Source organism: Tursiops truncatus, chromosome 13 (genome assembly GCF_011762595.2).
Source record: "Tursiops truncatus isolate mTurTru1 chromosome 13, mTurTru1.mat.Y, whole genome shotgun sequence".
Classification (NCBI taxonomy): Eukaryota; Metazoa; Chordata; class Mammalia; order Artiodactyla; family Delphinidae; genus Tursiops; species Tursiops truncatus.
In genome coordinates, this window is record NC_047046.1 from 57,885,877 (window position 1) to 57,957,965 (window position 72,089).

At 34.6% G+C, this 72,089-nt stretch overlaps 1 pseudogene; it reads left to right on the plus strand.

The window, feature by feature from the left end:
* Positions 1 to 18,363: 18,363 nt before the first annotated feature.
* LOC101317965 (YEATS domain-containing protein 4-like) lies at positions 18,364 to 40,750 on the plus strand (annotated as a pseudogene).
* The last annotated feature ends 31,339 nt before the right edge of the window (positions 40,751 to 72,089 follow it).

The window sequence follows — 72,089 nt, forward strand, 5'->3', positions numbered from 1 at the left end:
TCTTTTACTTTATTCATGGTCAGGATTGATTCTCTTAATCGACTGATATTGCTGACTACACAGATGTTTATATTCTCTTTCATTTACTCTTTATGTGTGTACTAGAATCCCAAAACCATGTCGCTGTCAGGTAATTTGAAATTTTATGCCCTATCGATTTATGAAACAAAACAAAACAAGCTTGTAACTTATTTCAGTTTAAGCTCTTCAAGTGGCAGTATACCATGGGTTTTGGTGCTGTCAGAGAATCATGGCTCTGTCACCACCAGCACTGTGACCTTGAGCAAGATTCTTAATCTTGCTAAGTCTTAGTTTTCATGACTGTAAAATGGAGATAATGCCATGAATCCCTTCACTCACTGTTATATTTTTAATTAAATATTTGTTAATGTCTACTCTAGGCATCTATTTAGTACTTGATAAACGTTAACTGTTCTTCTTATCAAAAGTAAATTCCAATGACTTCATCATCTCAACCTAATTTTTTTTTGGTCGTGCCATGTGGCATGCAGGATCTTAGTTCCCTGACCAGAGATCAAACCCGTACCCCTGTAGTGGAAGCATGGAGTCCTAACAACTGGACCATCATGGAATTCACTCAACCTATTCTTTATTCAATCATTATCTGCTTCTTTTGGTAAATTAAACTTATTGTACCAAATTTTCCCCATCTTCCAAAGAAAGGAACTAAAGTTACATTTGTTAATTAGGAAGATGAACGGAAATAACTTTTTACATTTTGAATTCACTAACATCTATACATTTTTATTCACAGAAACAAATTATCTACCTGTAAAATTGGCATTTATTATAATTATTCAATGTATTTACTTATCAATAATATAGCAGAAGTGAAGTTTATAATGCTGAAGCTAATTAAGTTATCTTTCTATTTCTTGAAATTTTCCCTAAAGTTATCCAGACTTATAGCTACTAGCAGATACTGTTTTGAGAATGGCTGGTGGTGTCCATGAGTTTGACTCAGGTCAGAAAATTCAAGTTCTCAGTAATGCAGGAACATGTCTGAAGTATTCATAATGGCCATCAGGCTCCATTTTGAATGCCTGAACAGCAGTTACTCCATTTTTTATTTTTAAATGCATTCTTTTCTTTAATGGTTAAATCATATGTACAATGTATGTTTGATAGGCCACAAGACAGGCTGTTCTAGTTCAAACCAAATCATGTATAAACCAGAATGACCTCTGCATACCTCAATATGTGTAAGAATTTCTTCCAACAGCTGTGAGAGAAAGCTTTGGCAGATGGCAAGTGAACACAAACAGAATGGGGATCAGATCTGCAGGTGAGGGTAAGATCACCAATTGGAGCCTTAACACTGACATTGGGAAAGCAAAAGGGAAGCTGTTAGCACTTGACCATGGTATATTGCAGGATAGAAAGAAAGTATACAAGTTTAAGAATTCTGTCACAAGAGGGAGAAATAAGTGTGAAGTAGGTGTATATAGAAGGTCTGAGAAAGTCTCAGAATCCTTAGCAGGGCTGGCAGAATGTATTTCTCTCCCAAAATAGCTAGGAAAAATGGAGGAGTTACTCCTGGAAATTAGTAAAATATTAACACAAACTTCTGTATCACACATGCTGGTTATTTAGCACATTTTGAGGTACACATTCTGCTAAAATACATCAAGAAAATCTGGAAAATGATGTACTTCATAGAAAAGAGAATTTATAAACTCATGTAAAGAACACACATAAAGGACATGAAAGTCATAATCTTGTGTGGAAATTTACCACACCAGCCCCCTGTCCCATACTATTGCTAAAGAAAAGAGCTAATTATTTTCTCTCTAAAGAGAAAGGATAGTTCTATATCTTATTTCAGTATAGATGCCATGATAAAAACATCTATGTTTAAATAAACTTAAGTATACATGATTTGAATTTAAAAGATGGCTTAAAAAGAAAAAAGATAATTTAGTATCATTTTACTTGGTGAGTTACATGAAAAGGAGGCTACCAACTAAAAGTTTAATTAAACTGAATATTAGGTCTTCTGTGTTTAGTTGCACTCCCTCTTGAAACTACTTTTGTGTTACTTTGTAAATACCTGCAGGAATGTTAGGACATGTAATTTATTCATATAAATCATCCCTGGGTGTGAAAATTCACGAAACACTGGACTCAATAAATAACAATGAACAATTCTAGCAATAATCAAAATATAATCCTATTGTTCTATTTAGATTAGTTCTCTATCAGTACCAGTTACTAAATTTAAAGTGACAGTGATACTGCCAGAAATTCTAGCCTCTCAAAGTTTACAGTAAAGATCTGGCTTTCCCAAGCTCTATATCAATATCATTGCAATGAGAAAAAGCTTTCTTTTAGAATATGTTTACATTGGGGGAAATTTGTATTAGATTTGACCTTGTTTTTAAGGATTTTACAATACTATTGAGATACAATAGGCAAAACAGAGAGTAAAGGTCATATATACTTATTACATTATATGACTAGTGATAAAAAGATAACAAAAATATTAAATTAAATAAAAATTGTGCTTATGTTATGTTTTGAAAAAAATCAAGTTTGAATCAATGTTTTAGCACTGGAAGGAAATTTAGAGAAAATCTGGGCTAAATTATTTATTGAAATGAAAATGTAAGGACAAGATTAAGATACTTGACCAAAATTCTATAACTAGAGATAGACTTAAATTACTTTAATTCAAATATCCTATATACCTGTATTATTTTCTCTTAATGACACTATAAGGAAGAAGAATTTGCCACCCCAAAATATTTCTCTGGAGTATTGATTCTTTTAAACTGGTTATTTTCAGAGAAACAGCAGAGATGAGAAGGGCTCTGAAAAACAAGTGAAAATTATCCTTTTGTGAGAAACACATTTGTAAGGGTGTTTCCCTCTCTGTGCCTGAAAAGAGAGGGAGACCAAATTTCTAGAAACTCTTATCAATGGGGAAAACAATGGCTTAAATCTGCATCACAATCACTCTTATTTACTGTGCTTTTTTCTGACTGCAATGGCAGGAAACTAGAAATCACCAGCAGAAAAAGAAATGAGAAAAACTTGATTGCATGGAGACTAAACAACATGATACTAAAAAAAAAAATGGGTCAATGATGAAAGAAAAGAAGAAATTAAAAAATACCTTGAGAGAAATGACAATGAACATAGAACCAGAAAAAAATCTATGGGATGCATCAAAAGCAGTCCTAAGAGGGAAGTTCATAGTGATACAGGCCTTCCTCAAATAAACAACCTAACCTACCAACTAAAAGAATTAGAAAAAGAAGCACAAACAAAAACTAAAGTCAGCAGAAGGAAGAAATCATTAAATATCAGAGAGGAGATAAGTAAAATAAAGATTTTTTTTTAAATAGAAAAAATAAATAAAACAAAAGACATTTTTTTGAAAAGGTAAACAAAGACAACAAACCTCAGGCCAGGCTCATCAAGAAGAAAAGAGAGGACCAAAATAAACATAATATGAAATGAAAGAGGAGAAATGACAACTGAGACTGCAGAAATACAAAACAAACAAACAACAACAACAAAATACAGAGAGAGAGAGAAAGAGAGAATACTATGAACAATTATATGCCAACAAATTGGACAACCTACAAAAAATGGACGTTTCTACAAACATACAGTCCACAAACACTGAATCAAGAAGAAATAGATAGTTTGAATAGACCAATCACTAGACGTGCAATAGAATCTGTAATAAACATAATTCCCTGAAAACAAAAGTTCAGAACCACATGGATTCACTGGGGAATTCTACCAATCATACAAAGAAGAATGTATACCAATTCTTCTCAAACTCTTACAAAAGATTGAAGAGGAGGGAACACTTCCATAATCATTTTATGAAGTCACCATTATCCCTATACCAAAACCAGACAAAGACACTACCAAAAAAAGAAAATTACAGGCCAATATATTTGATAAAAATAGAAGCAAAAATTCTCAACAAGATATTAGCAAACCAAACCCAAAAGCATGCAAAAAATATCATATATCATGATTAAGTTAGATTCATACCAGGGTCACAAGGATGGTTCAACATACGCAAAACAATCAATGTGATATGCCACATAAGCAAAAGACAGGACAAAAACCACATGATCATCTCAATAGATGAAGAAAAAGCATTTGATAAATTTCAATATCCATTCATGATAAAAACTCTTACAAAAGTGGGTAGAGAGGGAACATATCTCAGTACAATAAAAGCTTTTTATGGCAAATCCACAGCCAAAATAAAGCATTCCCACTAAAATCTGGAAGAAGACAAGGATGCCCACTCTCACAACATCTATTCAACATAGTATTGTATGTCGTAGCCACAGCAATCAAACAAGAAAAAGAAATAAAAAATATCCAAATTGGAAGGGAAGAGGTAAAATTATCATTATATGCAGAAGACATGATACTGTATATAGAAAACCCTAAAGAATTAAAAATTTGCAGGATAATATTTAAGGTGTTTTGGAGTCAGGAGTATTTATAAAAACCCACAACAATTATTACAAATAATAAATATTGGAGAGGGTGTGGAGAAAAGGGAATCTTCCTTCCCTGTTGATAGGAATGTAAATTGGTACAACCACTATGGAAAACAATATGGAGGCTCCTTAAAAATCTAAAAATAAAGCTACTATATGTTCCAGCAATTCCACTCCTGGGTGTATGTCCAGAGAAAACTATAATTCAAAAAGATACATGCACCTCAATGTTCATCACAACACTATTTATAATAGCCAAGACATGGAAGCAACCTTACTAACCTAATTGTCCATCAACAGATGAATGGGTAAGGACAATGTGGTCTATATACACAATAGAATACTACTTAGCCATAAAAAAAAGAATGAAATAATGTCAGTTGCAGCAACATGAATAGCCCAGAGATTATCATACTATGTGAAACTTTCCAATTGTTATCTTGTTATTGAGCAGAACTTGGGTCACTTGCCTGCAAAGCCAATATATTGACATCAGGTTGTGGTGAAGGAAAGTAGAATATTTATTGCAGGGCCCAGCAAGGACTATGAGTGGCTCATTCTCAAAAGACCAGAATTTCCCAATGGCTGTCAGGGAAGGATTTTTAAAGGCAACATTTGAGGTGAGAGTTGCAGGGGTATGACTTGGTTGGTGGGGAGGTAATGGGGTGAAGTTTCAGGAATCTTAATCATCAACCTTCTGGTTTCAACCAGTCTGGGGTCTACATGCTTGTGGTCAGCCTGGTCAGGTCTTAGTTTCTGTAGAACATCTCAAAGATATCCATCAGATTTTTATGTATATCCCTTGAAGAGGAACTAGGACTTTGTTTTATAGCTGAACTATTGTTCCTTGACTGCTTTTCCTTTGTTTCTGCATTCCCTTCTACTCTCACTAGCAACTGCTTGAATCTGTTCTTTGGGGCTCTGGTAAGGCCTAGGAGACTAAAGCTTTTCTTTACAAAAAAGAAATGTGGGACATAGAGGGGATTTTGTACCAGGGAGGGCTCTACAGGATCCTGCTGGGTTTCAATCTCTCAAAAGAGGTTTTACAGTTTTCTCTGGCTTTGCTTTAGTTCGTGCCATTCTCCCAGTTGGGAATGCCAGATTCATTCCCTTCAACTTCGTGAACATGCTTAAAATTTCAGACTTTGACTTGGAAATTAAAGTAGATGACCTCAAAACACTTCCATTTATCAGATTTTATTTTATTGCTTATCAGTTCCTTCGGTGTCATCTGTCATTCAGCTATAGACAAAATAGATTTTGCTCTTGATTCAAGAGCAATTCTAGCATTATCTATGGTTTCCCACTGACCATAAAATGATATGACCATATCACAAATAACAATTTTGAAAGTTCTGAAACAGTTCACATTGAAGGCATATTTGTAGGAGACATATATGAGCAAGGACATGTAAAGCAGGAATTGTTAAGCAGGGCCACAGACAAAAAACAAAGAGGTGGACTAAGGTTAAAGGATACTACAAATGCCAGAGACCAGAAAGGACAATGTGTTGTTGAACTGGGAATATCACCCAGGCTGTAAAGATCTAGCAGGAGTTCAAAAACTTATATACAATAAAATGATTCAACTTTGTGTTTAACTTCCTCAATAATAGGGTCTGAATATTTTTTGTAAAAGAGATAAATTTAAATGTAGGTAAAATTATAAATAGCCAATAGTTAAAAATAAATGGTACCTAAAAATCCACAAATTGTCATGCTTTAGTTGAACAATGTAATTAGAATTGAATGATTCATCTGAAACACATGACAAGGTGCTAGAATTTTGGATATATGATCACTGAATAAAAGGCACAAAATATCAAGTGAACATATATACAGTGATGAGGGGAAAAAGTCAACAAATGTTACAAAAAATTAATTATCCAAGAATGCAAAGACCCAGATTTTATGTCAAGCAAGCATAAGGTAAATAAAGCAAATATGAGTCACTTGGGTATAAATATTGAACATTCTACATAAATATGGAAGTCCTGGGCCTGGAAATAAATAAATAAGATATTTGCAAGCAGAAGAAAATTCAGAGACCTAGAAACATGCATAGTAGTGTGTTACATGTGATAGGAGCTACTTAGGCCTCTTGGTATAAATGTTAGTGTTGTTCATCATTTCTGACTTTCTCTTTTCCAGGACATAGTAGAATTGTGTATCCTGGCCACCTTTAAAGTGAGGTGTGGTCATGTCATGTGCTTTGGTCAATAAGTTGTGAGTAGAAGTTTTAAGCACTAGGATACAAGTCTTCATATTCCTATTTTCCTTCCTTGAGAATCATAAATGTACAGATAAGGAGCTTCCCTTGGTTTGAATCCCTTAGTGAGGACCACATGAAATAGACACATAGTAGACTATGTCTCAAAAATGAAGTCTGTAAACTTTTGAATCTTCTCACGCAAAGCAAGCATTCAATATGTACTCATTTATAATAAGTAATCATTATCATGGTTTATTATATTTAATAAAATATAATATAAATATTAATATGAAATTTGTATTTATCCTAGAGTACATATTATTAAAGTAATATATTAGTTATGTTATTTTGATATTTTATGAGTTTTTATGAAAAACAGTAATCATTTTTTTTCAAAACAACATTATTGAGGTAAAATGTGTACATTTCAATGAATTTTACAAACATATACATATATCCATATAATCACCACAATAGTCGAGATATAGAACACATTGATCAAACCAAAAGGTTCCCTTGAGCCCCATCCAGGTCAATCACATTCCACCTTCAGCTGCAGACAACAACTTGTCTGCTTATTGTCACTATAGATTAAATCTGTTTGGTTTTTTTTCTTCTTTTTTTTAAGCAACATTTCTGGTATAATAATCGTGGGTAGTAAATGGAATCATAGAGTTTGTATTCTTTTGTATCTGGCTTATTGAACTCAGCATAATGTTTTTGGGACTCATTCATGTTATTATATGTATCAGTACCTTGTTCCCTTTAAGTGCTGAGTAGTATATTATTACATGGATATGCCACTATGTCCTCATCCATTCACTAGTTGATGAACATTTAAGTTGCTTCCAGCTTGAGGCTATTATGAATAAAGCTGCTATGGATATTCATGTACAAGTATGTGTGTAAACATATGTTTTAATTTCTCTTAGGTAAATATTTAGTAGTAAAATTGTTGCATGTTATGGTAATATGTTTAACTTTATAGCACACTGCCAAACAGTTTAAATGGTTTTATTGTTTTACTTTCCTACCAGCAGTTCCATTCTAACACTTGTTCTTTTAATAATTTTAGCTATTCTGATAAATATACAATGCTATCTCATTGTTTTGGTTTGCATTTTTCTGATGTCTAATGATGTTGAATCCCTTTACTTGTGCTGCACTGTCCATTCATTACTTTCTTGTGCCTAGATTTTTAACTGGGTTGTCTTTTTAATGAGCTGTAAGAGTTCTTTATATATTCTGGCTACAAGTCATTTGTCAGGTATATGCATTGTGAATATACTCTCTATTTAAAGATCATCTTTTCATTTTCTTAACGATGTCTTTTGAAGAATAAAAGTTTTAAATTTTGATAGAGGCCCATTTGTCAATTTTTCATTTATGGTTCATGCTTTTTGGGCCCCAAGAAATCTTTGCCTATCCCAAGTTCACGAGTATTTTCTCCTGTAATTTTTCTTGAAGTTTTACAGAAAAACAGTAATCATTTTTATTAATGATGTGTCTGCTTAATATGCTCAATTGTTAAAATGGGATACTATGTATGAAATTTCTTTTAAAAAAATAAGGTATGATATATATCTGAGTTAACTTTTCAACCAGAATGAATTGGCCACACATTAACAGATTTTGAGTTGAAATACTGATGCTCAGAATGCTCAAAACCAGGCAAGCTGGATCTGTAAGGAACTTTATAATTCTACTTTTTCTTATTTTTACTTCATATTACACTTGGCACTGTGAGAAACATTTTAAAAGTATAAAATGTGACCTTTATTTCTCTCAAAAATTTGATAACCAGATTCACACATGAAACAAGAAGACCCATATGGTATAATGTATGGTGACATTTATATTTGTAAATATGTAGAAAAGAGTGAAGTCTTTGGCTAACTCAGTCATTAAATAAGTTTTGTGGAGGTCTTGGTATCTAATACTTAACGTTGAAGTTTAGCTTGAATTTGGAGATACTGCTCCAAGCAGTAATCATGTTCACTTAACCGAGGATGTCAAGGAACACAGACTGTGCAATGAACAATAAATAAAAAACACTGCAGGCATGTGGCTAATTGTAGTGAAAAGTGGATCCTGGGGAGATGTGGTCAATACAGCTGGGTAGGTAGGATGGGGCAGATTTTGGATCATCTGGACAGCACACAGCAGCATTTGGGAGCAATGTGATGAGCAAAACCATGATGTAATAAAGATAGTGCATTAAATCAACAATTAGGGTGGTTCTATGTGGGAGGAATTGGAAAGGAGAAAAAAAATTCAAGTCATAAAAGTTATAGCAATCACAAAAAGGCTCATAATATTGTCTTTAAAAATGTTCTCACTTAGGGTTTTCCTAGTGGCACAGTGGTTAAGAATCCACCTGCCAATGAAGAAGACATGGGTTTGAGCCCTCATCCGGGAAGATCCCACCTGCCACAGAGCAACTAAGCATGTGTGCCACAACTACTGAGCCTGTGCTCTAGAGCGCGTGTTGCACAACAAGAGAAGCCATCGCAATGAGAAGCCCATGTGCTGCAACGAAGAGTAGTCTCCACTCACCACAACTAGAGAAAAGCCCACGCACAGCAACGAAGACCCAATGCAGCCAAAAATGAATGAATGTATTTTAAAAAATGTTCTCATTTCTCATTTCTATTTTAAGTGTTAAATGTGATAAAAATTGGACTCCCTGATGGTGCAGTGGTTAAGAATCTGCCTGCCAATGCAGCGGACACGGGTTCAATCCCTGGTCTGTGAAGATCCCACATGCCACAGAGCAACTAATCCCATGGGCCACAACTACTGAGCCTGATCTCTAAAGCCCGTGAGCCACAACTACTGAGCCTGCATGTCACAACTACTGAAGCCTGTACACCTAGAGCCCATACTCTGCAACAAGAGAAACCACCGCAATGAGAAGCCTGCACACCACAATGAAGAGTAGCCCCCACTCGCCGCAACTAGAGAAAGCCTACGAGCAGCAATGAAGACCCAACTCAGACAAAAATAAATAAAATAAGTTTATTTTAAAAAGTGATGAAAATAATGTATAGAATTGAGAAAAGACAGAGCATCACATCAATACTATATAAATTCTTAGATCAGAAAAATCATTTGTTCAAAAAAAAAAACAAATTATGAAGGAAGACAGAGGTGATAAGAAGCTTGGCTTGTGATCAGAAGTGAGATATTCTTACCTCAAACAAATATTTCTCTTTCTGCATTATATGATGAAATGATATAGCTGAAGAGGAACTGGTAGCATCCAAACCATGGGAGTTACTAAATTTGTATTCACCAATTAATAAGATTATGCAAAAACAATGTAAATGCTGCAATCCCTAAATTTGTATTTTAACACTTGATGCAAAACCCCTAATTCCATTTCATTAAAATCACCAGAGATTTGGAATACCATGTAAGCGATAGGTCAAACATAGGAAAGATTGCAATTCATAAACTGTTTATTTCCAAGAATATTGTGTTAATTTCTTATTATTTTAAGTATGGTTTTCTTGTTTTTCTTCTTCTAAAGTAATCCTGTCTGTCTTTGATAATGTTGTATTCTCAGCACAGTGGGCTTTTATTATATGTTTTCTATATTTAAATAAAACATATATTTATGCATAACTCACTGTACTCTGCAAATATAAATTAATTCATTCTGTTTATGTTATCCTTAGGTCTTAAAAGGTGAAGTTCCTATTTTACATTATATAGGAAAACAATGACATAATATATACAACTGACAGGCCTGAATTTGTTGACCAATTCCATCTGTTCAATTTATTCAAGTCAACAGAGAATTCAATAAAAACATCAACAAAAAAACAGAGAGCAATGGGTACAAAAAGATAATTAAACATGCCCAAACACACAAACACAAATCTCAAATGACTATTTGGGTCACTATTTTTTTTTTAACAAAGTTACTTGAACAGCGTAGTGAAACTGTATGTGTTCTATGTAATTCCAACATGAGTATTCAATTACATTTTAAAAAATTTTACTGAAGTGTACTTGATTTACAATGTGTTAATTTCTGCTGTACAGCAAAGTCAGTTATACATACATATATATACTTTTTCATATTCTTTTCCATTATGGTTAAATCACAGGATATTGAATGTAGTTCTCTGTACTATACAGTAGGACCTTGTTGTTTATCTATCTTATATATAATAATTTGAATCTGCTAATCCCAAACTCCCAATCCTTCCTTCCTCACCCACCCACGTGGCAACTGCAAGTCTGTTCTCTATGTCTATGAGTCTTTGTTTCATAGATATGTTCATTTGTGTTATATTTTAGATTCCACATATAAGTGATATCATATGGTATTTGTCTATTTCTTTCTGACTTACTTCGCTTAGTATGAGAATCTCTAGGTTCATCCATGTTGCTGCAAATAGCATTATTTCATTCTCTTTTATGGCTGAGTAATATTCCATTGTGTATATATACCACATCTTCTTTCTTCATTTATCTATCAATGGGCATTTAGGTTGTTTCCATGTCTTGGCTATTGTTTATAGTGCTGGTATGAACATTGGGGTGCATATATCTTTTTGAATTACAGTTTTGTCTGGCCATATGCCCAAAAGTGGGGTTGCTGGATCTTATGGCAACTCTACTTTTAGTTTTCTGAGGAACCTCCATACTGTTTTCCATAGTGGCTGCACCAATTTACATTCTTACCAACAGTGTAAGAAGGTTCCCATTTCTCCACAACCTCTAAAGCATTTATTATTTGTAGACTTTTTAATGATGACCATTCTGATTGGTGTAAGGTGGTACCTCATTTTAGTTTTGATCTGCATTTCTCTAATAATTAGTGATGATGAGCATCTTTTCATGTACCTTTTGACCATCTGTATGTTTCCTTTGGATAAATGTCTAATTAACTTGTCAATTACATTTTAACTTCACCACTGGCATTCAGCTTTAGTTCAGCTTGATCAACAAATATTCATTCATTTGTTCACTAACTTTTAAGTGCCAGACATGTAGGGGGTAAAATTTGCCGTCCCAAAATGTGTGTGTGTGTGTTTTTTAACATCTTTATTAGAGTATAATTGCTTTACAGTGGTGTGTTAGTTTCTGCTTTATAAAAAAGTGAATCAGTTATACATATGCATATGTCCCCATATCTCCTCCATCTTGCATCTCCCTCCTCCCAACCCTCCCTATTCCACCTCTCTAGGTGGTCACAAAGCACGAAGCTGATCTCCCTGTGCTATGTGGCTTCTTCCCACTAGCTATGTATTTTACGTTTGGTAGTGTAAATATGTCCATGCCACTCTCTCACTTTGTCCCAGCTTATCATAAGCCCTCCCTGTATCCTCAAGTCCATTCTCTAGTAGGTCTGCATCTTTATTCCGGTATTGCCCCTAGGATCTTCTGACCATTTTATTTTTCTTTTCTTAGATTCCATATATATGTGCTAGCATACGGTGTCTGTTTTTCTCTTTCTGACGTATTTCACTCTCTATGGCAGTCTCTAGGTCCATTCACCTCACTACAAATAACTCAGTCTTTTTCCTTTTTAGGGCTGAGTAATATTCCATTGTATATATGTGACACGTCCTCTTTATCCATTCATCTATTGATGGACACTTAGGTTGCTTCCATGTCCTGGATATTGTAAAAAGAACTGCAATGAGTATTTTGGTACACGACTCTTTCTGAATTATGGTTTTCTCAGGGTATATGCCCAGTAGTGGGATTGCTGGGTCATATGGTAGTTCTATTTTTAGTTTTTTAAGGATCCTCCATAGTGTTCTCCATAGTGGCTGTATCAATTTACATTCCCATAAACAGTGCAAGAGTGTTCCCTTTCTCCGCACTCTCTCCAGCATTTATTGTTTCTAGATTTTTTGATGATGGCCATTCTGACTGGTGTGAGATGATATCTCATTGCAGTTTTGATTTGTATTTCTCTAATGATAAATGATGTCGAGCATTCTTTCATGTGTTTGTTGGCAATCTGTATATCTTCTTTGGAGAAATGTCTATTTAGGACTTCTGCCCATTTTTGGATTGGGTTGCTTGTGTTTTTGATATTGAGCTGCATGAGTTGCTTGTATGTTTTGAAGATTAATCCTTTGTCAGTTGTTTCATTTGCAAATATTTTCTCTCATTCTGAGGCCTGTCTTTTTGTATTGTTTATGGTTTCCTTTACTGTGCAAAAGCTATTAAGTTTCATTAGGTCCCATTTGTTTATTTTTGCTTTTATTTCCATTTCTCTAGGAGGTGGGTCAAAAAGGATGTTGCTGTGATTTATGTCATGGAGTGTTCTCCCTATGTTTTCCTCTAAGAGATTGATGGTGTCTGGCCTTACATTTAGGTCTTTAATCCATTATGAGTTTATTTTTGTGTATAGTGTTAGGGAGTGTTCTAATTTCTTTTTTTTACATGTCGCTGTCCAGTTTTCCCAGCACCACTAAATGAAGAGGCTGCCTTTTCTCCACTGTATATTCTTTGCTCCTTTATCAAAGTTAAAGTGACCATAGGTGTGTGGGTTTGTCTCTGGGCTTTCTATCCTGTTCCATTGATCTATATTTCTGTTTTTGTGGAGTACCATATTGTCTTGATTGCTGTAGCTTTGTAGTATAGGTTGAAGTCAGGGAGCCTGATTCCTCCAGCTCCAGTTTTCTTTCTCAAGATTGCTTTGTCTATTTGGTGTCTTTTGTGTTTCCATACAAATTTTGAAATTTTTTGTACTATTCTGTGAAAAATGTCAGTGGTAGTTTGACAGGGATTGCACTGAATCTGTATATTGCGTTGGGTAGTAGAGTCATTTTCACAATGTTGATTCTTCCAATCCAAGAACATGGTATATCACTCCATCTATTTGTATCATCTTTAATTTCTTTCATCAGTGTCTTATAGTTTTCTGCATATAGGCCTTTTGTCGCCTTAGGTAGGTTTATTCCTAGATATTTTATTCTTTTTGTTGCAATGTTAAATGGGAGTGTTTTTTCAATTTCAGATTTTTCATCATTAGTGTATAGGAATGCAAGGGATTTATGTGCATTAATTTTGTAACCTGCTACTTTAGCAAATTCATTGATTAGCTCTAGTAATTTTCTGGTAGCATCTTTAGGATTCTCTATGTATAGTATTATGTCATCTGCAAACAGTGACAGCTTTACTTCTTTTCCAAATTGGACTCCTTTTATTTCTTTTGCTTCTCTGATTGCGGTGGCTAAAACTTCCAAATCTTTGAGAATAATAGTGGTGAGAGTGGGCAACCTTTTCTTTTTCCTGATCTTAGCGGAAATGATTTCAGTTTTTCACCATTGAGGACGATGTTGGCTGTGGATTTGTCATATATGGCCTTTATTATATTGCGGAAAGTTCCCTGTATGCCTACTTCCTGGAGGGTTTTTATAGTAAAACAGTGTTGAATTTTGTCAAAAGCTTTCTCTGCATCTATTGAGATGATCATATGAGTTTTCCTTCAATTTGTTAGTATGGTGTATCACATTGACTGATATGCACATATTGAAGAATCCTTGCATTGCTGGGATAAACCCCACATGATCATGGTGTATGATCCTTTTAATGTGTTGTTGGATTCTGTTTGCTAGTATTTTGTTGAAGATTTTTGCATCTATGTTCATCTAACATCATCTATGTTCTTTGTGACATGTTTGTCTGGTTTTGGTATCAGAGTGATGGTGGCCTCGTAGAAGGAGTTTGGGAGTGTTCCTCCCTCTGCTATATTTTGGAAGAGTTTGAGAAGGATACGTGTCAGCTCTTCTCTAAATGTTTGGTAGAATTCGCCTGTGAAGCCATCTGGTCCTAGGATTTTGTTTGTTGGAAGATATTTAATCACAGTTTCAATTTCAGTGCTTGTGATTGGTCTGTTCATATTTCTATTTCTTCTTGATTCAGTCTTGAAAGGTGGTGCATTTCTAAGAGTTTGTCCATTTCTTCCAGGTTGTCCATTTTATTGCCATAGTGTTGCTTGTAGTAATCTCTCATGATCCTTTGTATTTCTGCAGTGTCAGTTGTTACTTCTCCTTTTTCATTTCTAATTCTATTGATTTGAGTCTTCTCCCTTTTTTTCTTGATGAGTCTGGCTAATGGTTTATCAATTTTGTTTATCTTCTCAAAGTACCAGCTTTAATTTTATTGATCTTTGCTGTTGTTTCCTTCATTTCTTTTTCATGTATTTCTGATCTGATATTTATGATTTCTTTCCTTCTGCTAACTTTGGGATTATTTTGTTCTTCTTTCTCTAATTGCTTTAGGTGTAAGGTTAGGATGCTTATTTGAGATGTTTCTTGTTTTTTAAGGTAGGCTTGTATAGCTATAAACTTCCCTCTTAGAACTGTTTTTGCTGATTCCCATAAGATTTGGGTTGTTGTGTTTTCATTGTCATTTGTTTCTACGTATTTTTTGATGTCCTCTCTGATTTCTTCAGTAATCTCTTGGTTATTAAGTAGTGTGTTGTTTATCCTCCATCTGTTTCTATTTCTTACAGATTTTTCCCTGTAACTGATATCTAGTCTCATAGCCTTGTGGTCGAAAAGATACTTGATACAATTTTAATTTTCTTAAATGTACCAAAGCTTGAGTTTTGACCCAAGACATGATCTATCTTGGAGAATGTTCCATGAGCACTTGAGAAGAATGTGTATTCTGTTGTTTTTGGATGGAAGGTCCTATAAATATCAATTAAGTCCATCTTGTTTAATGTATCATTTAAAGTTTGTGTTTCCTTATTTATTTCATTATAAATTCAATCATAGTAGGGGACTTTAACACCCCACTTTCACCGATCTGTCCATTGGTGAAAGTGGGGTGTTAAAGTCCCCTACTATGATTGTGTTCCTGTTCATTTCCCCTTTTATGGCTGTTAGTATTTGCCTTATGTATTGAGTTGCTCCTATGTTGGCTGTATAAATATTTACAATTGTTATATCTTCTTCTTGGATTGATACCTTGATCATTATGTAGTGTCCTCTGTGACTCTTGTAATAGTCTCTGTTTTAAAGTCTATTTTGTCTGATATGAGAATTGCTACTCCAGCTTTCTTTTGATTTCCATTTGCATGGAATATCTTTTTCCATCCCCTCATTGTCAGTATGTATGTGTCCCTAGGGCTGAAGTGGGTTTCTTTTAGACAGCGTATATACTGGTCTTGCTTTTGTATTTATTCAGCCAGTCTACATCTTTTGGTTGGAGCATTTAATCCATGTACAATTAAGGTAATTATCGACATGTATGTTCCTATTACCGTTTTCTTAATTGTTTTGGGTTTATTATTGTAGGTCTTTTACTTCTCTTGTGTTTCCTGCCTAGAGAAGTTGCTTTAGCATTTGTTGTAAATGCTGGTTTTGTAGTGCTGAATTCTCTTAGCTTTTGCTTGTCTGTAAAGGTCTTAATTTCTCCATCAAATCTGAATGAGATCCTTGCTGGGTAGAGTAATCTTGCTTGTAGGTTTTTCTTCTTCATCACTTTAAATATGTCCTGACACTCCCTTCTGGCTTGTAGAGTTTCTGCTGAAAGATCAGTTGTTAACCTTATGGGGATTCCCTTATGTTTTATTTGTTGTTTTTCCCTTGCTGCTTTTAATATTTGTTCTTTGTATTTCATTTTTTATAGTTTGATTAGTATGTGTCGTGGCATGTTTCTCCTTGGATTTATCCTGTATGGGACACTCTGTGCTTCCTGGGCTTGATTAACTATTTCCTTTCCCATATTAGGGAAGTTTTCAATTGTAATCTCTTCAAATAATTTCTCAGTCCCTTTCTTTTCCCTTTCTTCTTCTGGGACCCCTGTCATTCGAATGTTGGTGTGTTTAATGTTGCCCCAGAGGTCTCTGAGACTGTCATCTATTCTTTTCATTCTTTTCTCTTTATTCTGCTCTGCAGTAGTTATTTCCACTATTTTATCTTCCAGGTCAGTTATCTGTTCTTCTGCTCTAGTTATTCTGCTATTGATTCTTTCTAGAGAAGTTTTAATTTCATTTTTTGTGTTGTTCGTCACTGTTTGTTTGCTCTTTAGTTCTTCTTTGTCCTTGTTAAACATTTCTTGTAGTTTCTCCATTCTATTTCCAAGATTTTGTATCATCTTTACTATCATTATTCTGAATTCTTTTTCAGGTAGACTGTCTATTTCCTCTTCATTAGTTAGTCTGTTGTGTTTTTGCCTTGGTCCTTCATCTGCTGTGTGTTTCTCTGTCTTCTCATTTTGCTTAACTTACTGTGTTTGGGGTCTCCTTTTTGCAGGCTGCAATTTCGTAGTTTCTGTTGTTTATGGTCTCTGTCCCCATTGTTTGAGGTTGGTTCAGTGGGTTGTGTAGGCTTCCTGGTGGAGGGGACTAGTGCCTGTGTTTTGGTGGATGAGCCTGGATCTTGTCTTTCTGGTGGGCAGATACACATCTAGTGGTGTATTTTGGGGTGTCTGTGGACTTATTTTGATTTTAGGCAGCCTCTGTGCTAATACACGGGGTTGTGTTCCTGTCTTGCTAGTTGTTTGACATAGGGTGTCCTGCACTGTAGCTTGCTGTTCATTGAGTCTTGCTAGTTTTTGGCATTGAGATTGAGATATCTGGGTGATGTTTGCTATTTGATATTATGTGGAGCTGGGAGTCTCTTGTGGACTAGTCTTCTGAACTTGGCTCTCCCATCACAGTGGCACAGCCCTGATGCCTGGCTGGAGCACCAAGAGCCTGTTCTCCATACGGCTCAGAATAAAAGGGAGAAAAAAAAAATGGAAGAAGAAGATAAAGTAAAGTAAAGTAAAATAAAATAATTAAATAAAAACTATTTTTTTAAGAAAAAAATTTTAAGTAATTAAAAAAACCCCAAAAACAGACAGACAGAACCCTAGGATGAATGATAAAAGCAAAGCTATACAGACAAAATCACACACAGAAGCATACACACACACACTCACAAAAAGAGAAAAAGGGAAAAAAAATATATCATTGCTTCCAAAGTCCACCTCGTCAATTTGGGGTGATTCATTGTCTATTCAGGTATTCCACAGATGCAGGATTCATCAGGCTGATTGTGGAGATTTAATCCACTGCTCCTGAGGCTTCTGGGAGAAATTTCACCTTTCTTTTCTTTGTTCCCACAGCTTCCAGGGATTAATTTTGAATTTGGCCCCGCCTCTGCCTGTAGGTCACCTGAGGGTGTCTGTTCTTCACTCAGACAGGGTGGGGTTAAAGGAGCAGTTGATTGGGGGACTCTGGCTCACTCAGGCTGGGGGAAGGGAGTGGTATAGATGCGGGGCAAGCCTGCAACAGCAGAGGCCAGTGTGATGTTACACCAGCCTGAGGTGCACCATGCGTTCTCCTGGGAAAGTTGTCCCTGGATCACAGGACCCTGGCAGTGGCAGGCTGCACAGGCTCCCAGGAGGAGAGGTGTGGATAGTGACCTGTGTTTGCACACAGACTTCTTGGTGGCTGCAGCTGCAGCCTTAGCATTTCATCCGCTTCTCTGGGGTACGTGCTGATAGCCATGGCTCACGCCCATCTCTAGAGTTCTTTTAAGAGGCTCTCTTAATCCCCTCTCCTTGCGCACCAGGAAAAAAAGAGGGAAAAAAGTCCCTTTCCTCTTTGGCAGCTCCAGAATTTCCCGAACTCCCTCCCGGCCAACTGTGGCACACTAGTCCCTTCAGGCTGTGTTCATGCAGCCAATGCCAGTCCTCTCCCCGGGATCCGACCGAAGGCGGATCCTCAGCTCCCAGCCCCCAACCGTCCCGGCAGTGAGCAGACAACCTCTCAGGCTGGTGAGTGCTTGTCAACACCAGTCCTCTGTGTGGAAATCTGTCCGCTTTTCCCTCTGCACCCCTGTTGCTGTGCTGTCCTCTTTTGCTCTGAAGCTTCCCCCTTCCACCACCGTCTCCGCCCAGGAAGGGCCTTCCTAGTGTGTGGAAACCTTTCCTCCTTCACAGCTCCCTCCCATTGGCGCAGGTCCTGTCCGTATTCTTTTGTCTCTGTTTTTTTTCTTTTTTCTTTTGCCCTACTCAGGTATGTGGGGAGTTTCTTGCCTTTTGAGAGGTCTGAGGTCTTCTGCTAGCATTCAGTAGGTGTTCTGTAGCAGTTTTTCCACATGTAGGTGTATTTCTGATGTATTTGTGAGGAGGAAGGTGATCTCCATGTCTTACTCTTCCACCATCTTGAAGGTCCTCCTCCAAAAATGTATTGTTTTTGATATGAGGGCGAATTTAGGCTGATTATTTTAATAAAGAGAAGACTCTGGAAACTTTCCTTTCACTTTCCCATTACCTGCCTAATTAGTTTAAAAAAAAGGGCCTGTCAGGAAAGAATATGATCTAGGTGTAGTGGGGGAAACTCAGCAGATCCTAGAAATCAGAGTCCACTCTGTGTCTCACTGTCTCTGTATGGCCCAGTGTACATTTGTTTACCAAATATTTGTTTTTTCATCTCTATGTGAATTGCCTACTTGACATATTGTGTCCCCAAACCCTACCTTCAACTTCTTTTGTCTTTAGATGAAGATGGTATTTAAGATGAAGTCTTAAGCCATTTTGGCAAATTACTCAGTTTTTCTGGGTCTCTCCCATGTACACGTTATTAAATTTTTGTTCGATTTTCTCATAATAATCTGTCTCATGTCAATTTAATTCTCAGAGTAGCCAGAAGAATCTATAAAGGTAGAGAAAATTTTCTCTTTCCCCAACAGACAGTATACACATTGTTAGAGATTTTAAGATGAATATATATCATCATGACTCTGACCTTGAACAGAAACTGAATGTTTAAATGTAGAACATGGAAATAAGGCAGTTTAACATAGTGGTAAATTCTGAAGATTTTTACAGAAAAATGCATGATGGGGCATAAATTCATTCATTGATTTATGCATTTTTATTCAAGAAAAAGAGGGGACATAAATTCTTTCAAGAATGAAGTATCCAGGAGTCAGAGAAGCGTTGTTAGGATTAGATGAAACTTTAGCTTCTTGAAGGACAAGTCGGAGTTTTCCATGTTGGCATTTTTGAGCTGTTCCAGGAAGCAGGAATAGCATAAGAAAAGGAGCAAAAGAATAAAAAAAGCTTTGTATGCTTATAGAATTCAAGGCTGTGTAGGGTTAACCAACTGTAAAGTGCAAGTTGAGAAAAAGTGAAAGATTACACACATGAGATTATTGACAGCAAAATTATCAAGAGTTTTGTACACATACCAAGAAGCTAGATAACTCTGGAATGTTCATGTGATAGTGTCATGATTAACATATCTATTCCAAAAGATCACAAATGGTAATATAGAGACTAAATGGGAGAGGATACTAGTATGGAACAGACATTAACTAGCAAGTTATAGTTCATCTCACCATATAGTTTTTATTAAGCACAGCATATGCAGGGATCTGGGAGTTCACTGTGGGTGCAGTCACTCCATTGATATTTTACCCATTTTTTCCTTCAGTTTCTCCCAGGGCTGACATAGGCAAATTACAATTGAATTATATTAATTCCATATTGGGGGGGGGGAAAGTCACTACCTTAAGCCCCACAAGAGCTTTTCATTTGCTATTCCACTCATATTTGTCCTTCCTTGGGCCCCCCACCAAAATCTTATGGGGATATTGTTCTTACTGCTCTAAGCCTACGGCCAATACATTTTTGGTGAGTGGGTGCCAAAATTATATGCACTGTTAACTATTTTTAATATTAATCCTACTAATCATTTACCTCTCATTTTACATATCCCCCTCTTATTCTTGACTCTTGGCTCTCTGTTTTATCAACTTGCTCTTTTCTCTTTTGACTTTGCATTATGTCTCTCTAGCTACTGGCTTGTTTTATGATCTAACTTGGAGCTATTTGATATTTTCTTTCTGCTTTGGACTAACTTATTAGTACTGTTGACTTCTGAGAACCACTTCTAATTCCTGGCCATAGAAGCACAGGACAGATTTCAGCCAGTTCTCACTTACGGTACACAAAAGATAGGAGATTCTGACAATAGGTAATGCAAAGATGCCCAGGGTTTCTTATATAGCACATTACAAGAAGGATGAGATATAGCAAACAGATTTGAGAGCTACTTAGAAGATAAACTACAATGGATTTATAAATGACTATCTGTGGAGAATTAGAAAGGTAAACTGGCTAGAGTATTGGTTTAGAAGATTATTCTGAGGTCTTTGGTTTTTGATGATTCTGAGGTAGATAGCGTTGTTCTCATTTGACACAAAGAAACCAGGAGAAAATGTTACTTTGGGAAAGAAGAGAGACAGTCAGCTTAATTTTGAAAAAAGTTTAGTTTGAGGGCCTCTGCAACATCACATGACCATGGATTGGCAATACAGATTGAAGAATTATGAGCATGTAGGTAGGAGTTAAATAAATAAAAATATACAATATTGTCTAGGAAGACTATTTGTGGCAAAAGAGAAATGAATCTAGAGAACATTTCCACTTATAAGGTTCATTGAGAAGACAGGACAACATAGAAAAGAAGGAATGGTCAGAGAATTAGGAAGAGTATAAAAGATTCATTGTAGAAACTGATTAAAGATAAAGTTTAGTGAAAGGAGTTGTCAATATTATCAAGCAATGCAGAGTGTCGTGACAAAAAAATGAAAGAACTTCTCTACAGATATAGAGTTATATCAAACCAAATTCAATGCCATGAAGAAGGTGGTAGGCTAATTACATGGGGTTGATGTATAAATAAGATGTGAGAAGAAGGAAACTACACTTTGCTTAAAGAAGCTGTTTCAAGATAAGAAGAAAGCAAGCATGAGATCCTTGTACTTGTTGCTCTTTCCACCTGGAAATCAAAATTAATTTAAACAATAACAAAATATTATAAATAGTTTAAAAACTTGTCTCTAATAACCAAATATGTCCAAGAGAATATGCTACAATTAAAACACAGTCCCTGATTTTAAAGACCTTCAGATTCACTGTAATTTGTGTGCTAGCTAGCAGGTAAACAAGGATTTGTTTTAAAAACACAAGTAAAGCCAATTAAGGAAGAACTATTGTCTGCCATTGAAGTTAATTTCACAATGATAATGTAAATTATATGTTTACATTAATAACAGGGCCATTCTGCTTTGTTTACAAAGGTAGAGAGAAAAATTGGGCTAAATTAACTTCGTTTTGTTTTACTAGCTTCACTTTCTATCCTTCTCCACTCTGATCTCTACCCCAATAGTTTGACTCATAGGTGCTATATTAATAGTTTTTCTTATTCTATAATTTTCTGTATGGTTCAGTCAATGGGGAACTATGGAAAGGATTCATGTGAAGAAGAGTGACATCAGAGTGCTTATTTCTCTGACTTCCTTCCTAAGAGGTCACCTTGGTTTGCCTTGGACCCTCTACTGAAAGTCACAGAACGTATCAAGGTGACTCTTTCTTCCTAGGCTTTGTTAACAATTCCATTTCTCTATCCTGTCAGGCCTTAGAATCTTAACAACTGTGGGATACTGCATTATCCCCCTTTTTTTCTTGCTTACACTCTGCCTACTTCTGTATATATTTCTTTTATCCTTATTTGAGATGTTCTCTGTTTCCTGCTAAGACCCTGACTAATAGAGAAAGCCTCATCTGACTGCTGAGAATCAGAATCAGGCTCTATTGTATGAATAATATTTGAGGAAATTAAGTAGAATGAGGAAATTTAAAGAAGGAACAATAAAAATACTACCTCAAACAATGGCATAAGGATGGTACACTGTAGATTTATATGACTGTAAATAGGTTAGCTTTGATATAGACAATTCATGCTGTGAAAATATGAGAACTAAGAATGTAACTATTTCTTTAAAGCAATGATTGTCAATCAGGGATGATTTTGCACCCAGGGGACATTTGGCAATGTCTGGAGACATTTATGGTTGTTAAGACTTGGAGGTGGGGGTATGGAACAGGAGGAAATGATATTGACATCTAGTGGCTAGAGGCCAGATATGATGCTAAACATCCTACAATGCACAACACAGCACAGAAAAGAACAATCTAGCCTAAAATGTCAATAGTGCCAAAGTTACCAAACCTTATTTGACAGCTAACTTTGGAGTACATTCAGTACTTCTTGACCACTTGCCTTTCCATAAAATCTTAGTTAGGCAGGGAAGATTCATAAATTAATTCAAAAAATACTTACTGATTACATATTTTGTGTACAACACTGTGCAAGTCATTGTATTACAAGAGCATACAAAAAGGAGAGAACTTAGAATCAAATGCCAAAAGAAGTCATTAATTAACTACACAAGTAAATGTAAAATAGAAGCTATGTTAAAGGAGGCTGTTGAAAATATAGCAACTTAAGATGGGGGATGGTAGTTGCTGGTCTAATCAAGGAGGTCAGAAAAGGCTTGCCTGAACAAGAATTCAGTAGGAATTGAGTTAGGTAGGGAAGAAATATGAATACAGAGGAGAGAGCATGTGCAGTGTTTGGAGGTCTGAGCAACTGGCCAATTCCAAATATGTATGTACATAAGTTGTAAAGTATATTATTTCCTTGTTAGAGTATTTTTATTTCATGGTTGCATTTGTGTTTGAAACTGTTTTATCTCCAAAAAGAGTAAATTGTCCAGAACTAAGAACTGTTTCTTATTCCATTCAAAGCTTCCATACGTATGAGTAATGTTCTATAAATGGTACTAATTATAATTAGCTCAATGGCCAATCATGTGCAAAACTCTAGATCCAAAATTTAGGCTCTGAAGTTGTTTGATAACTTCACTCATTTTAAAAAAAGCTTGTGTGCATGTTTATGGAGAGAGATGGGGGTGACAGTTTGAAAAGGAACTGTCTCAAGTTTTCTTAGATGTAATATTCCAGTCTGTTTCATCTCTAGTGCTTGGTTTCAATGATTTGTAGTTCATTAATAAAGACAACAGAGCACAAAACTCCAGTCTAGAGTACTGGTGGGGTGGCAGAAGACCAGGAACTTACCTCCAGCTCGGCTCTAATGACCCTGTGATATACAGAAACTTCCTGAAACTATGTGTCTGTCTCTCTGCTAAAGATGTTTCTAATAATATTCTTATTATAATTTTTAAGGATACAATGACACCATACCTTTGAGGCCATACTAAAATGCATAAAATACTATGTAAATATAAGGGTGTATGCAGCAATTTTAAAATAATAATTGGAAATTCAAAGCTGTATCCACATGAAATCCAAAATATTGGCCAGTATCCAAACAGGATAACAACTATAACGCTTGCAAGGCAGGCGTAAATAAACCCTTGTATGCACAGTTCAAAGACAAGAAAGAAGCTGACTGATTCCCACTATTGAGACTGTGCCATTGAAGGTTATGGAGAGAAGCCCATCTGTGGCAAATAAATCAACATTGGGCTAGCAACAATGTGGCATCTAGACCCTGTGGAAGTTCTGATAGGCCAGATGTATTGGTAATCTCAAATCAGACAACTGTGAAGCCTACTTTATGACAAGTTAAGAATGAAAAATATCCACTTAGAGCTTTAGTTAGAAAAAGCTTCATGAGCACTCCCAAAAATAAAAGTGCAGAGCCAGCCAACTAGAACTGTTGGGACAATTATCAGAAAATGTCCCACATGTTTGCTTAAAAATTGTGAAGATGGATATGGCAAATAACAAATCCTTGACTAATATTTAGGTTTTACCCTTACACAGCTTGGCTAAAGAGTCAGTGAGAGGAAAATGAACTTGTTATATAGATGTGTTTAAGTTCCACAGGCATTTATCAAATACATATTTTGTGCAAGGCACTTTGGTGAAAAATGCAGGAGCAATATTAGGTAATAAAATAATTGCTAATATAAAAGGCAAATTTGGGTGGAAATACCAGTGTAGTAGAGTCAAGAGATCAAGCTCCTACTTCTGATTTCTGCCTAATAGGCTTATGCATCAGGCTGACAACTTACCACTATATACCTGCTTCCTAATTATAAAAAGAAAATAAAGTGGATTAGAAAAAAAAAATAGTAACCACAGAAGGTAAAATTTATTCACTGTCTATTATGTCCTGAAACTATATCAGGAGTCTTTACATCCATCATCTTATTTAATGCTCACAGCAAATGTTTGAGGTAGATACCCATATTAAATTATAAGGAAACTGAAGGAATTTATAGAGCCAAATTCACAAAGTAAGCAAGAGACAGAGCTGGGATTAGTTTTTCTTTACCTACATCTACCCTTTTTCCATTCTAGTATTAAGGAGTTTGGTAAACAAGCGTGTGTTCAATCTTAAAATTATCTCACAAGATTCTATAGATATAAAGCATAATTACATATCAGTTATGTTTTCAGATGAAATATTTTCGTTCATATTCATATAGCCTCCATTATTTCCCTGTTTATTAATATCAAAATAAACATGGATAAATAAACAACAAAAAAAGATCAACTTTGCTACTACTAATGGCTTCTAGATTCACAAGTTTAGGACTTTGTTAGAAAGATTTGAACTTTCAACATTCTCTTTCAACATGTAGCACAATGTTAACTTCAAATGCCATACACTGAAGGAAGTGAAATTTGGTTTGATAAATTCTCTTGCTTTAATTTCATACATTCACAATTTAAAAGTAAAAGAATGAGTGATAAGTCATAACACAGTAAGTCAAATAGACTGTAACAAAGAATACACACAAACAAGGAATGACTTATGAAGATGTGTGCTTTTTTCTCAAAGATGCATAAAATTATATGCTAGTCTAAGTATTAAGTTGAGGAGATAATAACTGACATCTCATATCTAATAATGTAAAGTTATAAATCAGATAATTTTATACCTCCACAGATATATTAATGTAAAAGTCCATTTGAAGCAGTGGGATTTTAATAATGATATTCATATCAAATTCTTCTCCTAGGTGAATCTCTTGCTAAAGCTAGTTTAAATCCTCTTTGTTTTCTTTTTTCTCTTTCATTATAGGGAGAAAAAATTAAGGAGAAAAATTGTAAGAAAAGAAAAATACACACCTCATAATATCACTTCTTTATTTATAAAATTTTAACAAGTTATGTTTGTATCTGATAGCCATGTTCAGATGATCATGTATATGAAGTTAAACTAACTTCTGCTTTCAGGCTAAAGAAAAAATATTGGATTGGACCATTCTCATCAATTCTGCTAATTGTTGGAGTTTGACATTTTGCACACATAATCAGTTTTATAATTTTGATTGAATCATAATTGTGTTTAGTCCAATAACTTGATGATTTAGTTAAACTTGTGTTTCTCAATTTAATGAAAAATAAGTCACTACAGGTTTTTTTTTTTTTTTTTAGGTTGGTCAAAGTCATTTCCATATATATATATATATATATATATATATATATATATATATATATATATATACATATACATATATTTCATTAAGACAAAACAAGCATTAATTATAGGGAGAAAATGAAACAAATAAAAGATAAAAGTAAAATGCATAAAGTCAAATTCCTTCCATAGTGCCTTAAACATAAGCTTGATGTAGATTATAAATTTAGCTCTAACCTTTTAACAGACAGTTCAAACAGGGAGATCAACCACATAAGTCAAGGTCTTTATGATAGAAATTAAATGATTACTTGGTGAAAATAAAATATTTCTAGTACTAGGACCAAAGAGAAATTTTTTCCAAAGAAGTAGTGCATTTAGCCAATGTCCCCTAAAACTTCCACCCTAAAAGTATCCACCATAGGAACACTACTGCATTACTTTGGCTAGAATATGTATGATTAAATAATATATGGACAAAGCATTCCATAGATAATTATAGCCCAATTTACTTAAGTATATGGTTGTAAAAATGCTAAAAAAAGTATGAGCAAATAAACTTTACCAGTATGTAAAATAATACCAATATCAGTAACAGTAGTAAAGAACTCTAATCAAAATTACAGTTTTGGGGCTTCCCTGGTGGTGCAGTTGTTGAGAGTCTGCCTGCCGATGCAGGGGACATGGGTTTGTGCCCCGGTCCAGGAAGATCCCACGTGCCGTGGAGCGGCTGGGCCCGTGAGCCATGACTGCTGAGCCTGCGCATCCACAGCCTGTGCTCTGCAATGGGAGAGGCCACAGCAGTGAGAGGCCCACACACCACAAAAAAAAGAAAAAAAAATTACAGTTTTAATTGTATGCCTTGTACAACAGTCTGTGTGTGTGTGTTTATAAATATATGTATATATGTACATATATTATATATATATATATATATATACACACACATTGCCACAATTTCTAAATAAAATTGATAGTTTTTTTTTTAATGGAACAAAAAGGTATTGAATGTGTTCAGCTGAAGACTTGGGATTGTGTATCATACATTCTGGGTCTATCTGATTCTATGGAGTCTCTGTCTTATATTGTCTTTGAGCTATTTTACAACTCCATAATTTGTGGAAAACTGATTTACTGCAAATAATTCTTGAATATATAATAACATGATTTGTGTCTTGTGGAATGTATTTTATTATTGCACTGTGAATTTACCTGTTTGGCATATCTTTGTAAATTCATTTCAGCATTGCTTATTGACTATATGTGTGGTACTATTAATTCTCATTTGAATCAGTTGTAACACTTTGCTGGCTTCCTCATGAATTAGTTAAATAAAATCATGACAAATGTTCATTATATATTTGTATGAGTCAGGACTTCACCTTTTCTTATATGTATTTATGAGTACTTAATGAGGTAAGCACTCTTTGACACTCATAGAGATATTAAGTAACTTCTCCAAAGCTAAGGAAAAATCTCACTGGTAAAGGCAAACATACAGTAAGGTAATAGATCAACCAATTTCAAAACTAGGAGAAATATTAAGTACAAAATTAGAAAAATCATCTCTGTCCACAATAAGAGGTTAAGAAGCACACAAAACCAAACGTAAATTATGATATCAGAAATATTAAATGTGGGAGAGGGGAGTAAAAATGCTGGATTGTTAAAATGTGTTTGAACTTAGGAGATCTTCAACCTAAAATAATCATGTGTGTGTGTATATATATATATATATGTGTGTGTATATATATCCACATATATATTTCTATATATAGTCTTCATATAAACAAAAATCTATAACTGGCATGTACACAAAAAAAGAGAAAGAAATTCGAGCATAACACTAAACATAATCATTAATTCACAAGTGAAGGGAGAAAAAGAAGAAGAAAGAAAGAAAAAAGAACTACAAAAAAATGAAAATAATTATTAAAATGGCAATAAGTACATACCTATCAATAATTACTTTAAATGTAAATGGATCAAACTCTCCAGTCAAAAGATATGGTCTCAGAATAAATATTTTTTTAAAAGACCCATATATATCTGCCCACACACTTCTCACTTCAGATTTAAAAACACACACAGACTGAAAGTGATGGGATAGAAAAAGATATTTTATGCAAATGCAAATGCAAATAAAACTGGGGTATCAATACTTATATCAGATGAAATAGACTTTAAAACAAAGACTATAACAAGAGAAAGAGAAGGACATTACATAATGATAAACAGAGGAATCCAACAAGAAGATATAACATTTGTAAATATATATGCATTCAGCATAGGAGCACCTAATGCATACAGGGTATATTAACAGGCATAAATGGAGAAATTGACAGTAATATTTTAATAGTAGGGGACTTTAACAACTTACTTATATGAATGGAAAGATTATCCAGACAAAAATATCAATAAGCAAACAAGGAAACATTGGATTTAAATCACACATTAGACCAGATGGGATATATATATAGATAGATAGAGAGAGAGAGAGAGAGAGAGAGAGAGAGAGCATTCCATCTGAAAGAAGCAGAATAAAAATTCTTTTCAAGTGTACATGGAACATTCTCCAGGATAAATTACATGCTAGTCCACAAAATATCTCAATAAATTTAAGAAGATTGAAATCATATCAAGCATCTTTTCTGACACACTGCTATGAGACTACAAGTCAAGTAAAGTAAAAACCTGCAAAGAACCCATGGAGGCTAAACAGTACACTACTAAATATCTAATGGATCAGTGAAGAAATCAAAGAGGAAATTACAAAAAAAAAAATACCTGGAGACAAATGAAAACAAAAACACAATGATCCAAAATATATGGGAACCAGCTAAAGAAGTTCTAAGAGGGAAGATTATAGTAATAAAAGTCTACCTCCAGAAACAAGGAAAATTGCAAATAAACAACCAAACTTCACACCTAAAGGAACTAAAAATAGAAGAACAATGTTTGTATAAGGAAATAAATCATAAAGAGCAGAGCAGAAATAAATGACAAAGAGATTGAAAAAATAATAGAAAAGATCAGTGAAACTAAGAGCTGGTTCTTTGACAACATTATAAAGAAAATTAACAAACACTTAGCCAGACTTATTATGAAAAAAAAAAAAAAAGAAAAGAAAAGAAAAAGAGAGATGCCCCAAATCAATAAAATCAGAAATGAAAGAAAAGTTATAACTGACACCATAGAATTACAAAGGATCATAAGATATTACTATAAGCAATAAATTGACAACCCACAAGAAATGGATAGATTCCTAAAATGTACAATCTTCCAAGACTGAATCAGGAAGAAATAGGAAATATGACCAAACAGTTTACCAGTATTGAAATTGAACCAGTAATAAATACATCCCAACAAACAAATCCAAGACCACAAGCCTTCACAGGTGAATTCTACCAAACATTTAAAGAAGAGTTAACATCTATGCTTCTCAAATTATTCCAAAAAACTGAAGAGAAAGGAATACTTCCAAGCTGATTCTCCAAGGACAACAACACCCTGACACAAAAACCAGTCAAAGACACCACAAAAAAGAAAATTACAGGCCAATATCACTGATGAAAATAGATACAAAAACCCTCAACAAGATATTAGTAAACCAAATTCAACACACTATGTGAAAAGAATCATACACCATGATCAAGTGAGATTTATGTCATAGATACCAGAGACCTCAGTATCTGTAAGTCAATCAATATGATACACCACATTAACAAGTTGAAGAGTAAAAATCTCAATAGATTCAGAAAAAGCTGTAGATGAAATTCAACATCCATTTATGATAAAAACTCTCCACAAAGTGGTTACAAAGGGAACATACCTCAGCATAATAAAGGCCATATGTGGCTAATATCATGCTCAACAATGAAAAGCTAAAAGCATTTCCTCAAAGATCAGGAACAACACAAGGATGCCCACTCTCACTATTTTTTTACATATCATTGGAAGTTCTAGATACAACAATCAGACATGAAAAAGAAATAAAAGGAATTCCATTGGAATTGGAAAGGAAGATGTAAAACTGTCATTGTTTGCAGATGATATGATACTATATATAGCAAATTCTTGGAAAGGAAGAGGGAAGAAGTAAAGGAAAGGAAAAAGTAAAACTGTCATTGTTTGCAGGTGATATGATACTATATATAGCAAATTCTTAAGATGCTACCAAAAAGGCTATTAGAACTAATAAATACATTCAGTAAGGTTGCAGGATACAAAATTAATATACAGAAATATGTTGCATTTCTATACACTAATAACAAACTATTAGAAAGTAAAATTAAGAAAGCAATACCATTTACAATTGCATCTAAAAGAATAAAGTACGTGGGAAGAAATCTAACCAAGGAGGTAAAAGACCTGTACTTGGGAAACTATAAGACATTGATGAAAGAAATTGAAGATGACAAAAACAGTTGAAAAAATATATGGTGTTCATGGATTGATAGAATTAATATTGTTAAAATAACCATATTCCCCAGGGAAATTTACAGATTCAGTGCAATCTCTATCAAAATACCAATGACATTTTACACAGAGCTGGAACAGATAATTCTAAAACTTAAGTGGAAAGAAAAAAGACCCTGAATAGCCAAAACAATCTTAAGGAAAAAAAAAAAGAACAAAGCTGAAGGTATCTTGCTCCCTGTTTTTGGGCTATACTACAAAGCTACAGTAATCAAAACAATATGGAACTGGCACAAACACAGACACATAGATCAAGGGAACAGAGTAGAGAGCCCAGAAATAAACTCATGCTTATATGGTCAATTAATCTATGACAAAGGAGGCAAGAATAAACAGAACTTCTGCAATAAATGGTATTGGGCAAACAGGACAGCTACATGCAAAAGAATCAAACTGGACTACTGTCTCACAACATATACAAAAAATAAAACCAAAATGTATTTAAAACTTAAATGTAGGACCTGAAACCATAAAACTCCTAGAAGAAAACATAGGCAGAATGATTTTTGACATTGGTCTTAGCAATATTCTTTTGGATCTATCTCCTCAGACAAGGAAAACAAAAGCAAAAATAAACAAATGATACTACATCAAACTAAAAACTTTTCCACAGTGAAGAAAACTATGGACAAAACAAGAAGATAGCTTGCTAATGGGTAAATATTTTTGCAAGCAATATATCTGATAAGGGGTTAATATCCAAAATATACAAAGAACTCATACAACTCAACATCAAAAAAACAACTTGATAAAAATAGGCATAGGATCTAAGTAGACATTTTCTCAAGAAAGACATACAGATGGCCAACAGACACATGAAAATATTCTCAGCATCAATAATCATCAGGAAAATGCAAATCAAAACTACAATGATAATTCTATTTTTAGTTAGTTTTTTTTTTTTCCCAGCAATCCCACTACTGAGAAAACTATAATTCAAGAAGGCACATACACCCCAATGTTCATTGCAACACTATTTATAATAGTCAGGTCATGGAAGCAACCTAAATGTCCATTGATGGATGGATAAAGAAGATGTGGTATATACAGTGGAATATTACACAACCATAAAAAGGAATGAAATTGGGTCATTTGTAGAGATGTGGATGGACCTAGAGACTGTCAGACAGTGAAGTAAGTCAGAAAGAGAAAAACAAATATTGCTTATGAACACATATATGTGGAATCTAGAAAAATGGTACAGATGAAACTGTTTGCAAGGAAGAAATAAACAGAAGCAGAGGACAAACATACGAACACCAAGGGGGGAAAGGGGGGGTGGGATGAATTAGGAGACTGGGATTGACATATATACACTAATAAGTATAAAACTGATAATTAATGAGAACCTGCTGTATATCACAGGGAACTCTATTTAATGCTCTGTGGTAACCTAAAAGGGAAGGAAATTCAAAACAGATGGGATATATGTATACATATAGCTGATTCACTTCACTGTACAGCAGAAACTAACACAATATTATAAAGCAACTATACCCCAATTAAAACACACACACACACACACACACACACACAATGAGATACCACATGGTACATGTCAGAATGGCTATATCAAAAAGATAAAAGTAAGAAGTTTTGGTGAGGATGTGGAGCAAAGGGAATCTTTGAGTGCTGTTGGTGGGATTGTAAATTGGTGCAGACTCTTTGGAAAACAGTATGGAATGTTCCTCAAAAATTAAAAAGAGAACTGCCATATGATCTAGTAATTTATCTTTTGGGTGTTTACCTGAAGAAAACAGAAACTCTAATTATAAATAATGCATGTATTCCAATGTTTTTTGCAGCATTATATATAATAGACAAGAAATGGAAGCAACCTGTGCCCATAGATGAGTGGATAAAAAAGTTGTGACATATATATATATATATATATCAAGGGAACAGAGTAGAGAGCCCAGAAATAAATAAGTGAGGAAGATTAAGAGGTCCTGTTATAAAATAAATGAAACACAAGGATGTAATGTACAGCACAGGGAGTATAGCCAATAATATTGTGATAACTTTGTATAGTGACAAATGTTAACTAGATTGTCATGTTGGCCATTTTGTAATGCATAAAAATATTGAATAACTATGTTGTACACCTGAAAGTAATATAATATTTTAAGTCAATTACATTTCAATAAAAAAGCAAGAATGTGTGAAAGAATTATCACCCCAACAATTTAATATTATACAGGAAGTCCAGGCAGTATCAAGATTAAAAAGACATTTCACAGTTGGAATAAATATGCTATTTATAAATATCATTATGATTATCTATATAGAATATACTAAGATTTTTGAGAAGGAATAAAAGAATTAGTAGAAACGGGGCTTCCCTGGTGGCGCAGTGGTTGAGAGTCTGCCTGCCAATGCAGGGGACGCGGGTTTGTGTCCCAGTCCGGGAGGATACCACGTACCACAGGGCGGCTGGGCCCGTGGGCCATGGCCACTGAGCCTGTGTGTCTGGAGCCTGTGCTCTGCAGTGGGAAAGGCCACAACAGTGAGAGGCCCACGTACCGCAAAAAAAAAAAAAAAAAAAATTAGTAGAACTCAGCAAATTTTTTGGATATAATATACATTATCAAATATCAATAGTATTTTTACTATTTTTTACACATACTAATAAAAATTATAAAAATAAAATATGAAAAAATAAATTCATGTTAGCAAAATAAACTATAAACTATATACTATTCCTGATATACTCAGGAACAAATACAACAAAACTATAGGTATTTAAAAGAGAAAATTACAATATATTTTTGAAAACTTACAAGAGAATAATGATTATGATAGTTACTGGGTTATTTAAAATGTGTCAGTTCTCCAAATTCACATGAAAATGTCCAAGCATGCAAATCTTATTTTTATTTATTTATTTATTTATTTATTTATTTATTTATTTATTTATTTATTTATTTTTGGCTGTGTTGGGTCTTCGTTACTGTGAGAGGGCTTTCAGTAGTTGCAGCAAGTAGGGGCCTCTCTTCATCGTGGTGCACGGGCCTCTCACTGTTGTGGCCTCTCTTGTTGTGGAGCACAGGCTCCAGATGCTCAGGCTCAGTAGTTGTGGCTCATGGGCCTTGTTGCTCTGCGGCATGTGGGATCTTCCCACGCCAGGGCTCGAGCCCGTGTCCCCTGCATTGGCAGGCAGATTCTCAACCACTGTGCCACCAGGGAAGCCCCAAGCATGCAAATCTTAAAGCAAACAAAAATCAAAGAGAGAAGACTTGCCCTAGTGAGTTCAAGGTTTAGTATAATGCTATCTTTCCACAGTAATTAGAACAGAATAATGTTGGTGCAAGGATGATCAGAAGAGACACTGACAATTGTACGGACAATGTTATACTTTAGAAGATGTAGTAGAAATTTGGGGGTAAAATAAGAATGCTTTAACAAACTGTGTTTGAGAAAATTGCCTTTCTTTTTTATATACAACAGGTTCTTATTAGTTATCCATTTTATACATATTAGTGTATATATGTCAATCCCAATCTCCCAATTCATCACACCACCACCACCCCACCTCCACTTTCCCCACTTGTGTCCATGTTTGTTCTCTACATCTGTGTCTCAATTTCTGCCCTGCAGACTGGTTCATCTGTAGCATTCTTCTAGGTTACACCTATATGCGTTAATATACAATATTTGTTTTTCTCTTTCTGACTTACTTCACTCTGCATGATAGTCTCTAGGTCCATCCATGTCTCTACAAATGACCCAATTTCATTTTTTTTATGGCTAAGTAATATTCCATTGTATATATGTACCACACGTCTTTACCCATTTGTCTGTCAATGGGCATTTAGGTTGCTTCAATGATCTGGCTACTGTAAATAGTGCTGCAATGAGCATTGGGGTTCATGTGTCTTTTTGAATTATGGTTTTCTCAAAAACCATGGGTATATGCCCAGTGGTGGGATTGCTAGGTCATATGGCAATTCTATTTTTTGTTCTTTAATAACCTCCATACTGTTCTCCATAGTGACTGTACCAATTTCCATTTCCACCAACAGTGCAAGAGGGTTCCCTTTTCTCTTTCTTTGTAGATTTTTTGATGATGCCCATTCTAACTGGTGTGAGGTGATACCTCATTGTAGTTTTGATTTGCATTTCTCTAATAATTAGTAATGTTGAGCAGCTTTTCATGTGCTTCTTGGCTATCTGTATGTCTTCTTTGGAGAAATGTCTATATAGGTCTTCCTCCCATTTTTGGATTGGGTTTTTTTTTTTTTTAATATTGAGCTGCATGAGCTGTGTATATATTTTGGAGATTAATCCTTTGTCCATTGATTCATTTGCAAATATTTTCTCCAGTTGTGTGGGTTTTCTTTTTGTTTTGTTTGTAGTTTCCTTTGCTTTGCAAAAGCTTTTAAGTTTCATTAGGTCCCATTTGTTTATTTTTTTTTTATTTCCATTATTCTAGGAGGTGGATCAAAAAAAGATCTTGCTGTGATTTATGTCAAAGAGTATTCTTCCTATGTTTTCCTCTAAGAATTTTATAGTGTCCGGTCTTACATTTAGGGCTCTAATGCATTTTGAGTTTATTTTTGTGTATGGTGTGAGGGAGTGCTCTAATTTCATTCTTTTATATTTAGCTATCCAGTTTTCCCAGCACCACTTATTGAAGAGGTTGTCTTTTCTCCATTGTATATCCTTGCCTCCTTTGTCATAAATTAGTTGACCATAGGTACATGGGTTTGTCTCTTGGCTTTCTATCCTGTTCCATTGATCTATATATCTGTTTTTGTATCAGTACCATACTGTCTTGATTACTGTAGCTTTGTAGTGTTGTCTGAAGTCAGGGAGTCTGATTCCTCCAGCTCCGTTTTTTTTCCCTCAAGACTGCTTTGGCTATTCGGGGTCTTTAGTGTCTCCACAAAAATTTTAAGATATTTTGTTCTAGTTCTGTAAAAAATGCCATTCATAATTTGATAGGGATTGCATTGAATCTGTAGATTGCTTTGGGTAGTATAGTCATTTTCACAATATTGGTTCTTCCAATCCAAGAACATGGTAGGTCTCTCCATCTGTTGATATCATTTTTAATTTCTTTCATCAGTGTCTTATAGTTTTCTGCATACAGGTCTTTTGTCTCCCTAGGTAGGCTTATTCCTAGGTATTTTATTCTTTTTGTTGCAGTGGTAAATAGGAGTGTTTCCTTAATTTCTCTTTCAGTTTTTTGACCATTAGTGTATAGGAATGCTAGAGATTTCTGTGCATGAATTTTGTATCCTGCAACTTTACCCAATTAATTGATTAGCTTGAGTAGTTTTCTTGTGGCATGTTTAGGATTGCTATGTATAGTATCATGTCACCTGCAAACATTAACAGTTTTACTTCTTCTTTTCCAATTTGTATTCATTTTATTTCTTTTTCTTCTCTGATTGCCATGGCTAGGACTTCCACTGCTATGCTGAGTAATATTGGCAAGAGTGGACATTCTTGTCATGTTCCTGATCTTAGAGGAAATGTTTTCAATTTTTCACCATTGAGAATGATGTTTGCTGTGGGTTTGTCATATATGGTCCTTATTATGTTGAGGTAGGTTCCCTCTATGCCCACTTTCTGGAGAGTTTTTATAATAAATTGGTGTTGAATTTTGTCAAAAGCTTTTTCTGCATCTATTGAGATGATCATATGGTTTTGTTCTTCAATTTGTTAATATGGTGTATCACATTGATTGATTTGTATATATTGAAGAATCCTTGCATCCCTGGCATAAATCTTACTTGATCATGGTGTATGATACTTTTAATGTGTTGTTTGATTTTGTTTGCTAGTATTTTTTTGAGGATTTTTGCATCTATATTCATCGGTGATATTGGTCTGTAGTTTTCTTTTTTTGTGGTATCTTTGTTTGGTTTTGGTATCAGGGTGATGTTGACCTCATAGAATGAGTTTGGGAGTGTTTCTTCTACAAATTTTTGGAAGAGTTTGAGAAGGATGGGTATTAGCTCTTCTCTAAATGTTTGATAGAATTCACCTGTGAAGCCATCTGGTCCTGGATTTTTGTTTGTTGGAAGATTTTTAATCACACTTTCAATTTCATTACTTGAGATTTCTCTGTTCATATTTCCTCTTTCTTCCTGGTTCACCCTTGGACATTTGTCTATTTCTTCCAGGTTGCCCATTTTACTGGCATAGAGTTGCTTGTAGTAGTCTCTTAGGATGCTTTGAATTTCAGTGTCTGTTGTAACTACTCCTTTTTCATTTCTAATTTTATTGATTTGAGTCCTCTCCCTCTTTTTCTTGATGAGTCTGGCTAATTTTTTTTTTTTTTTTTTTTTTTTTTTTTTTTTTTGCAGTAGCAGGCCTCTCACTGTGGTGGCCTCTCCCGTTGCAGAGCACAGGCTCTGGACACGCAGGCTCAGCAGCCATGGCACACGGGCCCAGCTGCTCCGTGGCATGTGGGATCTTTCCGGACCGGGGCATGAATCTGTGTCCCCTGCATCGGCAGGCGGACTCTCAACCACTGCACCACCAGGGAAGCCCTGGCTAATTGTTTATCAATTTTATTTATCCTCTCAGAGAACCAGCTTTTAGTTTCATTGATCTTTGGTATTGTATTGTTTGTTTCTATTTCATTTATTTCTGCTCTGATCTTTATGATTTATTTCCTTCTACTAAATTTGGGTTTTTCTTTTTCTTCTTTCTCTAGTTCCTTTAGTAGTAAGGTTATTTTTTTTATTTGAACTTTTTCTTGTTTCTGGAGGTAGGCTTGTATTGCTATAAATTTCCCTGTCTGAACTTCTTTTGCTTCATCCCATAGGTTTTGGATCATCATGTTTTCATTGTAATTTGTCTGTAAGTATATTTTGATTTCCTCTTTGATTTCTTCAGTGATCTCTTGGTTATTTAGTAATGTAATGTTTAGCCTCCATGTGTTTTATGTTTTTTTTTCCCATAATTGATTTCTAATCTCATAGTGTGGTAAGAAAAGATGCTTGATATGATTTCAGTTTTCTTAAATTTACTGAGGCTTGATTTGTGAGCCAAGATGTGATCTATCATGGAGAATGTTCCATGCACGCTGAGAAGAAAGTGTGATCTGCTGTTTTGGGATGGAATGTCCTATAATTATCAATTAAATCTATATGGTCTACTGTGTCATTTATAGCTTGTGTTTCTTTATTAATATTCTATTGGGATGATCTGTCCATTGGTGTAAGTGAGGTGTTAAAGTCCCCCACTATTATTGTGTTACTGTTGATTTCCTCCTTTATAGCTGTTAGCAGTTGCCTTAAGTATTGTTCCTATGTTGGGTACATATATATTTATAATTTTTATATCTTCTGCTTGGATTGATCCCTTGATCATTATGTAGTGTCCTTTCTTGTCTCCTGTAACTTTCTTTATTTTAAAGTCTATATTATCAGATATGAGTCTTGCTATTCCAGCTTTCTTTTGATTTCCATTTGCATGGAATATCTTTTTCCATCCCCTCACTTTCAGTCTGTATGTGTCCCTACATATGAAGTGGGTCTCTTATAGACAGCATATATATGGATCTTGTTTATGTATCCATTCAGCAAGCCTGTTTCTTTTGGTTGGAGCATTTAATCCATTCACCTTTAAGGTAATTATTGATATGTATGCTCCTATTACCATTTTCTTAATTGGTATGCATTTGTTTTGTTGGTACTTTTCTTCTCTTGTGTTTCCCACTTAAAGAAATTCCTTTAGCATTTTTGTAGAGCTGGTTTGGTGGTGCTGAATTCTCTTAGCTTTTGCTTGTCTGTAAAGCTTTTGATTTCTCCATCAAAACTTAATGAGATCCTTGCTGGGTAGGGTAATCTTGGTTGTAGTTTCTTCCCTTTCATCACTGTAGTTATGTCATTCCACTCCCTTCTGGCTTGTAGTTTCTGCTGAGGAATCAGGTGTTAACATTATGGGAGTTTCCTTGTATGTTATTTGTCATTTTGCCCTGGTTGCTTTCAATCATTTTTCTTTGTCTTTAATTTTTGTCAGTTTGATTACTATATGTCTTCATGTGTTTCTCCTTGGGTGTATCCTGCCTGGGATTCTCTGCACTTCCTGGACTTGGGTGGCTATTTCCTTTCCCATGTTAGGGAAGTTTTTGACTATAATCTCTTCAAATATTTTCTTGGGTCCCTTCTCTCTCTCTTCTCCTTCTGGGACCCCTATAATGCATATGTTGTTGTGTTTAATGTTGTCCCAGCAGTCTCAGGCTGTCTTTATTTCTTTTCATTCTTTTTTCTTTATTCTTTTCTGTGGCAGTGAATTCCACCATTCTGTCTTCCAGGACACTTATCCCTTCTTCTGCCTCAGTTATTCTGCTATTGATTCTTTCTAGTGTATTTTTCATTTCAGTTTTTGTATTGTTCACATCTGTTTGTTTGTTCATTAATTCTTCTAGGTGTTTGTTCTTTAATTCTTCTAGGTCTTTGTTAAACATTTCTTGCATCTTCTTAATCTTTGCTTTTCTGAGGTCCTGGATCATCTTTGCTATCATTATTCTGAATTATTTTTCTGGAAGATTGCCTATCTCCACTTCTTTTCATTGTTTTTCTGGGTTTTTATCTTGTTCCTTTGTCTTGTACATAGACCTCTGCCTTTTCATCTTGTCTGTCTTTCTGTGAGTGCAGTTTTTGTTCCACAGGCTGCAGGATTGTAGTTATTCTTGTTTCTGCTTGAGACAGTTGGCTTTCTATTTGGAAGAAAAAAGCAAAATAGCATTTTATTCCTGTATTGAATCAAATACAAAATAAATATCAATTGGGTTAAAGACTCAAGAAGCAAAACTTCGTAACGTTTAGTAGAAATTATAAGAGATTGACTTTAAGATCTCAGGTAGTAAAAGATCTCTTAACTCAGACTCAAAAGAAAATAATCATACACAAAATAAGACTTATTTTTGTATAAACTTCAAACACTTCATAATAAAGGAATCCAAGAACACTAAAAATTAAAAGATAAGTAACAACCTATGTAAATATATTTGCTTCATAAAACAAACAAGGAATTAATTTTGGGGAAAAAATGTATGACCTCCCACATGAATCAGTAGGAAAAGGAAATGCAACACAATAGAAAGTAGATATAGGCTATGAATAAGCAATTCACAGAAGAATAAAATGTAATTTTTACTAAGCATATGAAGTTGTTCAATCTCATAAGAATAGAGAAAAATATAAAATAAAACTATAATGAAGAATGCTGCCCATGTTGAGGATTTGGTGGTTCCTCAGTGTCCTGAGTCCTGCTGGCTTATTCTCCTTTAGCCAGAAACCCTCCTCCTGAGCCTGTGTGGGAGGAGCAGGGCCTCTGAGGGATGCTGTGAGCCTGCTGGCCCTGGTCTCTCCTTAGCAGTGGAGGCTTTTCAGTAGGACAATTTGTTCAAGAGAAGGGCCGAATTTGGGCTTGACTCTGGCAGGAGAGTGAAGGAGGTTACTATCATTAAACCAATAGTTTATGGTAATGTTGCTCAATATTTTGGAAAGAAAATAGAAGAGGATGTTCACACCCATCAGTGGACAGTATATATAAAATCATATATTCAATAGAAATGAGGATATTTCAGCGTATGTGAAGAAAATCCATTTTAAATTACATGAAAGTTATGGCAGTCCTTTTAGAGTTGTTACTAAGCCTCCATATGAAATTACTGAAACAAGATAGGGTGAATTTGAAATAATCATCAAAATATTTTTCATTGATCCTAATGAAAGACCTTAATCTTGTAATATTTATTAAAGCTATTTCAATCAAACACCAAAGCAATGCTGGGAAAAAAGTCAGTGGTTTCAGAGTTCTATGATGAAATGACATTTCAAGACCCAACAGCAATAATGCACCAGTTATTAACATCTTGTCAGCTTACTTTAGGAGCCTATAAGCATGAAACAGAATTTGCAGAACTTGAAGTGAAAACCAGAGAAAAATTAGAAGCTGAGGGAAAAAAAAAAAAGAAAAAGAAAACAAGCTTTAACTGAGACAAAGTGAGATAGTAGCATTGACATATATACACTACCAAGTGTAAAATAGATAGTGAGAAGCAGCTGCATAGCACATAGAGATCAGCTTGGTGCTTTGTGACCACCTAGAGGGGTGGGATAGGGAAGGTGGGAGGGACACGCAAGAGGGAGGGGACATGGCGATATATGTATACATATAACTGATTCACTTTGTTATACAGCAGAAACTAACACACCATTTTAAAGCAATTATACTCCAATAAAGATGTTAAAAAACAAACAAACAAGCTTTGAAATTGCAGAGCTTAAAGAAAGATTAAAAGCAAGTTGTGACACTATAAATTGTTTAAAAAATGAAATCAAGAAACTTGAAGAAGATGATCCGACAAAAGTAATATAAACAGTTCTGAAGAGAACTCAATAATAAGGGAAACTAAAAATAAGATAGAAGTTAGAGAGATGGACTACAAATGCTGTGATGTTTCTTAGAAAAACTGCATGTATAGTTGTTTACCATAGATTTCTCAGCAATGAAGTCAAAGTATTTGTACTTTACAAGCAATCTTTAAGGTGAAATGTATGTGTATAAAAAGAATGAATGCTGTATAGGCACTTAATCAATGCATTTTGGGGTAGTTCTATGATATTAAGCACAATTTTAAAACACTTCTATTGCATTGTATGTGTAGCTTATCCTTTTGACAGGCATCAAAATTTCACTATAAAGTATAACTTGTAAAAATTTTGTACTTCCTTAGTAGTTAGAATTAGTGGTAACATTAATGTGCATATTTAATTTCTTAAGTTCTTACCTGCCCCTATCCCATATCTTTTGTATCTGATGTGCCCAGTGTTCAATAAGCCTTCAATAAGTGTAGTTTACAGAAAAAAAAATACACTGAGATACCATTTCATCCCCATCACATTAAGAAAAAAAAAAAAAGGAACAATTGGACAGTACAGAATGTTGATAAGAATGTATTTTGGTAACGAACTCTGAGACCCTGCTGACAATAACATACATTTTTACAACTTTGGAGAGTGGTTTGTTAATATAAACACAAAATATTTGTATACTTATATATATATAAATTCTATAGAGTGCTATTATTATCAAACTGTTACAGCAGTTGTTAAAATAAAACTCACACTTGTGTGCTACTAGAATAAATATATTATCTTGAACATTACTTGGAACATCCTTAAAAATCACCTGTTTGCAACATATATACTTAGGTGACTTGTTTAATTTACCAGTAAGTTTCTCAACTGCCACTCAGTTATATGATGAGAGGCTTCTATTTAGAGTGATAACTTTGTTTTTAGAACAGTTGTCATGTAGCCCTTCACTTTGGCAGAAATTAACAAAAGCAGTTGGCTATTAAAGCAATGAAATTTGTAGAGTTAGTGTAAGAAATCAATAAGCCAAGTTGGATATTAATGGCCCAAGACCCTTCATGGCATGAGAACTGAAACTTGGTGGTATCTTGAAAGGACCCTCAACATCAATTCCAGGGAAACAAATGTGGAAAGTCAAGGGAATTGTCATCATGGCCTGGAGACTAAAGATTTATAGAATCCTGCTCTCCCATGGGAAACAGACTGAAAACTGAAAAAGCCTAGCCTCAGCCTTGTCATGTTACCAAAAAATTAAATCTATGTTCTAGAAGTGAAATTAGCATCCTTCTTTTTAGGCTCTGATATTCAGGAGAGGAATACACTATCTAAAATAAGTCTTGAAAAACTAAGAGTTTCTTCCAACAAGGGCATAGCTGTTGCCAGTTTTAAGAAGCCTTTTCACCCTGGTCTATTGGAAGTGAGCACTGAGAGAAATTCCTTGGGACCCTGCCTAAGTTGTTGGAGGAACCATTTGGACATATGGAAGTAAGCATATTAGAGACTGGTTGATGCTAGAATCTTGACTGTTTCCTTTACATTGGTCCCTTCTCTGGAGATCTGATTCTATTTGATACTTCAGCAAAACCATCCTGGCAGAGGAGGATGGTAGAGAGAAAAAAAGTCACCTCTTTGAGGAAGACATGCTTTTTAAACTTTGTGGTTCATGGCTTCAATTAGAAGAGTTTTAAGCATAGTTTTAAAAACTATAATTACAAAAGTAAAATTAACATTAATACTATAAAACACACATCTCCTTATATAAAGTCTAGACAGTGTGAGATTCCAAGAAATAATACCCTCACAAAACATCACATTATGTTACCTATACATTAGCCCTCATTGGACAGCTGACCTTTGTGTTTCTTGTATCTCTAGGTGGAGCCTAAATGACAGGGAGATCTTCTGAGGGTGAGGATGAGAGCTCAGGTGTGGCTTCTGGTACTGAGGTGCATGTGGTAGCAGTTAAATGTCAAGAAAGGTCCCCTGACTATTTGTTGTAGGATTAGAATTTCTCAAACCAACACCATCTTTCTAGATATGCTTCTTAAAAATCAGCAAAAAAAGCACTCAAACTCAAGGAAACTTAAGAAAAACTACAAAATGACAAGAAACAAAGAAAATATAAGAGGTGTGTGAGGTGAGGAGATAGAAATTAAAAAGTAATTAAAACTAAAATAAATAGTAGTAGGAGTAGCAAAAGCAATGTATATATAATGTGGTATAACTTAGAGAGTTAAAAAGCAATGTATATATAATGTGGTATAACTTAGAGAGTTAAAATACCAGTTAACTTAGAGAGTTAAATCTATGGCAAAATTGAAATAAAAAAATAAATAAAATTAAAAAGTAATAGTAATAGTAGTGTAGTATAAAAAATAAAGAAGGTTGAAGAAAGCCATATTTAAATGAAAAAACATCAAATATTGAGAAGATGAGAGATGGATGAGGAAAAGGTGGGGGGATTAATAAAAATTACTAGAAGCAACTAAGGAATGAGAATTTTTAAGAGTTCTCAGATCTGTCCAACTTTTGTTCTGGAGAGATACTGCACCACAACCCCCTACCATGTGATTTCCATGGGCAGAACTTAGGGGTAATAACTTGCCAGAAGTTTTCACTCCCTTAAGGGGCAGGCTGATAAAGGCACTATCTGAAAAGGTGAAAACATGAGTTAATATCACAGAGCTATTTGTACAGTTTCTGAGTTTCAAAAGCAACAGGCAATTTAGGCTAAGAAAACATCCTACTTGCTGCCTAGTTGTAGACTGGTGCTGTCTGATCAGTTGTTTCCTATTCACAATAGTTATTTGGAGTGGAGTTTATACTACTCTCCACTATAAGATGGTCAAATAGTAATGTTTTCACATGATTCACATAAATGGACAGGGTGAGAACTTCAGTAGAGACTTCAGCCAGATGCTGAGGAATTTTCCAAGAAGGAAGAGCCTTCATAAATGCCCCAGGGGAAACTATACACTGTCTGTTCATGGAATTTGCTGGAATAGTGGTAGAAGATTAAACTCTGTATCCTAAAAGTGTATAGACCCAAGCTCTACTGGAACTAAATAAAGACAGAATTTTCCTAATAATCTGGAGCTGAAAATAGGGCTTCCAAATGAGACTAGAAATCAGGGATTCTCCCCATCATTCTGTCCATCTTGCCTGAGTGTCCTGTAAATGTAAAACAATGGACGTTATAAGAATTTGAGGCAAGGTAGTGTTTAAATGGGTTTATTATAGATGCTTTTTGATGGTAACCTGCTGTTTTCTTTTTCTTTTCTAGGACCATTAAATGAATTGATGTTGATTGAGGTATCCACTTAAAATCAGAATCACTGGGTCACCAATTTTACTTTCTTTTGGAAAGTAATTGGTAGAAATGGATTATTCCTCCCACAGTATTTTCTAATTTACTCTTCTAAATAAGGGCACAGAACAAAGATGTAGGAACTGGAAGTACTTTTCTTTATTGCATAATGAAATTCAAGTGTGCTGACCTCCTGACCATGATGTATACGTCTAATGATTTTAAAATTACTTTTGCCTGCTGAGTTGTACATCATAGCTTGGGACTAACTAATTATCATTTTAAACTGAACAGATTATATAAACGAGTGTGTTTGTCAGTTTATTCCTTTCTTTGCGTATACTATGAGAGGCAGGAATGGTTTCTCAAATAAAACAAATTAAACATCTGTGCTTAGGATCATCTCAGTGTTAAAACACTTGTTTTCTCATAAAGCTGGTTTTATATCTAAACAAGCAAATACTTCAGAGGAAGATTGTTTTGAAGGACAGTAGGAAGTTCTCATTCTCCACAAAACTAGCTCTTGTTTTTGTTTTTGCTTTTTTCCCAGATTTGTCCTTTTGTCCTCATTGATTTTTTTTTAATTTAAATCTACTGGTAGTTGGGATATTTTTGTTTTGATAGGAAAAATGGTTTATTGGATCCTTTCCTCTAAGTGACAAGAAGGGGTTATGCTCCGTGTGAGAGTAGAGTAGAGGCAGGGTTAGTTTGAGGCCCTAAAGGAATAGCCCCCAAAGAGCAGAAAATGTGAAGAGTCAAGGGACATGAGAGGAGTGGAGGCAGAAAGAAGAAAATTATTTGCAGCTGTGAATGTTAACAAGTCTTATATTTGACCCAATTCCTGTAGGTATGGAACATAGATATATAAACACAAGCTAAACTTGGAAAGTGATGCCCAAGGAGGGTTGACTATTATTTCTTTCCTGCTCCCTAGCATAGAGTTTGAATCTTAGTTTGGAAAATCATTTGCGTGATTAACCCTTTCCCTGCTCTTTGCTGCCTCTCCTCTTCCCTGCAACAGCTATGATTCTTCATTGATTTCTTTGTTTCTAGATTATTAACTTGAATGACCAGGCTTGAAACACCACCTGATTTTCTTCTGATCTTACAAACAATCAGGTAAGAACAAGCCACAGTGTGTCGTGTCTTCTATTTTTATACTCAACTTTCTTTTCCTAGGTCAAATGCAGACTCAGAGGAGAAAGCTTCGGGGCATGCTATTATCAGAAGAGCAGTTGTACAGGAAATGCTGGAAATGGGTTGGAAATGAGGAATCAGAGAAAAGGATGGTGAGGAGGCAGGTTTTAGTCTAGTGTGTGCTACTAGTTTGACTCAATCTTTTAGCGTTTGGCACAGATAAGAAATAATTCAACCATCATGTTTAATCTTGAGTCTGAGGCAGCAACAAATGACCTGGTGTTAAAATAAATACGTGATCAAGCTATTTCCAAATAATGGTAAATATCAAGTGGAAACCATCAATGAAATAAACTTATCCACCCTACCCACAAAGTGAAAGAAAAATCAGATATTCTCCTTCTAAATTTATTTAATGTAATTTTCAAGAAGCTCTTACTGTCAGAATATACTTTACGTGTACTCCCAAGAAATAGTATTGTAAAATGACCCTGAATGCAAGTCTCATTTTTTAAATGAGAGGATAAACTCTGTCAGCAATAAAGTTATTTTAATTTGTATAGCATTTTACAGTACACATACATTCACATATTCTAGGTCAACTAAAATAAGTAAAATAACTTGTACCTGTGATCATGCATCTTGAAAGTCATGGATCACTCAAACTTATTCTGCTGAGTCAAAATCTGAAGTTATCTCAATTACAAATTAAGCTACAGTCACTTATTCAATGTATTTTTATTGATTGATTCAATTCAACCAGTCAATATAATTCAGTAAGTATTTATTGAGTACCAACTGTGCCCAGCATTTTCATAAGCATTAATAGAAAATTTTAAAAGGAAATAGATATGATACTGTACTGCTCACAAGAAGATTGTACAGAAAGATTGTGTAGGAAGACAATAGTAAAAAGGTGTAAATTTGAGAAAAGTGGAAAGGGAGAAGAAGTGAGTTGCTCTGACTGCCTGGTGCCAGGTAATTTAAAATGTGCTATCTATTTTAACCTTTCTAACAATCATTCAAAGCACATACTGCTTATCTTTTACATGGTGGAAGTGCAAACAAAGAGAAGTTACACAACTTGCCCACCCAGCCCCCAGTGGGTATGGATTCAACTCCATCAGCCTCATCTTCTCCCCATCAAACTTTTCTCTTTCCCAGGAATTATAAATAAATGAAAGGCAAAACTCATTTACTACATAAGTTAATGAGGAGGAGAGAATAGGATTGATTATTTTGTCTAAGGTCCCTGACTGGTTTGTCCATGATATAGTTGAAAGTTTTCTAGATTGAGAATCAAATAGTCTGCAGTCTAGAATTTATCTGTTTTTGTAAACTTGGGCAATACATGTAAACTATGAATTACATGAACCTTAGTTTTTCTCAGCTATAAATGGATGGATTAGACCTAAAATCTGTCCTATTTCTGAAATAACACTTTGACTGAACTTGACCCATTATATTACTCAATAATTATATTACTGGATAAATTATATTACTGGATATTTGCAACTCCACTATTTATATATGCAATGGTGTATAATGAAAAGTTTAGAATTTTGCTACCACTTGCTTGCTTTCTCTCTCTGTCTCTCTCTCTCACACACACACAGAGACTTCTACAATGGTTTTGAATAGCTTTCAAAAATTTTTTCCAATGAAGATTTATATATATTTATGTATATGTAAATAAATTTCTATTAAGTAATAAGGATTTCGAATTATAGAAATAAAAAAATTAATTGAAAGAAATTTTAAATATACAGTTATACAATGGATAAATCTCACTCCAATAGGTATGTTCCATATTTTCTCTACTTAAATATGTACCTACAAATTAAGCTAAAAGCAATTGACGCCATGGTGAATTCATTGCATCTTTTAGAATGCTTTTGACATGCTTGACATAAATTAGTCTCATAACAGACATGATTGATAAATTAAGCACAAAACAAAATTCATTTAAATTTGCTGAAAGAACTGGTCAAGAAGGAGTCTTCAAACTGTCCTCGTTCTATTTTTCCACATAAGGAGAAAAATAATTCTACATGAGGTCCATATGAAATTATAATCCATGAAGTTACCAATTTATATATCTCATGAGAAATATCTCACTATTTCTAACTAGAGTAAAATATCAAGTCAAAATTATTCTGAAAATCTGTTCTGGTTTGACCACACTCCATGCACTTGTAAAGACATTTCTCCAAATATTACATTAGTTCATTCTACTCATTTTCCTTTCCCTTTTATTCATTTATTTTAAATTTACATTTGTATAATTTTTAATTGAGGCATAATTGACATGTAACATTATGTTTCAGGTATACAACATAATGATTCAATACCTTATACATTGCAAAATGATCACCATAAGAAATCTAGTTAACTATCACCTTACATAATTACAAATGTTTTTTTTTCTTGTGACCAAAACTTTTAAGATTTACCCTTTTGCAACTTTCAAATATACAATACAGTATTATTAACTGTAATCACCATTCTATACATTACAAGCCTATGATGACATTCCCTTTTAAAAACTTCCACTTTTACTTGTTTTTTAAAAGTTTCTGCCCAATATTCAGTAGATAGGCCAAAAGGACATGTACAAACGTGCAGAGAAACACAAAGTTGGAATAGTACCTTATAATGATAACTTTCAAAAACAAGGTTTTCAATGTGAAGGAATGAATGCCTGTAAATTTTGGAGCCAACATTAGAATTCATAGGGAACATGTACTTTCAAAATGACTGGAGATTAATAAAGAAGTGTAAATTAATGGGTACCATATTGTCCTGGCCAGAATATTTGTTGTTTGATCAAATGGAATTATTTAACTAATTAATAAATTTGTATTCAACCAAATATGAAATTGGTTCATTACTAACAATAACGCAGTAAAAGTATCCAAATTATTTCACTTCTTAGGGCTTCATTTTTCTATTTTGTAAAATGATGGTGGAGAACGAGATGATTATTAATTTCCCTTTCTAGGTGTAATATCCTGTTTCTTACATAAGGAGTTACTTATTTCTTATATAAATACTATTTTCACTTCAGAGTTGTGGACAGAAAATAAATTGGGATAGTAATAATCCATATGGTATACAAATTTTAACCAGACCAAAAATAAATTAGTAAACGTTCATCTCATACTTGATCTTCCATTATTTCTCCCAAAAAAGTCTTCGTACTTCCTTGTCTTTCAGGTCACAAATAGTTTAATATCTCCCTGGAAACAATGAATCACAAAACTGCTAATTTAGATTTAGACTTATCAGTGTCTGAGCTAAGCTCAAGGAAACTACACAGAGTAGGGTGGTGGGGATAGGGGTTCAGCTATACCTTATCTGTTCTATCTTGTGGGTCTTTGCCTGGGGAATCATCACAGAGACTAGAAGTCAGCATGAGAGCCCTGGGCACTGGAGATCAGAAAGTAAGACAACAGAAGAAAAAAAGGTGATAAGGAAGCAAAGTAGGCAAACTTCACTTTCTTTAGAGTTTTACCACAAAATGGTAGTAATGGGAGACTTCTTCTGGGAACAGTAAGTCATATTTTCCCATGTTGGGTTAATAAAAACAAGGAAAAGGAAAATTAAACCCATAGAAATATAAACAGTAAAAGAGAGGAATATGATACCAGGCTTTTTTTTGCTCCTGTTGAGGAATAGCAATGTACTGGTAATGTTTACTTTACTTTGAAAGTACCAAATTATTGTGAGATGGTATATCATTCTATATCCCATGCATCCTTCAAAATGAAATGAGTTATGATTTGAGTATCTCACAGCTTTTAAAATATGTTGTGATTCCCCCAAGGTGAAGAATGTCAAGAATGTTGTTCCTGATGGTAAGGGCTCTGTGACTATGTGCATTACAGGCAGTGACTAAGAGAAGAAATGGACAGACCCACTAAATTCACTAATGCATGGTTTTGCAAACTATCTGTAGGGAGGGATTATTTTTGTTTGTTTCTTTCTTTTATTTTTTCAGCGGTCAAAGTTGGATACAGAGTCCTACTATGCCTGTCTCCTATTTAGCTCAAGCCACAGGCAACTTATTATGTGTATTCAATCATATTCAAAATGATCTAAACCGTCTTCAGGGGAACAATTCAACTAATTATGCCCTTGAATATCATGACAGTGTTAAATTGCTATAAAATTTTTGAAACACCTTCAAGTTCTGTACTTATCTCAGCATATACTAATACTGTTCATGGACAGGTTCAGGGGGCTACTTTGAACAGAAATGCTATTCAGAGTAATTAGGTGATTTGTTAAAAATTTGCCAAACCCTTCTTCAATAAGAACTTGTCAAACTCTTCTCTAACAACAGATTATCTCTAGATTTGGACACAACAACATGAAAGGAACATGAATTTAAAAAATACTGGAATTTGGGGCAAATCATTGTTTTTCTTCTTCTTCTCCTTCTTCTTTTTCTTCTACTGGCAGCGTTATTATGAAGTGTTAAAAACAGCTCTTTCTGGGTCGAAAACCTAATTTCTTCATCTTGCGGTGTTTTCCCTATAAACCATGTTACATTTTTAAATGTCTAGTATCTTCTATGAAGTCTCAGAATTTGAAAACCTGTGGCCTCACTTAGAAACCCTAAAACCCATGGGTTCTGATCAAGCACTAGATGGTTTGCTTCAGCTATTATTTACAACCAAAAGAGATAATCATCAGAAAAGCCTGCATATGTTATTGAAACTGACATGCATAAATTTCCCTCACTTGAGAAGAGGAGCTTGTCAGTTAGTGCATACTTCACCTTTAGAACAACTTCCAGCAACAACTCACTCAAGCCAGATGGGTTCCGGTAATATGTATCACAACACTCAGCTCAGAATAACAAGGAAGATGTTAACATAACAGAAACCAGATCAGCTAGTAAACACGTCAAAAATCTTCCTTCATCCCAAACTAATTCAATGGACACTGGAAAATGAGAACAGCAAAATTCCAATAAACAAAGTTTTAAAAATCAAGAAAGGGCCAAGCTACATATCTAACTTCAGCTGACCTCCATCAGAAGGCCATTGCTTCAGGATCAACACCCCTAGTGCATAATTACAGGCACCCATCAATCAATGGAAAAGGATAAAAGAAGCAGAACCAATAAACATTACAAAGGAAGGAGAGAGCGAAGAAAGAAAAAATACAGTGAGAATACTGGACTTTGCCGAAATGAGAGGTATGGGAATTGCTTGAAAGCCACATGCTTTCTCATTATTCTAAACTGTTTCCTCAACCTGAAAAAGCTTGTCTTGGCCTCAGTTGACTTTACGAGCAGATGGCTAATAGCATAGTGAAGACTTGATTGACCTAAAAAGTTCTCTCAAGAAAATTTCATAGTCTGGAAATACATCATAAGAGACTGACTTTGTCACATTAAAGTATTGTGTTCTCATTGGTCTTATAAAATGCAAGTGCTCTTGGGAGACTAATATTTCATGTCATTGTCATTGGAATATTAGTAACATAGCATCAACCATTTAGTTAGTATTGATACTTTATGTTAGTGTTGCCAGATAAAATTCAGAACACAATGCAATATTTTTGGTTGAGAGACTGAATATACAAATGGACAATAGACCATATATGAAAATAGAACTCTGACCCACAACCTTTGGCAACCTGTCAAGAAAACGAATCCCTTATCTACAATAACCAGTCCAGGAAGTCAGCCTCTTATAAGTCAGAGTTATGCAAAATCAGACTGCTATCTCTAGGGACAATCCAGAAATCTAAGCAATAATGTTTTTTAACAATCAGCTTACAATGGCCAGGACTTGATTAATAGCTGACTAAGCTTCCCTAATTTGCCCCTGCTTATAATTTAGAATCAGCCACAGGAAGCAAAATATGTACCCCTAATGAATCACATAGGATGCCCATTTCTAGTTAATACACCTGCAGCTTTCTCTTGCCAACAGCCTCTATCAGGGCATACCTGAAAACTTTCCTTTCTTCTACTGTAAAGCTTTCTAATTTCTCTGCCTACCTTTAAGCTACTGCCAAAATGCAAGTAACAATGGCTGACTCCCTTGTTATGAATAGCCTTTGTTTATTATCATGTGTTGGTCTTTATTTATTTCCACAGGACATACTTATACTAAAATATTATTGTTTATCTGAAATTCAAACTTAATTGGGCACCCTGTATTTTTATTTGCTAATTCTGGCAACCCTACTTACTATATAACAAGAACTGCTGTGAGAGTTTTGATATATATTGCATTTAAATTTCACAATATTCCAAAGTGGATATTGTCATTCCCAAGTGGGACAACTGTGGTTTAGAGATATTTAACAATATGCTTGGGTGCTAGAATGAGGGATTAAAAACTACATCTGTCAGATAACAAAGCTGATGTCCTTTACCATTAGACTAGCTTTCAAAGTTAAGACTGGCATTTCCACAATGAAATTTGCAAAAATTTCCTGTGAAAGGAGGCCTGAATGCTGCTCTATGAGCCAGAGAGGAGGAAGAGATTTGCATATAAGGATCCTAAGTAGAGGGATGTGATAGATTTAGGAAGAGAAAGAAAATGAGAGTAAGTGAGTGATATCAATGGCAATGTTTCAATGAATGTTCTGATGAAAACCCCATTAAAAAATTCATATAATAAGCGTAATAATTGTGACAGACAAAACAGAGATGCTTACACATATTTTCCTTTCTCTTCCATCCCTTACACACTTTAAACTTGTAAAAAAGAACAGCTTTCAGTTGGAATTACAGCAGCTTCTCATCCGAAAATCTAAACTAAATAAATCATTAGGTTAATTTAGGAAAATGTACAGTTTTAAAATTACAGAATGATAAAATCTTGTTTTCTAACTTTCCTTCTATAGAGAGCTATATGATGAATTTAGGTGAAATGTGATTTCTAGAAAAAAAACTGTTTCTTACCCTGATGATTTGCCTCTTTCATCTAACAATAAAACTATAATACCCATAATTTTTCCCTTTATATCCTGGCCACTCAAAATTAGAGTCAAATTTAAGGCTAATCTGAATTCTAACCTAAACACTGGGTTTCAGATTGCATACCCTAAACTTCCTTTAAGACCTTACCTTCTCTACATAATTCTAAATCTACCATTCAATAATAACATCACACCAGTGGAATAAGTATATTAATTTAGATTGTGTCATATTTATTGCCCATTCCATTTGTGAATTTTAATAGTCTCTTTTAATATTATACAATACGTATATGTTTCCATGATTGTACAAGAAAGCAATTTCCTTATTTTTATTAATTCAGCCTAAGATTTCTCAAGCTCTTAATCAGCTGATTTATACCATTAGGCCACATTGAGTCTCTGTTCTCACTCAACCTTCCAGAGCTTTTCATTAAACTTGTTACCCAGGTCTTGCACATCCTGCATCCTGTATTCATATAAATAATTATTATAAGCATAAAGTTAAGACCACATTTATTCCTACTAAATTTCATTTCTGTGGTGTTTCCCCATTGTTCCAGGCTACTTCCAGCCAATCAAGGAGTTAATAAAAACTTTTATTTGCTAAGGGCAAATATGCAAGTAATTTGTCTATAACTTACATTTTCCTTCAGAGGAGGTATTCCTTCAGGATCTTTCCAGATTCACCTTCTGTTATGGTGCATGTCTGATTGTCATTTATTAATTTTATTTTCATTCTTTGTTCGATTAATACATATCACCCACAACTTAACTTAGTTTCCACCTGTTCAAAAGGGTACAGGGATATTATCAAACTGTCTAGGAAATAAAATTGCCTTGGTTCTCATTATCAATGTCTGTCATCCTCTAACAAATGTGTGTAAATTACCTAATCAGAAAGAGGTTGAAATAGAATATGTAAATATAAATTATTTTGGTAGTGTATATATGTCCATGCCACTCTCTCACTTTGTCCCAGCTTATACTTCCCACTCCCCATGTCCTCAAGTCCATTCTCTACGTCTGCGTCTTTATTCCTGTCCTGGCCCTAGGTTCTTCAGAGCCTTTTATTTTTTTAATTGCATATATATGTGTAAAACAGATAGCTAGTGGGAAGCAGCTGCATAGCACAGGGAGATCAGCTCGGTGCTTTGTGACCACCTAGTGGGGTGGGATAGGGAGGGTGGGAGGGAGATGCAAGAGGGAGGAGATATGAGGATATATGTATATGTATAGCTGATTCATTTTGTTATAAAGCAGAAACTAACACACCACTGTAAAGCAATTATACTCTAATAAAGATGTTAAATATATATATATTACTTATATAAAATATTTGACTTTACCTTACTTTTTAAATATAACTCTGTATTAGAAAATTAACTTGTTTATTAAAGGAGGTAGGGTGACTAGAAGTCTTATAAATATGTTCCTCAGATGTTTCTCAAATACACAGACAGAGCTGGGACATTAAACGGAAACTCATTTACTTCGTCTGCCTACCTCAAGATGAGATAAATTTTTAATCCCTCATTTTAAGAAGCTTCATAAAGAAAGTTCTAAGTCCTGATAGCTTCCATTATGGCAAAACTAAATTTCCACCAAATCACTTAGCAGCTTAATCAACAAATAAGTCAATGCACATGTAGTTAGTGTATGATGAATGCCCAGTATTGGCTTTAAGACTATGATGGATGTGAGGAAATATAAACATGTGACACTATTTTTTATGAAATAAACCAATAACAGATGTATGTCAAATAAAGGACAATTGAAACAAACATTTTTAATACTGCATAGGATCCATATTCCTTCTAGCCTAAAATAAAGTTTCTAAAATACATATACAAGAACAGTATGATTTCTCTCAAATGTTAAACTTTCATTTAATATTTTAGGGGTAGGAAATGTTAATATTTATGACATCCCTTCATTACAGTGAATATCTGTGAAGTTGTTTTTTGAATACTCACCACACTTTCTCCCTCTGTAGGTTAATAACATCAAATTCCCCATATAATAATTATCTTATTATCCACTTATGTGTTTTGAATGAGGCTGACTCAACCTCCTAATCCAGATGTGAGTGCTTGCCTCAGACCTAAACCAGTTAGTGAATTATATCCCCTCTCAAAACAATCATGATGGACATAGGACCCCATTATTCAGGTCAATAAGGATCAGGTACAAAAATTTTGTTCAAATTATTATGGAAGAGAAGATCTCTTTCCTGCTTGTGTAACCCCTGAGAGGTACTGCTGGCAATTGTGAGAAATGACTATTTGAAAATGAAGTCATCCAAAAGAAGATGTGTTCAAGAAATAATGAAGGCCAGGTCCTGATGACTTCAGTTGAATTGCAATCTATTAGAGCTGAAAAAAGAATTGTAGATGATCTCTTCTAATATCATTCTAAGGAACAGTAAACCAAGACCCAAAGGAATTTAGTGACTCAGATTTCCATCAATGTAAAGCCAGTGGTATTTATATTATCATTTCTTTGTTGGAATCAATTTAATTTAATGTATTGACCTAGAACCTATTGTAGAGTAGATATCATTTAAGCATCAGTGATATAAGGAGAGAAACGTTAAGTCTCTTTCATCAACTAGCTATAGACTAGTGGTCAAGGCTATTAGGTAAGCAGGCAATTCGCACAGAATGTCATAAGTGCTACAGTAGGGGTAAGCACAGGGCTTACTGGGAACCCTAAAGAGACACCATACTTGAATTGTGGAAGAGAATGAGAAAGTGACACCATGTTAAACTAAAAACACCATCCACTAAGACTCCATATACTAATGAGTACATGCCTAAAACCCATGAACTTTAAAACCTGCCATCTCAACTTTTCAAAAATCCCCAGGTGCTTACAAGTCTCTTCTATAAACTTCTTATATGTCCCCACTAATAAGATACAAAAGGGAAGCAATAAAATATTAATCTCAAGATAATTTAGAGACTATAAAACACAATTTTATAGAATTCTTTGATGCTCTGACCAAGACCCCTTCCAGGGCATGACTACCTGTCTAGAAACTTGATGCATAGAATTCAGACACACAAAGTTACAAAGAAAAGAGCTGAAGTAGGAGTATATATCTACATCTATATAATATATAATTTATATATATATATATATATATATATATATATATACTCCAGATTCAAAGCATAACTCTGCTTATTTACCATTCTGTTGGCCTCAGTGACTTTGGAATAAAACAAGCAAACTTAGGGTTTTCCCAATTTATAAAGTTATTGAGACCTATTTCTCTAGAATGTTGGCAGGTATACAACTGACACTTGGATATCAGAAAATTGTTGATGTTTGTAGCAATGACTGCAGAGACAGTGATGAACCAGGACCTCTCAGCTCAAGAGAAGTCTCAGAACATAGATTTAATTTTCCAAAGGAATTGATGTCTAAGACAGCATCTGAAAGCCAATTAAGTTATTTTGGTAAAGAAAAAGGATACAAATAGTCCTAGAACAGATTCTATGCTACCTGAAGCAGAGATAGAAAGACTAGAATATTTTAAGAAACATTAAATAGATAGAATCTAATTGATAATTAAAACAGTGTCATACATATAAAAAACAATTGATATATATGTGCTTATTAATGGTATGGGAGGATGGTGAGGTAGTCAAAGATAATATTAAAGTTTTTGATAGGGCATCTTAGACACTGCTGCTATTTATTGCCACAAAAGAATAAGTATGTTTCAGAAATGATAATAAATTCAATTTTGATTACTTTCAATTTGAGTGACCTGTAGGATATCAAAATTGAGAAGTTGGATTTATAGGATTATAATGCAGTCAAAAAAAATCTTGATGGTCATATGGATTTAATAGTCACTAGCATATTGAAGACAATGGGAACAATGAAACTAGGAGAGATAGCTCAGGCATCATCTGTAGAGAAAACAAAAAGAGTTGAAGTGAAACTCCATGGGGCAGTAAAAATTAAAACTAAAAAAAAAAGAAGAAATTACAGAGTCTATGCAGTAGTGAACCATTTCAAATGGTGCAAAGAGGCCAAATAAGATACTAAATGAAGACAGTCTATCAAATTAGACAATAAATAAATGATTGGTAAGCTTGACTAGGGTAAATTCAATATTATATTGAAAAAAGAGGGCAGAATGCAGTGAGAATGAATAAGAACTAAGAAGGTAATGACCATGGTTTCTTTTATAATGAACTAAGCCACCTTTATAATTTTATAAATGGCTAAGCCAACATCCTTTGAGAACCTACAATGAAGATTCCCTGATTTCATGTCTATGGGATTACTCTCACGTGTAGCTTGCATTTGGTTTGTTTGTTTGTTTGTTTGCCATGTAACAAATTAACACACAATTAGTGTCTTTTTAAATTGTTTTTATTGGAGTATAGTTGCTTTACAATATTGTGTTTGTTTCTGCTGTACAGCAAAGTGAATCAGTTATATATATATTTATATATATATATATATATATATTCTTATTTAGATTCCCTTCCCATTTAGGTCACCACAGAGAATTGAGTAGAGTTCCCTGTGCTATACAGTAGGTTCTCATTAGCTATTCATTTTATATATGTAGTTTGTATATGTCAATCCCAATCTCCCAGTTTATCCCACCTTGCCTCCTGCCTTGGTAACCAGAAATTTGTTTTCTACATCTGTGACTCTATTTATGCTTTGCAAAGGAGTTCATCTGTACCGTTTTTCTAGATTCCGCATATAAGCGATATTATACAATATTTGTCTTTCTCTTCTGACTTACTTCACTCTGTATGACAATCTCTAGGTCCATCAATGTTGCTGCAAATGACATTATTTTGTTCTTTTGTATGGCTGAGTAATATTCCATTATATACCTGTACCACATCTTCTTTATCTTAAAAGCAGTAATACAATCTCTCCAACTTATCTTCTGCCACCAACTGGAGAAGACTCTCTTCTTTTAAGGAGTTCACATGGTTAGATTGGGCCTACCTGGATAATTTTCCTTTTCCCAAATAATGTGTCTTAATCACAGGAGTGATATTTCATCATATTCACAAGTTTTACCCATGTTCAAGTGGAGGGAATTACATAAAAGACAAGGATCATTTGGGGTCATTTTTAGATTTCTGTCTACCACACACACTTCCCCTCTTTATTTCAGGAGAGTAGCATAAATTTTATTAGAATTATTGCTTTTCTTTAGTGTATGGTAGAAACCAATTATAATAATCATGAAGTCTTTGTATTATATATTGTGTATATAAAATATAGTGATTCTAAAGTAAAATTTGGCCCATAAACTTGTTCTATGAATAACAGGAATAAAAATAATCACTCTGGGGCTTCCCTGGTGGGGCAGTGGTTGAGAGTCCACCTGCCGATGCAGGGAACACGGGTTTGTGCCCCGATCCGGGAAGATCCCACATGCCGCGGAGCGGCTGGGCCCGTGAGCCATGGCCACTGAGTCTGCGTGTCTGGAGCCTGTGCTCCACAACGGGAGAGGCCACAACGGTGAGATGCTCAAGTATCAAAAAATAAATAAATAAATAAAATAAAAAATATATTTAAAGAGCATTATCCACAAACAACCTTATTCATGTACAGAATATTGCACTCAATAACTGTAATATACAGATCATTTTCAAGTACACATGAAACAATTACAAATATTGCTCATATATTTGCATGATACAAGTTTCATCATATTCCAAAAAATAAAAATTAATGAGTACATTGTCTCATAACAGTGGAATTAAGTTAGAAATCATTAAAAACAAAAAAGTAGGAAATCTTTTCATATTTAGATATTAAAAAAAAATCATATAAATAACCAATACATCAAAGAAGAAATCAATAGGGAATTTAGAAAATTCTTTGAAATAAATTATAAAGAAAATTATATGTTTTAAAACTTGGAGGATACAGCTAAAGCTGTGCCTACAGGGAAATTCAAAGTTTTTTCTTTTTATGCATATATGAGAAATAAAGTAAGTAAATATTAATCAGTAAGAAATGAGAAAAATAATATGAAATTAAACCCAAAGATGTAGTAAGAAGAAAATAACAAATATAAGAGCATAAAAAATTCTAGTAAAGGCAAACTTCCCCCCCCAAAAAATGTGAAAAAAACTAATACCATTGAAATAATTCCTGGACATATTAAGCAAAGTGAAAGAGAGAAAGCAAGCAGAAAATAAGCAAAATCAGGAAGAAAATAGATGGCAAGATATGTTTCCACCAGACACTGAAAAAAATATATAAAGAAGGATGATAAACAACAACACTGAAAATTTGTGTTAAATGGATAAATTCTCAGAAAAAAATAATACTTAAAACTGACACACAAAGAAAAAAATTAGGATAGTCTTATAATTGTGACAGAAAATAAATCTGTAACTAAGAATCTTTACCAAAAGAAATGGCTTTTCACCATGAATAATCTTGTATAAATTCTTCAAGCTTGGTATTGTTTCAGCTTTGATAATAAATGTAGCAAGGGAGTTACAAGAGAAAAAAATATAGACAGATGGAAGAAATTTTCATATTGAGGTATGGAAAAGTCATTCTGGCTTATACATGATTTGGCCTAAACTTTATGCCTAACCAGAACAGCCTGTCTTATGGCCTGTCAAATATGGCCTGTCAAAAACATCTGTTAGTAGCTTCCAGCTATAACTGTATGGTCTCAAGTTATCCCCTTGTAACTCTACAATCATTTTGGACACCAAATAATCCTTGTTTAACAAACACCCTTACTTCTTGCTAGCTCCAATTCTAATTCTTAACAAACAACTTTTGTAATTTTGTGAGTTTTGCCTTAATAAGCCTCCCCATATTGTAGTCAGGCAGAACACAATTCAAGTGCTCCTTGAATCTGTCTCCCAGGTTATAGTCCTCAGTTTAGCAAAAACAAACAAACAAAGAAAAAAACAACAACAAAAAACCTATCTTCTATTCTTATTGTAGATTATTATATTGATATTCCCATCAACAAATCTAATCTCACAAACACAGATGGCAACATTCTAAATGAAATATCAGCAAACCAAATCCATTAGTGTATAAAAGACAATATATTATAAGCTGAGTTTATTCTAGGAATTCAAAGATTAATATTCAAAAACCAAACAATGTAATTCATCTCATGAATGGAGCAGAATAAAGGAAAAAATACACAATAATCTAAGTAGATGCAGAAAAACATAATATAAAATACATTATTTATTCATATTAAAAATATTTAGCAAGCCAGGAATAAAAAGAGAACTTTTTCACTCTTATAAGAGGTAAAAACAAAAAATCCAAACAAACATTACACTTAAATTTAAATGTTGATACTTTTCCTTTGAGTTGAGTTTGAGTTTTCCTTTGATTTTGGAAAAGTGCCATGAATAGCCATGACTGTTTTTCTTCATTTGGACTACATAGTAAGTCAGGTTAAGTTTAAAAAACAAAGTGGCAAATTTTCTTTCAGTTTAAAGATAATTTTCTGTCATAAATAAGTTGTAGGAAATTCCTGATGCACCTCAATATGGATGGTCAAGCTTATTGGTTCACAAATTGGACCCCGCACAGGAAGGGCATGAAGAAAGAGGCAAACACTCCATGTTGGTAAGTGGAGGGTTTAACAAGAAAGGTAACTTACATTTGAGCCTTGTCTTGGGTGCTGCAAGATGAGTAGATCCTGCCCTGGCTCAACCAGAATCTTAAGAGTTTATAGAGAGGCCTTAATGGGGTCATCATTTATACCATCTAGAAGGTCTCAACAACACATTACTCAAGCCTGCATCCTTGAAAATTGCTCCCACTGTGGGAATGGTGGACAGAGTGTACATTCCAAGGATGGGAGATGAGGAGATTTATCTATATCCAGCTTTCAGTTCAACTGCAGTCATGTTCTCTCTATTAACTCCTCCAATAAAACCATCTGTCATTCTTCACATTTCCAGTCCACATAATCACAATTTCTAATCTTTTTTAAAATGTATATATTTTAATCAAGGAAATTTAAGTCTTTTAGTTTATATTTTCATTACTGGACAGATAGGTGGAATTATTTATAACTATGTTCTAGGTAGGCCTTTGGGGAGTAAAAATTACAGTTTGGAGTATTACTGGTTATCAGGCTTATAGACCTGATTTTTAAGAATTTATAAGGAATTGTCATAGAGACTATGATATACTACCTAGGTCACCCTATAATAAAGGACTTGTTGCCCAGCTTCTTGGAGTGCAGTCACTGGATTATCTTCACTATCAGCCACTTTGTTAACTGCCTCTCTCCAAACTGCCCAGCCCAAGTCCTATCCCAGTGTGTCCCTTATCCAAAGCCTGATCAGTGTTGAAATATAAAGGCCTAGTCATCTTGATTCAATTCAATACAACCCTGGAAGGCAACTCCCTCTCTCTCTCTCTCTCTCTCTCTCTCTCTCTCTCTCTCTCTCTCTCTCTCTCTCTCTCTATATATATATATATATATATATATATATGAATATATATTCAAAAAAACAAAATTATTGATTATTATGATTCATCAAAGATAGGTCTGTAAACATGTAGATCACAATTTCTAGGTTTTTAATTTTCTTGTAATTATGAATTTAGATAACAAGAAACCAGAAGAAATAGCTCTTGAATTAATGTCTATGTTTACCAGTGCATATAAATATATTTTAGTCAGACTACTCAAATTCAAATCCCACCACCCCCATTTACCAGCTTTAAGACCTTAAGACCTTATGTAGGTTATAACACATTTTATTCTCAGTTCTCCCGTGGATAAAAGTGGACTCATAATTTTTTTAGGCTATGAAGGTTAACTGAGATGATGTATGTTAGTTGTTGATCACAGTGTGTGGCATGTAGTAAGCATCCAATAGAGTTACTGATTATTATTAACATTTATGTAACTGAGAGACCCCTAATGGGCCTTTTCATGACAGATCCCTCCCTCTTTGTCCTCTGCCTGCCTCTTGTTTGTAGAAAAACTGTAGATTTTCAGGCCTCCCCTGTGTTACAAAAACCTGACTCAAGAATTAATGATTGAAAGATTGTAGGGCTTCCCTGGTGGCGCAGTGGTTGAGAGTTCGCCTGCCGATGCAGGGGACATGGGCTTGTGCCCCAGTCCGGGAAGATCCCACATGCCACAGAGCGGCTGAGCCTGCACGTCCAGAGCTTGTGCTCCACGACGGGAGAGGCCACAGCAGTGAGAGGCCTGCGTACCGCAAAAAAAAAAAAAAAAAAGGAAAGATTGTGAACATGTAGTGACAACATAGCAGTTGGTCCAGGAGAAATGGTAACAATTCAACCAGTAAATCAGCCATATGGTAGTCACAGAATCTTTAGTTCCTCCCTGAAATATATAAATAACAGTATCTGATGCACATTTCCTGAGTTGTTTTACAGATGCTAAAAGTCCCATCAAATGTAAAATGTTAACTATTGATGACCATGAACACATAGCCTCCATACCTAACAGAGCCTGAGGATTGATAATGTTTAACCTGTGACACTGCCCTATTCCCTCACCATCAATCTCTAAAAGAATTGTGCATAAGCTGATCACAAACCCTCTGACTCCCCTCCCTCACCTTGTCTTTAAAAATGCTTTCCTGAAACCCATCAGAGAGTTTGTGTTTGTTTGTTTGTTTGAGCATTAGCTCCCTCAGACTCCTTGTCTGGTGCCTTACAATAAGTGCTGTACTTTCCTTCACCACAACCTGGTGTCAGTAGATTGGCTTTACTGAGCAAGGGTAAGCAGACTCAAGTTTGGTTTGGTAACATTTATATTAATACTACTGCAGCGTAAAATTTTCTTCAATTTGAGAGTGGACTTCAACAATAAGAAGATCAAGATAAACCATCTTCAATAAAGAACTCTCTAAATCGTGCAGTGAATCACGGGACATTCATCCAGCATCCCCTCATATAAACCTAAGGAGGATAATGTCCATGAGTTTCCTATCTCTAACCCAACCCAGCATGATGTGCTGGGAAATTCTAGGGAGGCAGGAAATATACCAGGTCCTCAGCTCAGACAACAATAATCTGTCTGACCTGGGGTAAGCCATTTAATATTTTTGTACCTCAGTTTTCTCATCTATACAATTAGGATGGTTTCAGATACATTCTAAGTTTCCTTTGAAATATAATAATCCATAATTCTCATGCTAAGTATTTTTTTCAATTTTTATTGAAATATGGTTGATTTACACTGTTGTGTTAGTTTCTGGTGTACAGAAAAGTGATTCCTATATATATATATATATATATATATATCATATATTCATTTCCATTATGGTATACTAGTGGATATTGAATGTAGTTGCCTGTGTTATACAGTAAGACTTGTTTATTTTATATATAATATTTTGTATCTTCTAATCCCAAACTTCTAATTTATCCCTCCCCACCTTCTTTCCCCTTTGGGAACCATAAGTTTGTTTTTATGTCTGTGAGTCTGTTTCTGTTATGTAAATATGTTCATTTGTGCCATATTTTAGATTCCACATATAAGTGATATCATATGGTATTTGTCTTTCTCTTTCTGACTTACTTCACTTGGTATGATAATCTCTAAGTCCATTCATGTTTCTGCAAATGGCATTATTTCATTCTTTTTTATGAGTGAGTAGTATTCTATTGTGTGTATATACCACATCTTTATCCATTCATCTGTTGATGAACATTTGGGTTGCTTCCATGTGTTGGCTATTATAAATAGTGCTGCTATGAAGTTGGGATGCATGTATCTTTATGAATTATACTTTTCTCCAGATATATATCCGGGAGTGGGATTGCTGGATCACATGGCAACTCTATTTTTAGTTTTTAAATGAACCTCCGTACTGTTTTCCATAGTGACTGCACAAATTTACATTCCCACCAACAGTGTAGGAGGGTTCATTTTCTTCACACCCTCTCCAACATTTGTCGTTTGTAGACTTTTTGATGATGGCCATTCTGACCAGTGTGAGGTGGTACCTCACTGTAGTTTTAATTTTCATTTCTCTAATAATTATCATGGTAAGTATTTTAAAACGAAGATTCAAAGTGCACTTCCCTCCCTTTTCTAGAAGAGTCTAAGAAGTAATTTTTTATTTAAGCAAAAACACTCTGTGTGTGTGTGTGTATGAATAAACATAACAAGATGAATAAAAATGGTAATGAATCAATTTTCGGACCACACAGGGACATTTGGGAAAGAAAGATACCTGGCAATGATAATTCTTTGGAATTACCTTTTATCTCTTCATGTTTAATTTGCTATCAAAACAATCAGTTAACATCTGGCCAGAAATTTAAAATGTCACCAGTTTTGAATCATTTTACCCTGGGTCATGACAATCACTCAGTTTCACCATTACCCACATTATCTATATTGCTTAAACATGTTTTTGCACAGTTGATTGATTATATTGTAAAGAGTAAGGTTGGTCTGGGGACTTCCCTGGCTGTCCATTGGTTAAGACTTTGCCTTTCAATGCAGGGTATGTGGGTTCTATCTCTGGTCTAGGAAATAAGATCCCACATACCTCACGGTCAAAAAACCAGAACAGAAAACCAAAGCAATATTGTAACAAATTCAGTGAAGGCTTTTAAAATAGTACACATCAAAAAAAAAATCTTAAAAAAAAAAAAAAAGAGTAAGGTTGGTCTGGACATAAACATGTTGGCAGACTATAATTGATGATGAATGTTTTAATAGGCTTTACAACATGAATTCTTTTTAGAAGTCAAGCATAATCATTGGCAAAAGTATTCCTAGAAGATGGAATTATTTGAAAAACTTGGGGCAGATTATTGAGACTAGAAAGAAAAAATTTGTAGAAATAATGTGTAGAAGACTCAAAATTTACATTTTGATTTTTATTCTATCTTCATAAGAAGTCAGTTAAAGTTGTTTTCTTGACAGAAATGTTCTGGCCCTATCTATTCTTTCATCTTGGATGCAAGTTCCACTTTGTCCAGGCTTTCTTGACTCCCTGATCCCATACCAAATGATCTCATCCATTTCTAAAATTATCATCTTGACAGAACATTAAGAATTCTCTCTTCTATTTTGTCCTGTCACCATTGTATTCACTGTTTCCTCAACTACTCTATAATTCTCATAAGAACAAGGTGTCATGTTCTTTTATATCTTCCACATTGTCTCCTACAGTAATGTACATATAAGAGGTGCTCATGAGTGAGGAAATGAAGAAAATAAATAAACTCATTAATTTATGATCTAAGTGAGAGTGACAATAACCAATCAAAATTGTTCCTAATTTTGTTTAAATGACTGCACTATTTTTTCAGTTGATGACAAGAATACAGTCAAATGAGACCTATTTCTCAGATGTCCCTGACCATTTTGAGATGGTTATTCTCTTTTCTACCTCTGCAGAACCACTTGTTACTTTACATTTGTAATGTGCTTACAATTTATAATCTACTTTCTACATAGAATGTTGTTTAATCTTGATAATAAGCTAGCAGCAGATTTTAAAATCCTAATTTTGCCTACAGATTGTGTTAGAATCTGAGTATTACAGAATAGGATATTGGGAAGTAATGTGTTTTAAAAACAATGGCTACAACAACAATAACAAAACAAAAACAAAAGGGGAGGATTCTTCAGAATTGTGCTCAACAGTGCTTCTCACATCATATGTCTAAAACCAGTCAAAGACACAGGCAGAAAGTTGAAAGGCCGTTGTTTTCAACATGTTTTCTGTTTGTTTTTTAACCTCAGCACTCTTGAAATACAGGTAAAGATCTGAAAACAGAGAACTCTAACTCTTATGGGTAAAGTTGCTCTATGAGGTGACTGCAGAGATGAGGTGGTCTTCAGGTTAAATGAGATTCCATGTATGCCTACGAAGTCATCCCTGATCTCTGCTTGCTTCCAGACACTAGGTCTGTGCACCTGATTCCAGCTAAAAGTACACCACAGGAACATAACAGTGACAGTCACTGTCTACTTTCACTTTCAACTCTCCATCATGAAATTGTAACCTCTAAATTAAGTTATTATGTAATAAATGACTATTCAAATACATCTTTTCAAATGCAAAGTGTACCTTAAGATAGTAAAGTAATAGCAGATTATGCTATAGCAGTCTCTCATTTATAGCTTAATACATCTAGATGAATCAGGTTCCAAGCTGTTGCTTTAAAATTCATGAACATGGCTCTAAAACTTAAGAAAGATCAGTCCTGATATAAATTGAAAATAATAAGAAAGGCAATAATTAATTTAGAATATAAAAGAACACACTTAAAAATCCTAGTGAACTAGGGGACAAAATAATATACCAATAAGGTCCTAAACAATTGAACTCATGTGGCTGAATATGGAGTTTTAGATAGATTGAAGTAATGTGACTCTTACCTTATGGTACACAGATTCTAAGGCTTTGTCCTGACTTCCACTATTTATTGGTTGCTCAGAGATGATGTTGCGAGACAGAGAGTAGAGTCAAACTTAAATGGCAATGGAAGTCTCTTTCCAAATGCACTCCTTTTCAAGGCTTTGCCCTCTTTTATGATCACATACTCTCTACAACCCTATCACACCTGCCTGTATAGCTTGTTATTTATAAGTCTCTGTAAAATTGAGTGGATTCAATTTAATTCTCTTTTGAGATTTTCTTTTAAGAATTTTGTAATGACTTGAAATAAATTTGTTATACATTTCTTGTATGTATGCTTAAAGTTGCTGTTTATACCTTCAGTATTGATATAATAATGATTTAAAGATAGAGCTATCTAATAAGCCATTTGGAGTATTTAATGTGTTGCTGTAGGATTGAGACTGCTTTGCCACATATGGGAAGACCCCATACTTCCATAAACTTTGATCATGCACAAGTTAGAATAAAGTCACTGACATAAATTCAGTCTATGTGTAAGAATAACAACTAAATCCATCATTTGGAATAAATTGATAAAGTCTCTGTTCTCTGAGTTTCTATTGCTTCATAATTAGTAGTTATCTTCTAACATTTGCATGTTAAAAACATAAAACCCAAAGTAAGGAACCAGAGAATTGTATACTCGAATAGTATTGTGGGATCTGTTTTTTTCACCTACATAACTATATTTTGTAGTTTTCTCCCTCAGATTTTAAGCTACTGTTAAAATTTTAATTCTGCTTCTGTAGCAGGATATCTGAGAATGTGAGGTTTCTCACTTAGACCTGTAGCTCCTATTGAGGTTATTAAAGTCATGTGAATATGCTCAGTAGTTTTAACTGAATGTATAGAATTTCAAGCTATTTTTGGCTCTATAAAAATGCAACTGGACTATTTCTCCCTAAATCTTTGACCTGTGTGTTTAAAAATAGGTTGCTTTAAATGCTTAGAGAGGAACTCTGGGTTTATACACTGATTAAAGGTTTAACTTGTTCTATGTAAAAGAATCATATTTTCCATTTGGAAGTTCTGTTGAAACTAGGCTCAAAGGAAACAACCTATTTATGTTCTATATTCTCATTATTTCACATGATGGGCAACTTATTACATTGATTGATCCTTTAACTGTGATGAAAGTATCATAAACTTTACAATTTATTCTATAACATTTTAAACTATTTATTCTTTACAATTTTGCTTTATCTTTACAATTAATTTGTGAACTCCTTGAGGGCAAAGGCCACATCTTATACTACTTTGGTTCTTCATATTCTATAGCCTGGAACTTAACACAAAGTGGTGACACCACTTTTACCTTTATTGTTTTATTAGTTAGTAAGTATGCCAATTCTCCAACAAATAAGCCAGAGGAAGATAATATAACTTTGGCTTGATCGGCAGGAGCCTATCATATTATATCTCTATAGCTCCTTGTCTAGGATTTTTAATAAATTGAGCATATAATGACTAACAGTTAAATGAAAGATCTGACAAACAAAATTTTACCCCACATTCCTAATAAACACAGAGTTAAGGCATTCTTATGTGGAGTCTTCTGTCTTACCCAGTATATTCTATTATTAATGTTTGTCCCTACATTTACTTTAGGATCTTAATAGTATCTGTGAATTCAAATTGGCCTTTAAAACTGAAATGAACATAATTTTCCTTCCCTTCCTTACTGGGATTGACCATATTTTCCTGTCCATGTTAAGCAATAATGAGGCCAGGCATACAATTAAACAATTCTGAGGCTAAGAAATATGAGTAAGTTCCAGAAAATACTCCTCTTAGAAGATGAGACTGTGACCCAATTAAAATAGATTCCTATGAAGGCTTACAGCTTGCTCATCAAAATTTACATAAAGACTCTTACCTTGCTGTATCCATCCACCCAAAGCCAGCACATCATAAATTCTAAATCATCCCATCATTTACCCTTCTTGTGAGACTTACCTTGAAACCACACATCTCAGACCAAAATCTTATAAATATCCTCTTCTGACCTCTCCTTTTGAGACACTATTAAGAGGCTATCAAGGTAGTGTTCTCCCCTATTGCAGTAGATGTAAAATGCCTAGATATATCTTATTAATATGTTTTTATTGTGAGCTTTTGGGAGAGTCAACAATCAACAATCTTCTGGGCCAAGTAGGAAATTAGACAGCAGAATTATATAAAGTGCTCCCGTTTCAGAAAGCCAGCAAAGTGTTTTGCACAGCTAAGACACATCTATGTTAAATGTTATTTATGAAATTTGAAATTTCTTTATATAACAAGGCCTGTTGAGAGCTTGGTTTGGTTTTAGGTTAGAGTATTAGATAGAAATTTTTCTTCATCGGGGAAATACTCTCAAACTTTCTAACAGTTCATTTAAGTATTACCATCTTGAAATTTATATAGATTAAGAGGTAAAATTTTATTCCAGGAGCACTTGTAAAGGACAGAATAGTCACTCAAGACATATAGTTATAAGAGAGGTTAACCAGCTTCTGCTCACTGCTGTAAATCGCCAAATATATTGCATGATAAAACTCTGTGATAACTCACTTTTCCTGACAAAATCTCTAATGAGAATAGAAAATGAAATAAATTCATCTATTCACTTGACCCAACACATAAGCAGAAAGGGGGAAATGCCACAGAATTACACATTGTAAAAGTTACCACTCAGCTGTAGTCTCATGGTCCTCCTTAGATTACTTAGCAAAATATCTTTTATAATCCTTACACCTCTCCATTTTAAAAAGTTCACAAAATCTAGTCAGCATGAATAATTATAGAGTTTAACCTAGAAGAATGTATTGAATCCTGTTCTTTCTATTGTCTATAACATACAGTTTTCTAGCTTGTTTCAGACACTATATAGAAGGCAATAAAAAGAGGAAAATACACAATATCCCTTCTGTTCATAAGGGATTAGACTGAAACAGTGATTCCTGATTGTTGGGAGAAATTATTGCCCTCTCTCCACAGACATTTTTTATTATAACAACCAGGGTAAGGGAGTTATTATTGTCTAGTGGGGAAAGGCAAGGGATACTGCTGAACATCCTACATTGCACAGACCACCCCCCACCAAAAATAATTATTGATCCCAAAAAGTCGATAGTTTCACAGTTGGGAATACTGGACTAAAATATTACAAAATTACTTCAAATTCTATACTCATTGCTCTAACTTCTTTGTTCAAAAGGTTCTTTTCATCTTATTTTTATATCAAACTACACATTTTTAAATAACAGTACTAAGTTATTGGTGTGAATAAATTAGTATTATTGTTTTTACTCTAATATTATCCCTCATTACTCTAGTATTATTTTTTTTCTGACCTAGTATAACACGATGCTATAATTGAATATTAGAATTGTGCAATGAAGTTTTCATGCTCCAGAATGATTTTGCATTCATTAATATGGATGGGGTTCTTACTTTTGCAACAGGGATAAATGGGAGATGTTTTGATTAGGAGCAGGCTATAGGTTAAAGAAAGATTTATGGAGGGAATTGCATGGTATCTGGTAATACTCAAGATGTTTGCACTTTTAAAAATCCTATGGCTAGAAATGTAAGAACAAAAACTGATGTAATAACATTCATTAAAGACTTTAATTTTAGGCTCAAGTAGAGCTTCTTTTGGCATCCAGGTAATAAAATGTGACAAAGATATAGGGAGAGGGCCATTACTTTGCTCCTGTATGAGCACACTTGCTATTGTGGAACCTAAATGTTCTTAGGAGTACAGACATTGGAGTTGGGGAGAGAGATGGGAATGGGGCAAGTTAAAACACCACAAAGCTTGCTGTGCTTATTAAGAGTCATTTTTCCTTAGGGTTAATTTTAAGCATATGATTAATTTTCAGAGTTTTGAAAAAGTTGATTTAGACATATTTTGCCAGTATTGTCATTCATTTTATGGGGGGGGGGCAGATTTTTGGAGGTCCTTAATTCACCATTCCAGAAGTGTTTTCTGTCCTGATATAATTTGAACAAAAATTATTTTGTGGTTTCCTTTGATCTCTAGTTGGGGAGTGAAAGGGGATGATAGAGTGAGAAAACTCTATCCTGGGAGGGGTGCTACTTAACCTGAAATGTAGAAACATTCCTGCCAGTCTCTATATAGCCCTCAAAGGGCTGTAGAGAGCTTTGTAATAATTCTGCCTTTTATACATTATTTATTCCAGTGGGCAAGCCTTTAGGCAGAGCCTGAAAAAGAGCAGATGAACCAAAGAGAAAAATAACTTCACTCTGTATAATCTTGTCCATATATTTCCAGGATGGTAAGTGTCTGTGCAGGTTACACTTTGCATAAGGAAATTATTTTTCTTCCTTAATATCTATCTATCTATCTCTGAGAATTCATCTTTATGAAGGATGTGTGTGTGTCTGTGTCACAAGTCTATTCATATTGTATTTAAATATACAGAGAAGACATAGCTTCTTCATCTGTAACTGATCTGATCTCTCTTATAAGACATACCTATGCATAGTGAGGAAATAAAACAACTATATTTGGAGTGATCTGCTTTAAAGTTTATTAGGATCTAATAATTAAAGCAATCTATTTAGGTTTACACTGGATGATTTATTCAATGTTCCACAATCATTTTCTTCACCCCCAGCCACTCTCAAATTGTGTATGAGTATGGGGAAGGGATCTGAGTAACCCAATGACAGTTAAGGCAAGGCGATTTGCCCTCCTTTTCCTGTGTGACATCCTTTGACCTAAGTCCCAACTCTGGCTTCCGCTGCTAAAAGACTATAATTTGGATAGCAGCATATATCTATCTTTTTATTCTGTCAGTGCCTGCTAACTGATTCAACTTTCCTTAGTCTCTATTGCCTCTAAATCTCTGTCATGTATTTAATTAGTTACTTATTTCATAATCTCTAATTTATGTCTCTGTGGTGACACCACCAGGTACCCCATCACAGTATAACCCATGCCACGCATGCTGGCTCTCAGTGGAACATTCACACGATAGGAGAACAACGTAAGTCTCAGGAGTACAGAAGAGACCGTTTCTCTGTTGTCTGATAATGTCTTTCTACCCTATAAATAACTCAATACTCTCCCTACGTTGGTTTGAGGTCATACATTTCGTTCAGGGATCCTGCAGAAAAGTGTTTTTCTAAAGTTTCTAGAAGTGTGTCGTTAATCGGTCTTCCTTTTCTGTCAATTTATCCAATATACTTTATTTCCCCTTCACTAGGTCCATGCTAAACAGGGGTTAAAGGAAATTAGGAAATCCTGTCTCTTTCAATAACAGCTAGCTTTTTTTTTTTTTTTTTTTTGCGGTACGCGGGCCTCTTACTGTTGTGGCCTCTCCCATTGCGGAGCACAGGCTCCGGATGCGCAGGCCCAGCGGCCATGGCTCACGGGCCGAGCCGCTCTGCGGCATGTGGGATCCTCCCGGACCGGGAAACGAACCCGTGTCCCCTGCATCGGCAGACGGACTCGCAACCACTGCGCCACCAGGGAAGCCCAGCTTTTAATCTTACTATGTCAAAGCATAATACTGTTTTGAATGACAGTTTTACCTTTCTCTCTATATTCCTACTTGCACAATCCTAATCCCACCTTTTACTCTGGAAGTTGGACTTTTAAACCCAAAGGTGGAGGAGATGAAAAGGAGATCAGGCATGATGAAAAACAAAAGAGAAAACACACTATTCTTTTTTTTTTCTTCAAAATATTACCATATATACATTTGTAATATGATCCAGAGAGACAGAGACATGTTGTGATTTATGAAGCCAAATACATTTCACTGTGGCATGTAATACAACTGCATTCATCAAACAGAAGGCATCAACTATTTGAGGTCAATGTTTTCAAGTTATAAATTGTGATCTTGTAGTGACAATTCCATATTTTGTGAGTCCATCAAATCATGGCCTAATTCTTACAGGATCTCTATACATTGTTTACTAATGTTCTTATTATATGTTATATATCATGCATTGTGCTCTACAATCCAACATCCAAACTTCCCAAACCCACATCTGTGCAGGTAAACATAGTGATTCAGCTCCCTGAGCAGGTATTGCTTTTAATTGTAATTTAACTCTCTATTGTGGGCATATCTAACCTCCCTACTAAGATTATGAAACTTATTCAAACAAAGGATAAAGCTGTTAACTCTTTATATTTTCAAGGGTACCTATGATTAGATTGGGCATAATGCTGGAGGGCATAAAATGCATACTAAATAATCTATTAATACATAGAATCTTTAAATCCTTACAAGATACCAACTTTGGATTAACACACTTCATGTTTTATTCTGTTTCTCCTCTGTTTTGAGGGAGAGATACATAACAAAGATGAAGAATTTTCACCCAATGGATTGAGTAGATGTCTCAATCCAGGTAATTGTTGACTAATATTTATAGCCCATGAACATTCTCTGGGTAGGGATTACAGAATTTACTGTGTTGATATGCCAATGAAATAAACTCCATTACAGATGAAGATATTTAGAGAAGTATACTTAGTTTGGCAGAATCTTCCACCTGTTGACTTTTGGCATTCAAGGGTGTGTGTGTGTGTG